The sequence below is a fragment of the Prionailurus bengalensis genome, chromosome C1 (genome assembly GCF_016509475.1).
Source record: "Prionailurus bengalensis isolate Pbe53 chromosome C1, Fcat_Pben_1.1_paternal_pri, whole genome shotgun sequence".
Lineage (NCBI taxonomy): Eukaryota > Metazoa > Chordata > Mammalia > Carnivora > Felidae > Prionailurus > Prionailurus bengalensis.
This window is the reverse complement of record NC_057345.1, coordinates 85,443,052-85,515,140: the sequence shown is the minus strand read 5'-3', so window position 1 is coordinate 85,515,140 and position 72,089 is coordinate 85,443,052. Positions and strand designations below refer to the sequence as shown.

Genomic DNA, 72,089 nt, shown 5'->3' with positions numbered 1-72,089 from the left:
GAACAAAAAAAAAAAAACCTGAATAAACTGACTCCTGAGGAAGTAGGTAATTCAGAGAACAGAAACTATGTAAACACAAAATTCAGAAAAGTAAAAGAACCTACTGAATCCAAAAACAGAAATAGTACAAACTTTAGGATATGGCAAAGAGCACACAGTGCATTTTTTATGAGACTGACGTGCTGCCTATTTTACTAAGAATGCACTCTAATGCAATTTTTTTAGAGAAAGGAAAGGTAATTTAAAGTACTCAGAAAAAAGTTGCACAAGAAACCCATGCTCTAAATGAATTCAACCTAAAATAGGAAATACATTGATGTAAAGTAAAATGGAATGGATTCTAAGCAGTAGATGGGATGAGTAAGAAGCTGGATGATATTAAGGATATTGCATGGAATGCATGTAATTCTTCGCCTCATAAGAAAATAAAGATTATAAAAAACCCCAAGGCAAAACAAACAAACATTCAACAGTATAGGAAAGGCATATTCTAAGCATGAAGCAACCCAAAATATGGCCTGATTTCTAATAATTGCTGGGAATGTAAGAGAACCCATTTTGTACGTTGTCCTACCGAGTGGTACTTGGGTTGAGACTTTGGAGACATAAATTAGGAATTTATCTTGACTCTTTAGTATTAAATTAAACAATATTAAAATAATCAATAATTATAAGGGCACCTGGGTGGCTCAGCCAGTTAAAGGTCTGACTCGATTTCTGCTTGGGTCATGATCTAGTGGTTCATGAGTTCAACCCCTGTGTTGGGCGCTGCATTGACAGTGCAGAGCCGGCTTGGGATTTTCTCTCTCTCCCTCTCTTTGCCCCTCTTCCACTTGTGTGCATGCATGCTCTCTCTCAAAATAAAGAAATTAAAAAAAAAATCAATGATTGTAATAGAAATGCTCTTTTAGTTTTCAACTCTGAAATCAATTTATAAGCAGGAAGACCTATTTACGGTTACAGAATAGATTATAAATGTTATCCACCTTTACCATGTAGAAGTTAATGACAGAAGATGGCAAGGGATAGGAAGGAAATATAAATAGAATGGTAGAAGTCCTATTATTCCCATACAGGAGAAATTCAAAGGATAATATCTATATTTGAAATAGAACTCTTGAGTATTCTATCACAAAAGTAGCTAGTAGAGGAACTACACATAGTGATACAATGATATAGAAGGTGAAGGTGAGCAGGGAAGAGTAGCAGGAAACTAATAAAAAATATATCAAGGGGAGTGCCTGGGTGGCTCAGTCAGGTAAACATCTGACTCTTGATTTTAGCTCAGGTCATGATCTCACAGTTTGTGAATTCAAGCCCCGTGTCGTGCTTGTGTTGCTGACAGTGCTGAGCCTGCTTGGAATTCTTTTTCTCTCTCCCTCTCTCTCTGCTTCTCCCTCCACTCAAAATAAATAAATAAACTTAAAAAAAATCACGGTATTCAAGGTATTATATCAAGAAATAGTAGGAAGAGTATATTAAGAGAAATGGAAGTAACCACCAGAAGAACCAAAGCAGATATGTGTGAAAGAATTTGCCTCTGGGTTAGGGAATCGGTGGACAATCAAACACAGAATGATTGCTTTTCACTATATGGTTTCTGTACTATTTGCTTTTTAAAAACTTATGTGCATGTTTTGTTTTGATAAAATTTTTAAAAACTAAATGTTTAAAATTTAAAAAAAATGTTTACTTAGGGGTGCTTGGGTGGCTCAGTTGGTTAAGCATCCGACTTCAGCTCAGTCGTGATCTCACAGTCCGTGAGTTCAAGCCCCGTGTCAGGCTCTGTGCTGACAGCTCAGAGCCTGGAGCCTGCTTCAGATTCTGTGTCTCCCTCCCTCTCTGCCCCTCCCCTGCTCATGCTCTGTCTCTCTCTCTCTTTCTCTCAAAAATAAATAAAAACATTAAAAATTTTTTTTAAATGTTTATTTATTTTTGAGAGAGAGAGAGAGAGAGAGAGCAAGAGAGAGGGAGGGACAGAGAGAGAGGGAGACACAGAATCTGAAGCAGGCTCCAGGCTCTGAGCTGTCAGCACAGAACCCGATGTGGTGCTTGAACTCAGGAACCAAGAGATCATGACCTGAGCCAACGTTGGACACTCTGAGCCACCCAGGTACCCCCAAAACTAAATATGTGTTTTAACAAATGACCTGTTGTCATTAGAAAAGCCTGTCTCAGAATCAGCTACTTATGAAGAGCTTTTCATGACGTATTTGATGCAGACAGATAAGCTCTGAGTTATAACAATGCTCCTTGCTTCCATCATTTCTACAATACTGAATTAATAAGTATTGCCAAATGATGTCACAAAGTCCACTTTTAAACTATTTATGTGCTCATGTATTGCTGGTTGGGATGAAAAAATGGTACAATCATTTTGGAAAACAATTTGGTAATTCCTTATAAGGTTAAACCTATACTTACCATGTGATATAGCAATCCTGCTCCTAGATATTCACTCAATGAAATGAAAACATTTGTGTACACAAAAATCAGTATGTGAATTTCTTTAGTGACTCTGTTTATAATTGCTCCAAACTAGAAGCAGTCCAAATGTCCTTCAGTGGGTGAATGGATGTACAAACTATAGTACATATATACAATGGATTATTACTCATCAATAAAAAGGAACAAACTTCTGGTACACTTGAGGTTCATGGATGAACCTCAAACGTGTTATGCTAAGTGAAAGAAGCCATATACAAAAAAAATCACAAAAGCTAAGCTATAATTCCATCCATATGATGTTCTGGACAAGGCAAATCTCTAAGGAGAAAAAACACATCAGTGGTGTTAGAATTGTGTTGCCTCAAAATTCATATGTGGAAGTCCTAACTCCCAGCATCTCAGAATGTGGATGGAGTCTTTCTAGAAGTAATCAAGTTAAACTAAAGCCTTCAGGGTGGGCCCTAGCTCAATATGACCAGTGTCTTCTCTAGGCACAAAGACATACACAGAGGGAAGAGGATATAAATGAGACACAGGAAGAAGACAGCCATCTATGAGCCAAGAAGAGAGACATGGAACGATCCTTCCCTCACAATCCTCTGGAGGAACCAATGCTGCCAACACCTTGATTGGGAACTCTAGCCTCCAGACAATGAGTTTCTGTCATTTAAGCCACCCAGTTTGAGGTACTTTGTTTGGCAGTCCCAGGGAACTAATACAAGTGGTTCTAGGGAAGGGGGTGAGGCAAGGGTTGACTGCAATGTGTCACAAAGGAACCTTCTGAGGTGATGGAAATGCTCTATGTCTTGACTGTGGTGTTTACGTGACTGACAGCATGTGTTTATCAGAAGTCACAGAATTCTATGCTAAAAAGGGAAAATATTACTCTTTGTGGAATTATACCTCCAGAAACCTGACTTGAAAATACTAACAGAGGGGCGCCTGGGTGGCTCAGTCGGTTAAACGTCCGACTTCAGCTCAGGTCACAATCTCACGGTCTGTGAGTTCGAGCCCCTCGTCGGGCTCTGGGCTGATGGTCCAGAGCCTGGAGCCTGGTTCCGATTCTGTGTCTCCCTCTCTCTCTGCTCCTTCCCCGTTCATGCTCTGTCTCTCTCTGTCTCAAAAATAAATAAACGTTAAAAAAAAAATTAAAAAAAAAAAAAGAAAATACTAACAGAAAAACTAGATTAAAAAAAATCACTTTTAGGGGTGCCTGGGTGGCTCAGTCAGTTAAGTGTCTGACTCTGGCTCAGGTCATGATCTCACGGTTTGTGGTTTCAAGCCCCACATTGGACTTTGTGCTGACAGGGCAGAGACTGCTTTGGATCCACTATCTCCCTCTCTACAGAGAGGGACCGTACAGAGGACTCTACAGAGTCCCTCCCCTGCTCGTGTACTCTCTCTTTCTCTCTTTCTCAAAAAAAAAATAAAATAAAAATAAATCACTTTTAAAATTTTATTTATTTATCTTAAAATTTTTAAATGTTTTATTTATTTTAGAGAGAGAGTGTGCGAGTGGGGAGGGACAGAGAGAGAGGAGGACAGAAGAGCTGAAGCAGACTGTACACTGAGAGCTGCAAGCTCAGTGCAGGGCTTGAACTCACACAACCTGTAAGATGACCTGAGCTGAAGTCAGACACTCAACTGACTGAGCTACCCAGGCGCCCCAAAATACCACTTTTAAAAATTAAAAATTAGAAAAGAGACCCAAGATGTATGTATATACAGAGATCTTTATACTAACACTGATCATAATAACAAAACAAAAGTAAACACAATGTCCAAAAATAGATTCTTTGAACCTAATAATTAAAAAAACACTTCAGATGACAAAATTCTTTCCCTGATGGACTTCACATTTTAGCAGATGAGATAGCTATTACATAAATGAAGGGATGTGTGTGTGTGTATATATATATATACATACATATATATATATATATATATATATATATATATATAGTCAGGTAGTGATAAGTTCTGTGAAGAAAAGGTAGAGTTAAAAGGAACTCTAACTAATTAATTAATTTGAGGGGGGCACAAGTGAGTGAGGGGCAGAGAGAGAGAGAATCCCATGTGGGGCAGGGAGAGAGAGAGAGAAGCAGGGCTTTCCCAGGGCTCCTGTTTTGCCTGAAGCAAGGCTCGAGCTCACCCAATGTGGGACTTGAACTCATGAACTGTGAGATCATGACCTGAAGTCATGTGCTTAATGACTGAGCTACTCAAGCACCTGAAAGCACTCTATTTTAGATCTGGTAGTGTGATGGTCGGTTTTATGTATCAACTTTACTAAGTTGTAATCCCCAGGTATTCACCCAAATATTAGTCTAGGTGTTGCTGGGAAGATATTTTGTAGACATGATTCATGTCCATAATGAATTGACTTTGAGCAAGGGAGGACATGCATGATTTAATCATCAGACAGACTTTAAAAGCAGAGGCTTCTTAAAGAATGGGAAATTCCAGCTGTGTTGGGAAATAGAAAGCTTGAGATAAAATTTGTTGTCTTACAGTTAACTGTGTTATTTTAGAGTTTTACTAACCAAGGAAAGGGCCACATCTTGTATCAGATGTGCTTTTACTCTACTTTTTAAAGGGTCTGTTTCAGGGGCATCTGGGTGGCTCAGTCAGTTAAGCACCTGACTTCGGCTCAGGTCATGATCTCACGATTTGTGGATTCGAGCCAGGCATCAGGCTCTGTGTTGACAGCTCAGAGCCAGGAGCCTGCTTCAGATTCTCTCTCTCTCTCTCTCTCTCTCTCTCTCTCTCTGCCCCTCCCCCACTCATGCTCTGTCTCAAAAATAAATTTAAAAAATAATTAAAAAAAATAAAGGGTATGGTGCAGTGGTTCTCAAAGTATAGTTCATAGACCAAGAATATCAGCAGTTTTCCGGCTTACCCGTCTTCCTGAATCAGAAACTCTGGAGGTGGAATTTAGTAATCTGTGTTTTAAGGAATTTACCAGGTGATGGTGATGGACATTAAAATCTGAGAACCATTGGTCTTGAGCAAAGATGGGTATAATTTCACCAATAAAGACTCCAAGACAGCAACTCTTGGGTTCTTAGGAATCATCCTGGGCTTGTTTAAGAGCAGAATTCTGCGTTCCTGTCCATAGAATCTGATCTAGTAGGTCTGAGGTGGACCCAGGAATCCATTGTAATAAGTAATTCTGATGCAGGTGGTTCACAGATGATTCTGAAAAACAGTGCTCATTGGTCAATTCTTAGTTTCCAGTATATTCAAGCTCTCAGCAACATTCGTCATGATTGACCAAACCCACCTTCAGAACTGCTTTCTACACTTTGGGACTACATTTTCTACACTCTTGGTTTTCTTCCTACCTTACCATCCATTCAATCACAATTTCCTTTACTGAATTTGCCTGCTCTTCTCAATTTCTAAACATTAGTGTGCCCCAAGGCTCACTCTTCAGATCTTTTCTCTTTTTTAATCCTTGCTCATGCCCTAAGTGTTAATTTTGTATCTCCAGACGCATCTGTCAAATAGATATTTCCACTTGGATATTTCAATGCCATCTAAAACTTAATATGTCAAACACTGAATTCTTGCTTTCCACCTTTCAGACTGGCTCCTTTCCTATATCTCACCCATCTTCCTGTCCAAGTAGACGCTACCACTTCTAATTTCTTTCTGTTTTTTGTCTCTGGATTCTGTCTCTGTCTTAAAGTTTCTTTGTCGATCAGGATTGAGTCAAGAGAAATGGTTCTGGTTGTTGCTCTCATTGTTCTTGAAGGGATGAAGTTATTAGTCATTGAGGTCAAGAATATATCCAGTGTTCTAAGAATCTTATTGCTAACTTCGTAAAAGAAAGTATCCCATTTTAGGCTTTTCGTAAAAGAAAGTATCCCATTTGGTCCACTGGGGGCAGCAGAGAGCAGTGTGTTAGATATTTAGATCCCGAGGTGGCCCCTGAGAGTGATTGGTTACTAGGCAACTCTCAAAAGCACAACTCTCATAAGCATAACTGATATGATCAGGACTCAGTTCTGCTGTTTGGCTGATGGAAGTTTAGGGAGAGTATCGAATGAGTGCAGATGTGGCTTTCAGAGTTGGGGAGCCACTGGACAGACGTGGCAGCTATCACAGAGAGACAGTTGCTCCCCTATTCTCTGTAGGGATTAGTAAGGTTCTCTAGCGAATCTGTAAACCACTGAAAGTGTTATCTTTGTGGACTCCAGCCAGCTTGCTCAATGGGACACTTTCCAGACTGAAACCTTATCTAGCTGTCAGTGAATTAGCTCATGCTGGAAATGAACAGAAAGTTTCATTATTTCCAGACTACCCGCAGTTGTTTTTCTTCTCTTCTTTCTCTTACACATCGTATTTTTGCCTTTGTCCCTTGATACTCTGTCTCCCTCATGTAAAAAATAAACAGTGCACGAAATAAATATATAACGGTGTCTTAAATATCTGAGTTATTCTTTCACTATATGTTGTTAGGTGAAAAAATTTCAGAACAATATGAAGAGAATGATACTATTTCTATTACAAAACCAAAGCTATACATTTTTTGTTTTTTATTGTTTTTTTTGTTTTTAAAAATTTTTTAATGTTTATTTATTTTTGAGGGAGAGAGAGACAGAGTGTGAGTGGGGAGTGGGAGAGAGATGGAGACACAGAATCTGAAGCAGGCTCCAGGCTCTGAGCTGTCAGCATAGACCCCGATGTGGGGCTCAAACTCAGGAACTGAGAGATCATGACCATAGCTGAAGTCGGATGCTTAACTGACTGAGCCACCCAGGTGCGCCTACCTACTTTTGTAAGTACAGAAAACTGCATGTAAAGTCTTAGATGGAAACATGCTGAACTGATAACAATGGTTGCTTTTGGGGAAAAAAATGGAATTGAATGGAATCTTTATTGTTTCAGTTTCAGCAATTAAAATCTGTAGAAATAGTATCTATGCAATTCATAGTAATTTAAAAAGTCAGGATACAAGAAAAAATACACTAAATGTTTTGGGCCATTTTAGGGGGGATATCTGGAAAACTCTAGGGATTAGATGGTGTTCGTTCAATTTTATCCCTTTAGAAGGCCCTATTTGCCTAAGCTGGCCTACTCTTGCATAAAAAGTCACTGAAAGTTTCTGTGCTCCATTCCAGAATTAATCCGGATCAATACTTTTCACCATTCCATTACTCCTCACCCCTGCTTTTCTTGGTTCTCTAGTTTCCTTATTTTGGCCACATATTTCAGCTTGTGTTTTCCTACTGGTTGCTTTGATTAATAAGTAGGTTTGGATTTGCTCTCCTTATTTTGATATTGTTTCATTGGCGGGATCTTATGTTTGGTATTTGCCTTCAGGTTTTATGCAACCAGAAGCTTTTGAGTGAAGGCTTTTCTTTCTGCACTCACCTTTGGGGCACTTGAGGGTAGACAAGATCCTGCTTCCTCTGGTGGAATTGAGGGCGACGATCATATTCACCTCAGTTCACTCATGGTCTGGGATTATTTTTCATTTTCAGAGCACACGATGCTGTTTCATACATTTGTTTCGTGGTTCCTGGTCCCTGAGTACTGCGACCTTATTTATTCTTACGCTTTATGTTTGTTGAATTTAAAATTCTACAATTTTGAAGGCTTGCCTAATGGACAAAAAGTGTTCTTGCAACAATGGTTAGAGCTGCCAGCTTTCATTATAAATGTCATCTGACTGTATAATATTTTGTGTGTAAAAGAAACCAATGACTTTTTTTTTTAATGAAATTTATTGACAAATTGGTTTCCATACAACACCCAGTGCTCATCCCAAAAGGTGCCCTCCTCAATACCTACCACCCACCCTCTCCTCCCTCCCACCCCCCATCAACCCTCAGTTTGTTCTCAGTTTTTAACAGTCTCTTATGCTTTGGCTCTCTCCCATTCTAACCTCTTTTTTTTTTTTTCCTTCCCCTCCCCCATGGGTTCCTGTTAAGTTTCTCAGGATCCACATAAGAGTGAAACCATATGGTATCTGTCTTTCTCTGTATGGCTTATTTCACTTAGCATCACACTCTCCAGTTCCATCCACGTTGCTACAAAAGGCCATATTTCATTTTTTCTCATTGCCACGTAATATTCCATTGTGTATATAAACCACAATTTCTTTATCCATTCATCAGTTGATGGACATTTAGGCTCTTTCCATAATTTGGCTATTGTTGAGAGTGCTGCTATGAACATTGGGGTACAAATGGCCCTATGCATCAGTACTCCTGTATCCCTTGGATAAATTCCTAGCAGTGCTATTGCTGGGTCATAGGGTAGGTCTATTTTTAATTTTCTGAGGAACCTCCACACTGCTTTCCAGAGCGGCTGCACCAATTTGCATTCCCACCAACAGTGCAAGAGGGTTCCCGTTTCTCCACATCCTCTCCAGCATCTATAGTCTCCTGATTTGTTCATTTTGGCCACTCTGACTGGCGTGAGGTGATACCTGAGTGTGGTTTTGATTTGTATTTCCCTGATAAGGAGCGACGCTGAACATCTTTTCATGTGCCTGTTGGCCATCCGGATGTCTTCTTTAGAGAAGTGTCTATTCATGTTTTCTGCCCATTTCTTCACTGGGTTATTTGTTTTTTGGGTGTGGAGTTTGGTGAGCTCTTTATAGATTTTGGATACTAGCCCTTTGTCCGATATGTCATTTGCGAATATCTTTTCCCATTCCGTTGGTTGCCTTTTAGTTTTGTTGGTTGTTTCCTTTGCTGTGCAGAAGCTTTTTATCTTCATAAGGTCCCAGTAATTCACTTTTGCTTTTAATTCCCTTGCCTTTGGGGATGTGTCGAGTAAGAGATTGCTACGGCTGAGGTCAGAGAGGTCTTTTCCTGCTTTCTCCTCTAAGGTTTTGATGGTTTCCTGTCTCACATTTAGGTCCTTTATCCATTTTGAGTTTATTTTTGTGAATGGTGTGAGAAAGTGGTCTAGTTTCAACCTTCTGCATGTTGCTGTCCAGTTCTCCCAGCACCATTTGTTAAAGAGGCTGTCTTTTTTCCATTGGATGTTCTTTCCTGCTTTGTCAAAGATGAGTTGGCCATACGTTTGTGGGTCTAGTTCTGGGGTTTCTATTCTATTCCATTGGTCTATGTGTCTGTTTTTGTGCCAATACCATGCTGTCTTGATGATGACAGCTTTGTAGTAGAGGCTAAAGTCTGGGATTGTGATGCCTCCTGCTTTGGTCTTCTTCTTCAAAATTCCTTTGGCTATTCGGGGCCTTTTGTGGTTCCATATGAATTTTAGGATTGCTTGTTCTAGTTTCGAGAAGAATGCTGGTGCAATTTTGATTGGGATTGCATTGAATGTGTAGATAGCTTTGGGTAGTATTGACATTTTGACAATATTTATTTTTCCAATCCATGAGCAGGGAATGTCTTTCCATTTCTTTAAATCTTCTTCAATTTCCTTCAGAAGCTTTCTATAGTTTTCAGCATACAGATCCTTTACATCTTTGGTTAGATTTATTCCTAGGTATTTTATGCTTCTTGGTGCAATTGTGAATGGGATCAGTTTCTTTATTTGTCTTTCTGTTGCTTCATTGTTAGTGTATAAGAATGCAACTGATTTCTGTACATTGATTTTGTATCCTGCAACTTTGCTGAATTCCTGTATCAGTTCTAGCAGACTTTTGGTGGAGTCTATCGGATTTTCCATGTATAATATCATGTCATCTGCAAAAAGCGAAAGCTTGACTTCATCTTTGCCAATTTTGATGCCTTTGATTTCCTTTTGTTGTCTGATTGCTGATGCTAGAACTTCCAGCACTATGTTAAACAACAGCGGTGAGAGTGGGCATCCTTGTCGTGTTCCTGATCTCAGGGAAAAAGCTCTCAGTTTTTCCCCGTTGAGGATGATGTTAGCTGTGGGCTTTTCATAAATGGCTTTTATGATCTTTAAGTATGTTCCTTCTATCCCGACTTTCTCAAGGGTTTTTATTAAGAAAGGGTGCTGGATTTTGTCGAAGGCCTTTTCTGCATCGATTGACAGGATCATATGGTTCTTCTCTTTTTTTTTTGTTAATGTGATGTATCACGTTGATTGATTTGCGAATGTTGAACCAGCCCTGCATCCCAGGAATGAATCCCACTTGATCATGGTGAATAATTCTTTTTATATGCCGTTGAATTCGATTTGCTAGTATCTTATTGAGAATTTTTGCATCCATATTCATCAGGGATATTGGCCTGTAGTTCTCTTTTTTTACTGGGTCTCTGTCTGGTTTAGGAATCAAAGTAATACTGGCTTCATAGAATGAGTCTGGAAGTTTTCCTTCCCTTTCTATTTCTTGGAATAGCTTGAGAAGGATAGGTATTATCTCTGCTTTAAACGTCTGGTAGAACTCCCCTGGGAAGCCATCTGGTCCTGGACTCTTATTTGTTGGGAGATTTTTGATAACCGATTCAATTTCTTCGCTGGTTATGGGTCTGTTCAAGCTTTCTATTTCCTCCTGATTGAGTTTTGGAAGAGTGTGGGTGTTCAGGAATTTGTCCATTTCTTCCAGGTTGTCCAATTTGTTGGCATATAAGTTTTCATAGTATTCCCTGATAATTGTTTGTATCTCTGAGGGATTGGTTGTAATAATTCCATTTTCATTCATGATTTTATCTATTTGGGTCATCTCCCTTTTCTTTTTGAGAAGCCTGGCTAGAGGTTTGTCAATTTTGTTTATTTTTTCAAAAAACCAACTCTTGGTTTCGTTGATCTGCTCTACAGTTTTTTTAGATTTTATATTGTTTATTTCTGCTCTGATCTTTATTATTTCTCTTCTTCTGCTGGGTTTAGGCTGCCTTTGCTGTTCTGCTTCTAGTTCCTTTAGGTGTGCTGTTAGATTTTGTATTTGGGATTTTTCTTGTTTCTTGAGATAGGCCTGGATTGCAATGTATTTTCCTCTCAGGACTGCCTTCGCTGCGTCCCAAAGCATTTGGATTGTTGTATTTTCATTTTCGTTTGTTTCCATATATTTTTTAATTTCTTCTCTAATTGCCTGGTTGACCCACTCATTCGTTAGTAGGGTGTTCTTTAACCTCCATGCTTTTGGAGGTTTTCCAGACTTTTTTCTGTGGTTGATTTCAAGCTTCATAGCATTGTGGTCTGAAAGTAAGCATGGTATAATTTCAATTCTTGTAAACTTATGAAGGGCTGTTTTGTGACCCAGTATATGATCTATCTTGGAGAATGTTCCATGTGCACTCGAGAAGAAAGTATATTCTGTTGCTTTGGGATGCAGAGTTCTAAATATATCTGTCAAGTCCATCTGATCCAATGTCTCATTCAGGGCCCTTGTTTCTTTATTGACCGTGTGTCTAGATGATCTATCCATTTCTGTAAGTGGGATGTTAAAGTCCCCTGCAATTACCACATTCTTATCAATAAGGTTGCTTATGTTTATGAGTAATTGTTTTATATATTTGGGGGCTCCGGTATTCGGCGCATAGACATTTATAATTGTTAGCTCTTCCTGATGGATAGACCCTGTAACTATTATATAATGTCCTTCTTCATCTCTTGTTACAGCCTTTAATTTAAAGTCTAGTTTGTCTGATATAAGTATGGCTACTCCAGCTTTCTTTTGGCTTCCAGTCGCATGATAAATAGTTCTCCATCCCCTCACTCTCAATCTAAAGGTGTCCTCAGGTCTAAAATGAGTCTCTTGTAGACAGCAAATAGATGGGTCTTGTTTTTTTATCCATTCTGATACCCTATGTCTTTTGGTTGGCGCATTTAATCCATTTACATTCAGTGTTATTATAGAAAGATACGGGTTTAGAGTCATTGTGATGTCTGTATGTTTTATGCTTGTAGTGATGCCTCTGGTACTTTGTCTCACAGGGTCCCCCTTAGGATCTCTTGTAGGGCTGGTTTAGTGGTGACAAATTCCTTCAGTTTTTGTTTGTTTGGGAAGACCTTTATCTCTCCTTCTATTCTAAATGACAGACTTGCTGGATAAAGGATTCTCGGCTGCATATTTTTTCTGTCTAGCACCCTGAAAATCTCGTGCCAATTCTTTCTGGCCTGCCAAGTTTCAAAAGAGAGATCAGTCACGAGTCTTATAGGTCTCCCTTTATATGTGAGGGCACGTTTACCCCTTGCTGCTTTCAGAATTTTCTCTTTATCCTTGTATTTTGCCAGTTTCACTATGATATGTCGTGCAGAAGATCGATTCAAGTTACGTCTGAAGGGAGTTCTCTGTGCCTCTTGGATTTCAATGCCTTTTTCCTTCCCCAGTTCAGGGAAGTTCTCAGCTATTATTTCTTCAAGTACCCCTTCAGCACCTTTCCCTCTCTCTTCCTCCTCTGGGATACCAATTATGCGTATATTATTTCTTTTTAGTGTATCACTTAGTTCTCTAATTTTCCCCTCATACTCCTGGATTTTTTTATCTCTCTTTTTCTCAGCTTCCTCTTTTTCCATAACTTTATCTTCTAGTTCACCTATTCTCTCCTCTGCCTCTTCAAGCCGAGCTGTGGTGGTTTCCATTTTGTTATGCATTTCGTTTAAAGCGTTTTTCAGCTCCTCGTGACTGTTCCTTAGTCCCTTGATCTCTGTAGCAAGAGATTCTCTGCTGTCCTGTATACTGTTTTCAAGCCCAGCGATTAATTTTATGACTATTATTCTAAATTCACTTTCTGTTATATTATTTAAATCCTTTTTGATCAGCTCATTAGCTGTTGTTATTTCCTGGAGATTCTTCTGAGGGGAATTCTTCCGCTTGGTCATTTTGGATAGTCCCTGGCGTGGTGAGGACCTGCAGGGCACTTCCCCTGTGCTGTGGTGTATAACTGGAGTTGGTGGGCGGGGCCGCAGTCCGACCTGATGTCTGCCCCCAGCCCACCGCTGGGGCCACAGTCAGACTGGTGTGTGCCTTCTCTTCCCCTCTCCTAGGGGCGGGATTCACTGTGGGGTGGTGTGGCTCGTCTGGGCTACTTGCACCCTGCCAGGCTTGTGATGCTGGGGATCTGGCGTATTAGCTGGGGTGGGTAGGCAAGGTGCACGGGGGCAGGAGGGGCAGGCTTAGATCGCTTCTCCTTAGGTGATCCACTTCAGGAGGGGCCCTGTGGCAGCGGGAGGGAGTCAGATCCGCTGCCGGAGGTTTGGCTCCGCAGAAGCACAGAGTTGGGTGTTTGCGCGGAGCGAGCAAGTTCCCTGGCAGGAACTGGTTCTCTTTGGGATTTTGGCTGGGGGATGGGCGGGGGATATGGCGCTGGCGAGCGCCTTTGTTCCCCACCAAACTGAGCTCTGTTGTCAGGGGGCTCAGCAGCTCTCCCTCCCTTTGTCCTCCAGCCTTCCAGCTTTCCGAGCAGAGCTGTTAACTTATGACCTCCCAGATGCTAAGTCGCGCTTGTTGTGGGAGCACAGTCCGTCAGGCCCCTCCGCTTTTGCCAGCCAGACTCGGGGGCTCTGCTTGGCCGGCGAGCCGCCCCTCCGCCCCGGCTCCCTCCCGCCAGTCCGTGGAGCGCGCACCGCCTCGCCGCCCTTCCTACCCTCTTCCGTGGGCCTCTCATCTGCGTTTGGCTCCGGCGACTCCGTTCTGCTAATCCTCTGGCGGTTTTCTGGGTTATTTAGGCAGGTGTAGATGGAATCTAAGTGATCAGCAGGACGTGCGGTGAGCCCAGCGTCCTCCTAAACCACCATCTTGCCGTTAGTCCCCGAAACCAATGACTTTTCTACGCAGTCGATAACTCTATTACTTTTCATTCTGGCTGTGGAGAGCATAGTTTCTTTTCAATATTAAGACTATGTTACATTTGTATATATTAAAGGCATTCACTTAACACAATAGGCCCAAGCCATCTTGTAAACAAATGGCATTTTAAAAAGTCATGTAGCCCAAGAGCTGCTAAACAAAATTCTCCAGTAAATTATACTATTTCTTCCTTGTTAAAACTTGGGAAATTGGGGCGCCTGGGTGGCTCAGTCGGTTAAGTGTCGGACTTTGGCTCCGGTCATTATCTTGTGGTTCGTGAGTTCAAGCCCCGTGTCAGGCTCTGTGTTGACAGCTCAGAGCCTGGAGCCTGTTTCAGATTCTGTATCTTCCTCTCTCTCTGAGTCTCCCCTGTTTATGCTCTGTCTCTCTCTGTCTCAAAAATAAATAAACGTTAAAAAAAAAAAAAAACCTTGGGAAATTTTTTAAAAAAACCTAATTTATTACTGAATAGGACTAGGTTATTACTTAATAGATGCTATATTCTTCCTTTCCTTGGTTCCTTCTTAGTTTCTTTTCTTATTTGCTTTAATTGATTTAATAACAGGTATGGTAGAAACTTGAATATAGTATAACCCTAATTGATAGAAAATAGTAGAAGCCACTGATTGTAATTACCAAGACTTTTATCTTTATATCGTGTCTCTAGACGATTAACAGAGATTCTATTAATGATTTGATAAAGCTGAATCAAACTTTTAATATTTTACTTTGATCAGTGGTACCATCTCTGGCACATAATTACAGAGCATTAATATTGTCTTAGAGTAAATTAAAATGCTATAAAAGAAAATAATGTAATTAAAGAGAATGAAGAATGTCTTCCATGCTTTCATTATAATCAATACTCTGCCCTTAAAATGAACTGAAATTCAAATCAAGTTTGGAAAGGGATAAGCTTTCTAGTATCCATCTTTCTACCATTAAATTAAGGTGAGATATTTAACATAGATTTTTTTAGTTCCTAAAAAAAGGAATTGAAAGTAATGACATAGTCCCTATCTCAGTGACTGCTTATAGTTAGTGTGGATTTTCATCCATTGGTATTGACCACTTGGTGTAGTGTATTGGGAAGGATCTGAGGCCATGTCCAGTTTAGTAGTGAAGAGTATTATAAGCAATGGTGATGGCTGCTTGAGTGTGTCAATGGCATCTTAGGTAATGTGTATTTCTTCACTCTAACATAAGACAGTAAAAGTAATGTCATGAGCAGGTTTTCAAGATCATTCTGGTGTCAGTGTGATGAGATATTATTTCATGAAAATATCACAAAAACCCTACTTCTGTATCATTACCTTCTTTATGCAAATGAAGAAAGTGAGATTAGGGGGTTAAATAACTTGCCTGAAGTTGAACAGCTATTAAAGAGCAGAGCTGGGATTTCAACCAAAGTGGGCCAGACTTCAGAGACTATGACAGTTTTGCTTGGCCATATAGCCATTTTATAATGGAGGAACTTATATTAGTTCTGATTATCAGAAAAGTTTCATGGATGAATTGGGACTTTTTCTAAACCTTGAAGAATGTGTGGTGTTTAATACTTGGAAAGAAATGAGATAAGGGAACAGCATTAGCAAATGGGGAAACATAAGAATGAGTCTTTGCATTTAATGGGGTGATTTAATCAGCAGTTCCTGGTGGGAAAGCAATGAAGGTGTGGCCTGGTGACAGAGTGCTTTATTTTTATTATTTTTGTTTTTTTATTTATTAAAAAACATTTTTTTTTGAAAGACAGAGACAGAGTATGAGTAGGGGAGGGGCAGAGAGAGAGGGAGACACAGAATCTGAAGCAGGCTCCAGTGTCCAAGCTCCGAGGTGTCAGCACAGAGCCTGATGAAGGGCTCGAACTCACGGACCAGACTGTGAGATCACGACCTGAGCTGAAGTCAGAGGCCTAGCCAGTTGAGCCACCTTGGCGCCCCCCCCCCCACCCGTTTTATTTTTTCAGAGTGCTTTGAATGTCTGAAAGAGTATGGATTTAACTCTATAAGCAACGGTACCTCACAGAACATTATTGATAAAAGCGATGCTTTAGGAAGATTGATCTAATGTTGGACTATTGTCAGCAGGATTCATGAAGGTCATGAGAGAGGAAGCAGGATAGATTAGTTAGAAGGTTACTACTATGGTCCAGAGAATTTGAGCATAGATCATTATAGTGCACATATTTTATTGAACTATTAAAAAATTTTTTTAATGTTTATTTTTGAGAGAGAGAGCAGAGTGTGAGTGGGGGAGGGGCAGAGAGAGAGAGAGAGGGAGACACAGAATCTGAAGCAGGCCCCGGGTTCTGAGCTGTGAGCACAGAGCCTGATGGGGGGGCTCAACCCACAAACTGTGAGATCATGACCCCAGCTGAAGTCAGATGCTTAACTGACTGAGCCACCCAGCGCCCTGAACAGTTTTTATGTTTAGACATTGAACTAAGCAATTTTATCTCAGCTAATTCTCACACTATTATGAGGAAAGTATTATGATCTTCATTTATGATAGAGGTCTAGATCACAAAGTTTAGTGGTGGAGCTGATCTTCAAATCCTGGGTGGTCTGATTCCAGACCACCATGTTCCTCTGCTTAGAATAAATAAGTACGAAGGCCTACATGTGAGTGTTCAGAAAGGAGGAGATGGTAATTGACTTGGGGAGATATTAAAAGCAATTGCTTTCAACATTTTGGGCTACTGCCCACAGTAAGAAATCAGAAACTCAGGACATTTCTACTCACAGATGTAATCCGAATAGCCTCATGAAACAGCATTTATTTACCCTTATCATATGTAATTCACTCTGTTTTTTTCTATGCTATTTTATTAACATTTTTCTGATTGTTACCCACTAAAGATTTTATAATCCATTAATAAATGGATTGTGGCTCCAAACTGAAAAACTCTGAGCTATAAAATATGAAAGAGACAAAAAGTTGAAAGTCATCTCTAGGTTTTGCTTGAGTGTTGAAGAGAATGGGTACCACTGCCTGATAAAAATACAGGAGAAACTGGAAAGAGGAGTTGATTGTTTCCTGCAGCTGCTATAACAAATGACCACAACAAATTTATTCTCTTACAGTTCCGGAAGCCAGAAGTCCAAAATCAGTAGCACTGGGCCAAAGTCAAGGTATTGGCAGAACCACTTCCTCCAGAAGCTCTAGTTGAGAATCTTTTCCTGCTGTCTTCCTGCTTCTGGTGGCTACAGGCATTCTTTGGCCTGTGGCTGCATTACCCCAATGTTTACCTCCATGGTCACATTGTCTTCCTTTGTGTGTAATCTCCTCTGCTTCTTCTTTTAAGGATACTTATGATTGCAGTTAGGGCACACCTGGATAACCCAGGATAATCTTTTTTTCTCAAGATTCTTAATCCAATGACATCTGGAAAGCAATGAGAACTGCACGTCTACAGAAATGTCGGTTTATCAAGTAATTATGCCCCTTCCTTTTTTTCTTCCTTCCTCCTTCCCTCCCTCCTTCCTTCCTTCCTTCCTTCCTTCCTTCCTTCCTTCCTTCCTTCCTTCCTTCCTTCTCTCCCCCACCCCTCTTTCTTTCTTTTGTTCTTTCTTTATTACCCACCTAAGAAATCACAATATATTAGACATAGAACCACTTTGTACAAACATAGGGTAGTGCCTAGCCCAGTATTTGCCATATATTAAGTGTTTGATAAATACTTGTGGAATAATTGTGATAATTTTGTTAGTTCTCATTCTGAAAAATTAGTCTTTTTCTGGACCATTATGTGTCTCTTTCTAGTCATCAGAAACCTGCTTTCACAGTTTGGCAGACCTTAGAGAATATATGGTTTTGGTTGTAACCCCTCATTTTTACTTTTGAGGTAACAAAAACAGAGGAAAAGTGATGGCAGTGGAGATAAAGAGAGGATGAATTTGGATAAGATTGACAAAATTAAAGGGCACGTGATAATGGGTCCATTTTAAATGGTGGGTTTTGGATTTATTGATTTGAAGCAGGGTCTAATCAATTGGGGATGTTCTGCGTGAATCCTGTGTTTTATGAAATGCTGAGTATAATAGGAAAGGCAAGGTTATGTTTGGTCCATCAGACATCATTCAGATTTGGCAGTGAGGCTCAGGGCAGAGAGCTAGTAGCTGTGGCTTAGAACCCTGCCTTGCCACTTTTCTCTGCCTGGTTTTGGGCAATTTACTTAGCCAAGCATGTCCTTAACATTCTCAGCAGTAGAATGTCTGTAATACTGTAATACCTTTCACCTACAGTTCTTGTGAGACTTAGGATAATACATGTGCTTTGGTCAAAATGAGTGCTCAGTAAATGCTAATTCTCATTCTTGCTGTACTTTATTTGCCTTATTCATTCTCATTCTTTCATGAGTATACCCTGGAGTTTTCCAGTGGCTACATGATGTGTTGTAAGATACTGCAACAGACTGAATACAGAAGATATGAGACTCCAGCAGTCTTCTGTTAAGCCAGGCACTAAAGAGATTTGCAAAAATTAAACAATACGACTCCACTCACTAAACTCTTCTTTTTGGAAAGCAGTCAGAAAGGCACTGGTAAAAAAAAAAAATACTATATTAATATTTAATGAGTTTGTTTTGTTATTTAAAAATGAATTTGTGGGTATTTAAATATTTCTCGCTTAAAAATTTTAATACATATAGATATTGATAGATATCACCTACATAAACAAATATCCCTTTGGGGTCCACAATGATTTTTAAAAAGTTGTAAAGGAGTCTGGACTGAACATTTGAGAACCATCAATTTAGAGGCATGAGAATGGGATCCAATATGATAGTGTCAACTCAGAGTCCAAGCTCCATTGAACATCTTACTAAATTTGGTTCCTTTTGTGACAGCTAACAAGTAGCTAATGAAGAAAAAGCTGGCTAGAGGTGAACTGCTGGCAGGGAGTGATAAGGGGAATTGTAGCTGGGGACTTTGGGGGAAATGATAGCCTGGAAAAGGGTGCTTTTAGATAGAGCCAAGCCTCTCTATTCAGTTCTTCCCACTACTGTTTATTTTTCTTCTCCATGTTTTTATTTAAGTTCCAGTTAGTTAACATACGATGTAATATTAGTTTCAGGTGTAGAATTTAGTGATTCAACACTTCCATACAACACCCTGTGCTCATCACAAGTGCCTGCCTTAATCCCCATTACCTATTTCACCCATCCCCCTGCCCACCTGGTAACCCATCCCCCTGCCCACCTGGTAACCCTCAGTCTGTTTCCTGGTTTGCCCCTTTTTCTCCCCCCCCCCCGCCCCCCCCCCCAGGTTCATCTGTTTAAGAGTGCTTTAGGATAAAAGATTATGATAATATATTCTAAGAATTACTTGTTTTATAAATTCTTTAAATCATGCTTTTGGCATGCAGAGTGTCCCCCAGGGACTATTTCTGGAAAAGGTTTAAGTATAACTGCAGAAAGCTATGTCATCGCCTGAAGCTTTATATGGAAGGACTGAAACTTGACCTGACTGAGTGTGCTTCTGTTCATATTCCATGCAGCTTTAGGATAGAAAACCAGCTCTGTGGCATCTTTATTTAAAGTGTCTATCTAAAATCCTGTAAAGAGGGTTTTTGGTAATTGTGAGTAGTTCTTAAGGAGAAAGATTAAAGTGATCGTGTTCTTTCCCCTCTCTCCACTTAAAATGGTTTTAGAGATTTTAGTCGTGTTGATTGCCAACCAGTGATCACAGGTTAAGGTGTATATGACACCATTTATTTTCCAGTCTGCACTTGTGAGTTATAGTCTATGCTGGAATGTTTAATATTTTCAGATTCATTGTTTTTTCCTAGCCCTAAAAATTTTCTTTTTCAAAAAAAAAATCTTATGCAAAACAAAGATTAAATGCTTAAAAAGAAATGAAAATGGAACCCCTAAGTTTCAGAGTGAATTTTGCAAAATAAAATAATTCTTTTGCATTATGTGATTTACACTTTCCAAGGTTTCAGTTCTATGCTGTCTGATTCTTTGCACCTTTTGTAGTTAGTTGAAATAGTTTGTTAATTACTGTTATGCCTTAGATAGGGTTGCCAGAAAAAATAGAGTAAATTTGTATTTCAGAAAAACAATGAATCATTTATTAGTATAATTACTTTCCCCAAACTGCATAGAACAATATTTATATTGGTTGTTTATCTGAAATTGAGTTTAAGCAGGCATCCTATATTTTAATTTGCTAAACTTGGCAACCCTACCTAGGCATAACTAGGTTCTTTTGTTTGTCTTAGAGTATATGGAACAGGTATTTTCAAATGGTTTTGTAGTTAAAGGCAAATACATAATTTTCTCAATGAAATAACTATTACTTGGCCAAAAGTGTTCTTATATGTAAAACAGAACCCTTAATTCTCAGAAATGGAGTCTGAAAATTAGTTCTCGTCTTGCAAATCAAGTTTTACAGCTTAGTTTAGCTTGGGAAACTTTCTGGTTACTGGGTGAGCTAGCTCCACCCAGCTGCTGAAGTGAGATACAAATTGTAACAAAACCGGAAGTTGGCTAGGCTGCCTTCGCTTCTCAAGGTAAGTGTCGCCTTCTGTTCTCTCTAAGTCAGAGCTCTCCGCAAAGCGTTTAAAAATTGAAGCCAGCCAAGGCAACAGTACTGGAGAGCAGGCGCCATGGATCATGGGGGCAGTCGGCGACGCAGAATGAACGCTTTAACAAATTATGTTTTGGACTTGTATTGAGTTAATGAGGGTGCACAAACGAGTTAGGTTAGTAATATGTCCCGTGACTTTGACTAACGAGCTTTAATCCCAGAAAAGGGAGATTGTAAGTAGAGTCGTGCTTGGGATCCTGAAAAGCTTGGACTGTATTCATGCACACGTGTTTTCTTTCTTTCTTCTTTTTTGAAAAGTTGAAACTGTCGGAACTCCCTTTTATATTTAAACCTAATGGGATAATTACCTGTATGCAGATTATTCAGAGCCTTACTTCGTTTTTAAAGTGTGTTTTAAACTAGAAATTTTAGCTCCCCCGACCCCTGGTGTGCCTTTAGAATTTAAGAAAGGCTCTAAGGGTGGCAAGGTGTTACCTCTGCCCCGCCCCGCCCCCCTCCCCCCTCCCCCCTTTTTGTATCTTGTCAGTGCTTGCCTAGGGGCAAAGGAGATTTTTCAATTTGTAAATACATTATTCAGGGATATTTCTTTACAGAGCTGAACTTTTGAGCTTCAGGTAATTTCTTTTAATTCCGAATTAAGAGAAAAAGTGTAAAGATTTGAGTACTGTACAGAGATGGAGGCTAAATTTTGGTTTATTGATTTATTGAAAACAATGAGCTAGACTTTTTAGAGGATGGTTTTGTTTGAAGGGATGAGTTCTAGTAAGTTGTTTAATAACCCAACATGTTGATTCTTTTGGCCAACTGTAGCTTCTGTTTCACACGTGTCCATTTAGGTAATGTTCGATTCTCTGGAAATCACACTGTACAAGTGCTGTTTTCAAGGTACACTGTTAGTGTGACAGGAGATCAACACGCAGGACACCTCTGGCCATAGGACAAGTCACCAGTTGGGGCAGGGGTGATAAATTTTTTTTATCAGCAAAATCAAAGCTTCTGGAGGTTCCGAAAAGAGAACAGTTACTTGAGGTTGGCAGAAATAGGCAAGACCCCATGGAAAGAAGGAGGTTTTAATGGAAGACCTGGTTTATGGTGGCCAAGTGTGCGAGATGTTTCATACGTATTACTTTATTTAATCTTAACAAAGCACCTTGATGTTGGTTGCATTTTTTCTAGTAAAATGAGAAAACTAAAGCCTGGTAAGGTTAAATAATTCGCTCACGGTCACTAAGGTGGTGCCTGCTGGGTTAAAACCGGCAGCTGGATTCTTCAAACGATGGTGATTTCAATGTCCCTAGTGTTCACTGGATCATAGGAGACAGTAGTTGATGGCTTTGCAAATGGACCTTGAAAGAGGGGACGAGGTTTTATTTACCAAAACAAAACCAAGCAAAAACCAAGTAAAAGTAACATAGAATGTTTGAAAATAGATAAAGCTTTAGCTTTATTTTTTTAGAAAAAAGCTAAACAATTTTCTGGTATTTCTTTACAGTCTTTATATATCCCATGTTTTATAGTTACAAATTATAATTTTTTATTATATTTAAAGCGCTACATGCTTTAAAAATTTTAAATTATTTTATATTATATATTTTCATATTATATATTTTTGTAATTTTTATGTTATAAACACCCTTTTCAAAAAAAAAAAGAACAATACAAAGAGGATTAAAAAAGAGGAAGTCCACTTCTCTTCCCCTATTGAGAACACTCTCCTGGTGATAACCACTATTGAGAAAGGTTAAAGTGTGGAATAGAAGTTTTTTTTTTCCTTTTCCCTTTAACTTTTAAGTGATATATCTTTCAGTATACTAAATATCATTTTGCAATCTGCTTGTTTTCATTCCTCGGTGTGGCATGAGCATGTTTCCACTTAAGTACATGCAGATTCATGTCTTAGGGTTTTTGTGAAAGGAGTTGATACTTGCAAGCACTTAAAGGAATGCCTAGCTCCCATAAAGCACACAGTAATTATTGGCTGTTATATTTGTCATTGACTATTCTATTTCATTCTTTTAAGTGAGTATGAAGTATCCTATAGTTTGGATGTAGCATAGTTCATTTTTGTAACCACCTAGATTTTTGCCATTTTCCAAATAATTTTAGCGTAATTGTGCGAGTTTTTCTGTAGGATAATTCCTGGAATTGAAATTCCTAGGTCAGAGGTTAAACATAGCTTAGTAGGATACTGTTAAATTTCCTCCAAAAATATTGTGACAGTTTACACTCTTCATTGTGTATGAGTGTGCTCATTTTTCTATATCCGTGTTGATACTGGAAATTATCAGTCTTTTGGATTTTCCATGAAATGATAGGCAATGAATTTTTTTTTTTTTTACATGAAAGGTATAGTGTACAGAGATTTTTGTATCTTATTCTTTCCCATGTAACATGTATGTAACTTCCAGATGAGGAGGAATTTGGCAGATGAAATAGGTCCCAGTTAGAAGGCAGGACATGGGGAGAAAGAAAGAGTGTTGCTTCTTCCTGGAATAAGTATACGTGGTACCTTGTCACTAGAGCATGGGAGAATAAAATCCTTGAAATTGGGTTGTGCTTTGGGAAAATGATCTTGTGGTGTTGTTTAGGACAATCAGAATGGCGATACAGAAACGGAGGGCAATTGAGAGTGTTTCATTAATTTGGTGACAGGTGATGAAGGCTTTGTGCTTTGGTGATGGCGGAATGGAAAGTAGCAGACAGATATAATATAATAGAGAGAAAGTCAAAGAGAGATGCAGAAGGGGTAGGTAGGAGAGTGGAAGGGTGGAAGAAGAATCTGCAGAGCTTGCTTGGAAATTGGGGTCCAAAAGAGTGGCGTCAAATCTTGAGAATATGGGGTGTGAAGTCTTAGTGACTAGAAATGTGTTGCCAGGCCTCCATCAGAATAGGGAAGTCAGATGCAAAAACTAGTCTGGAGGAAAAAATGATGAATTTCATTGCAGACCAGTTGAGCTTATTGTCATCCAAACAGAAATCTATATACAGTTGTAAGTATGAATCAAAGCATTGAGGAGATGTAGAGTGGGGGTAATTGGAAGATTTGAGAAACATCCTAGTGATAAAAATTGAGGCCATGGAAGTGATGAGCTTGCAGAGAAATGTGGGGGGCCAAGGTAAAAAGTCTTGGGAATGGATATATTCATGTATGAGGCATGGAGAGGAACCAGACTTAACAGTATTGTTTACAATGACTATTTCTAACATTTGACCTTGGATCTAAATAGGTCTAATGTCCCTCAAAAGTCCACGATCACTTTTTTCTTTCTACCTTTGGTTCTTTTATTGCTCCCATTCAAATTGTGCTCATTTTGAACCCCTTTTTCTTTTTTTTTTTTTTTTTAATTTTTTTTTCAACACTTTTTATTTATTTTTGGGACAGAGAGAGACAGAGCATGAACGGGGGAGGGGCAGAGAGAGAGGGAGACACAGAATCAGAAACAGGCTCCAGGCTCTGAGCCATCAGCCCAGAGCCCGACGCGGGGCTCGAACTCACGGACCGCGAGATCGTGACCTGGCTGAAGTCGGACGCTTAACCGACTGCGCCACCCAGGCGCCCCGAACCCCTTTTTCTCCATTGTTACCTACCATGTCAGCCTTAAAGGTCTGATCTGAATCTGTGGATGGCTTATTGGTTAAAACCTCAGAAGCCAGATCAGAGACCATACTTTTCATCACTCATTTGCTGCAACTCTGACAAATGTCTTAATCAGTGCCCTATTTTACAATGTGGGGACAATAATACCCCTCATACCTTCCTGTGTTGCTTTGAGGAAGGCATGCTAAGTACCTGACATGATTCCTGACATGTTGTAAGCCCCTGGCAATTGTTAGCTCTTCTATTCTTATTTTCTCCCATACCTCTAAATTTCTATAATGAAATGCATTTTTTTTTTTTTTTTTTACTATTCTACCTTGTGTGATCTGAGACGGTAGTTTTTTATAACTCCGTGAGTTTCAGTTTCCGTACAACAAAAAGTTCTTGATATGTTTCCTCCAAGGATTAGAGTTCATTTATGTGACCCACCTACTGTGATAACTAGAATGGAATTGGCATTCAATAAATTACATCATTTAAATACTAGATTAGTGGCATTTACTTTTGTTTCATCTATTAGTTTTACATCTTTAGAGAAGGGACCATTCCACGTCGTACCTACTTTTGTGTTGAGGACAGGGTTGTTGCGAGTGCCATGTGGAATGATCCAGATGAAAACTCTGTATCATGTAGTAAGGTATTTGCTTCCAATCTTTTTTTCCAGAGATGAATAAAGATGATGGAAAAATTCCTTGTTGATGATGTTGTGATTAGGGGAATCAGGATTAAACTGTAGAGTTCCCTATTTTTCTTCTGTGGTTTCTTTCCTACCTTTCCCTTTACTTTTTCTTGCTTTTACTTAAACTCTAAATTCTTTGTCAGAATTGTTTTCAACCATCTTAAGTTGTTAGACCTGACAGATCTCAAATTGGTGTTCAGTGTGCCATTTTTAATGCCTCTTTGTTTTTTAGAACCATCTCTGAAAATGTCATAACTCCAATTGTTAATTAAAAAAAATCTGTTTTTCTCTTTGCTTCCTGCTGTGCAAATGGAGTCTGAAACATTTTTATCTGAGGAAGTGGAAATACTTGACCTATTTTTCAATTTCTCTATAATTTGAGATTCTGCTATCAAAGTCAATTTAATTTTTGGTGTGGAAGTTTTCTATGAAGGTAAAGTTAAATTGCTGGAAAGAAGGAGAGAACATTTTCTGAAACATTTCAGAAGGCTTGAACAAATTAAATGCAGTTGAAAGAAATATATGAAAATTTCACTTGTCTAATCACAGCAGTGTTTGGAAGAAATTAGCACATACTAGTGATAAGGAAATTGAATGGTGCTAATAAATAGTGGCAGTTACCATTTATTGACAACTTAGTGTTTTTAGGCATCGAACTAGTTGTTTTACCATCCATTCTTTCAGGAGCTTTAGTTCTACGAAAGAGACCTCTACATTGCTTCTTTGGCTCATAGAGTAGACTCGACATTCTGTTTCTTAATTTTTTTTATTTTTTAACTTTTTTATTTTTAAGTAAACTCTGTGTCCAATGTGGAGCTTGAACTTATGACTGCAAGATCAAGAGTTACATGCTCCACTGGCTGAGCCAGCCAGGCACCACTCAACATTCTGAATTAGGCTAATTTAGATTTCACCTTTGTCACAGTATGCCCCCACTCTCACATTGTTCATTGTGAAATTTGCATCCTTGCTGGATTTGTTTACTTCCTACATGCTTGTTTCTCCAAGGAGGGAGCTGCTGTGCAGAGTGAAGAGAGAATATGGATGTTGCCCCTAGATTTAGGTTCTAATCCTCAAAGCGTATATGATTTAGGGTACATTCTCTGGCCTCAAGTTTTTTTGTCTCTAAAGTGAAGATACTATCTGCTGATTGTAAGGATTGCATTAGATGTAGTATCTTCCAGGTTCACACTAAACATTTGTTTCTTTTTCTTTTCTCCTTCTGGGTGCTCTGCCCCCTTTCCTCCCTCCTGTGTAGTAGAAATGTAATCCTTTTTGGGGGTGCCTGGGTGGCTCAGTCGGTTAAGCCTCCGACTTCGGCTCAGGTCACGATCTCGCAGTCCATGAGTTCGAGCCCCGCGTCGGGCTCTGGGCTGATGGCTCAGAGCCTGGAGCCTGCTTCCGATTCTGTGTCTCCCTCTATCTCTGCCCCTACCCCATTCATGCTCTGTCTCTCTCTGTCCCAAAAATAAAATAAACGTTAAAAAAAAATTAAAAAAAAAAAAAAAAGAAATGTAATCCTTTTCTTTATGTCATAGAAATTTCATTGTTTTCTGTGTATCTCTTGTGCTTAGTCTTAACTTAACTTGACTGAATCAATCTCCTTATCCTTCTTATGGTTCTACCTATTTTTCTAAAAGTCTTTCTACCTAACTCTGACACTCTGTTTCCACCTCTCTCTACCTCTAGCCCTAGTCTAAGAACCTATCAGGTTTCCCCTTGATCCTACCTGAAATGCTGATGTTACAAATGTGCTGTATCCTAAAATTAATTTCCAATTTGGCTTGGAATTTCAATTCCATTTTCTAAGAGAAGCAATATTATAATTGCTGGTTCTGTTTCAAGGCCAAAAGCCTAGAAGCAAAAGCATGCTTAACTTATAAATTAATTGAGATATTTTACACTTGTAACAAAGTAAAAGAAAATAGTGTCATTGGAATTCTAGTAATGAAATAAAATGAAAACTGTGTTGAGTATGAAGTAATGATATACTTGGCACATTGTATAATGTGGTTGATGGAAATTCTGAAAGTGGTGTGTAAATGCTTTAGGGATTGCAGTGTTTTTCTGTTATGATTAATTAAAATTTGTTTTCCTCATATAGAACGTCACCATGAGAATGCTATTAGCCATGTTTATAGTTTTTGTTTAGGTCACAAATGGAATAAGAGAGAATAAGACATTTTCATTGAACCCATCTCCTGTGTCCTAAATTCTCCTTATTGCTTGGCTTATTATTATTTTTTTTCTTTAGTTCTGAGAACTCTCCTTTTTATGTAAAATCCTTGATATTCCTGATTCAGAGCTCGATTCAAGGCTGAAACTTAATGGTCAAGGATATGCTGTAAAATAGTATTTTTCAAACTGCAGGTTAAGATCCATTAGTAGGTTGTGCAATAACGATTCAGTAGGATACATAAAACCAACATAAAAAAGAGGAAGGAATAGAAAATATATGAGTTTACGGGCATTTGGGTGACTCGGTCGGTTAAACATCTGACTTGATTTTGGCTCAGGTCATGATCTCACAGTTTGTGAGATCAACCCCCATTCATGAGACTGAGTCCTGCCTTGGTCTCCTTCCTAAAGGTGTGGAGCCTGCTTGGGATTCTCTTTCTCCCTGCCCCCCTACCCGTCTCTTTCTCTTTCAAAAAAGAAGGAGATATACAAGTTTATCCCATGTGGTAAAGGTAAATAATGTCTCTTGAAATGTTTGTTGGGTCATAATGTAAAAAATACTTATTGTGAATGTGGTAAAAAATTAAAATCCACTGTATATAGCAAAGCAAAACAAAACAAAACAAAAACCACACAACCTTTTCCAAATATTTAAATATTTTATAGTAAACCCTTCTGGTTAAGTTTTTGCTTTTTTTTTTTTTTTTTTTTTACAACTCATTCTTCATAATTAGGAAAACCTTGTTACCTCATACCTGTGAATTAATTAAGACTCTCACTCTGTGCTCATACTCATATCTTGGGTGATGTAGATTGGGTTTACTGGGCTGAGTTCCCACAATTTTTTGTGTGCATGTTAACTTTTGAACTTTTTGATGCCTTAATTTAAAATGAATGAGTAGGGGTGCCTGGGTGGCTCAGTCAAACATCTGACTTCAGCTTAGGTCATGACCTCGTAGTTCATGAGTTCCAGCCCCCTCTCAGGCTCTGTGTTGATACCTCAGAGCTAGAGCCTACTTCAGATTCTTTGTCTCCCTCTCTCTCTTCCCCTCCCCACTCACACTCTGTCTCTCCCTCTCTCTCTCAAAAAAAAAAAACAACAACAAAAAACCCAACATAAAATGAATGACTAACAGTGAGAGCTAGAGCTTGATTGCAGTATAACTAGACTTGATTAGTTACTTGCCAGTTTAATCATCCGACTTGGTTTTAACAGGTATGCTTTTCTCCATTTCTTCTTTTTCTTACATATTCTTGGAGTGACACATAAAAAGACATTTAATGACCAATTTATTTAAAAAATTCTTAATTAACATAGACTCCTTATTCTAATGACTTTCTTACATCTAAGTATTTTTCAATTGAATTCTCATTTTATCTGAATTTTACTTTGCTGTCATTAAATATATTGTCTTGATAAATATCACTTGCCTCTGTGGTCCACAATCACAATAATAATTAAATATTCATGCCAGTACAATCATTTGGTATTTAAATAATAAAGAATACGTTTGTTTTGATTTTTTGCTGTTTTGTGAGATGTATGTAGAACATGGTTCAAGCAGTCATCATACCTTTTTACTAATTGCTTGTTTTTCAGGCAAGAAAGAAAACTATGCATCTTTCATCAGGTTTGGGAATATTTAAGTTAGAATCAGGATAACTTTTCTTTTAATTCTTTAACTAATAGGTCTATCTTTGTCATGGGATGAATGCAAGTTATGGTATCTTTTTGTTTTATTTTCTATATTGTACCCAGTGTGGATTGGGAATATGTAAAACTTTAAAAATAATACAAAATTGGTGGGAGTTCTTTCAATGCTTGAAGGAAGACCTCATAATAGTTCATTATCCACATTACGTAATTTTAACTTAAATGTCTCCCTGAGTAACTCCTTATTCCCTTTCATAACTAGGCAATCTGTTGGCATTGGTTGGCTAATGAATTAAAGTATTACTTTGAAAAAAGGCTGTTCCTTAAATCGTAACTGGAAAATCCTCATTAGCCATTGTAATGACAATAGAGCTGCACCTTGAATAGTCAGCATGTGACCAAGAACAAAGAAATTGCTGGTTCCTTTCCTGACTGGATTTGTTATATTTTCCTAATGAATGACAGGTGGTGATGCTTAGTCACTTCCCTTTCCTGGCTTATACTTCTTGCTCTGTTAATTCCCAGTATCCTTTCCCACTTTGTTTTCTTTATCTTTATTAAAAAAATTTTTTTTTTAATTTAAGTTTTTATTTATTTTGAGATAGAGTAAGTGGGGTAGTGGCAGAGAGAGAGAGAGAGAGAGAGAGAGAGAGAGAGAGAGAGAGAGAGAGAGAGAAAATCCCAAGCAGGCTCTGCACTGTCAGCGCAGAGCCAATAGCGAGGCTCAAACTCACAGTGAGATCATGACCTGATCTGAAGTGGGATGCTTAACCGACTGAGCCACCCAGGTACTCCCACTTTGCTTTCTAACATCATAATGTTAGGCATGAAGGCGATCCTGAATTTATTCTGGTTTATCTACTATATTTCACAAATGAAGAAGCAAAGACAGAGATTATATAACTGGGTTGATGTTATTCAGCTATGCAGTGCAAAGCAGAGACTAGAAATTATGTCTTGTTTCCATTTTCACCTGACAGGAGGTCATTGCCAAATGAGTATTTGCTAAACTGGGCTGACTTTTCCCTTATACCATCCTTTAGTTGGGTAGCACATTACTGCATTTAATCTTCATGATAATTGGCCACAGTCATGTGGTTAAACTATGACCTTGATCCTCTCCAGCAAATCTTGCATGGTCCTAAAAGCAGATCTGCTCTAACAAAGGCACCTGAAAGCCACGTTTGAATAGAAAAATTCCTTCTTCTCCACTCTTCAGTCTTCCTTTTCTTCCTCTGCCCCAGTTTTATTGAGAAATAATTGATATATATCACTGTGTATGTTTAAGACAGTTGTTTTCCTAAATATTGTTTCTTATAGTAATCATTTTCAAAGTTGTGCTTTTCTTATGACTGTATAGAGAAATTTTATGTTTCTCTTATATTTTTTCAGAAGCTCTTGATTTACTTGTTCTTCTTATTTTTAAATGGGAGAAACTCTACCTGGCTTGATGTTTGATGAAAGATAGTGGTATATGGTACTATTAGACCCTATGTTACCTACTTGGTGGCTACTGCTGTAAGGTGCAGAGCTGGTTGAAATGTGTAGCCTCCGGCATAATTTCTGGTGTCTAGCAGGAATTCTGTAGTTTAGTTCTGGTCCAATGTGGGGATTGTAATTTACATGACTATAAGAGGGTCATTTATTCTAGTGATTCTAAGGGTGCTTTTATTTTGTCTAATCTATTTGTACGGAGAATGAACTGCTTCTTGGGGTCTGTTCATCGGCTGACTTCACTGCTGTGTAACGTGTCCCTGCCATCTTCCTCAAGCCTTGTTATTTGCTGTGATTGGCAGGTTCTGAATATAAGCATCAATTGAAGTGGTTTATGTAGGCTACCAGAGGGTGGGACTGACATAAAGTAGCTGGTTTTCTATTAGGCAGATGGTAAGAGGCAGGTACTGGATGAGAGAAGAAAATTGCTTGGACTGACAATTGTGTTTCTTAATTCAGAAGTGCCTGGGCTAAAGGTAATAGAAATATTGTTTCTTGTGATTGGTTTGTTATGCCCAGAATTCGTGATCCCCAAAGACCACTAGGGAGCCGAGTCCGATGCAAAAGCAAAGAGCCTTTATTCGAGCTAGCTCGAGCTCAATCCCCTACCTGCACCGACGCAGCGGTGAGATACCAGGGAAAGAGAGCGAGTTGCAAAAGGACAAAGGTTTTATTGGGGCCTGGGGGCAGTTGGTGAGGTAATGGCTATGGCCTCAGCCGATTGGCTGGGGAGGGGTCCTGGGGAAGGGTCCGGCAGGTGAGGGAGGGTTTACTCAAGGGGAGGAGGTGTGGTCAAGGTGAAGGACACAGAACAAGATGGAGTCGGCTGGCGTAGGCCCGCCCTTTCAGGTTCTCTGTTATCCTCAGTTTTCAGTATTACAAATTAAATTATCCACCCTGTCATCATGATTAATGTAATGGGAAGTTGAGAGAAGTCATACCAGATATTTATTTAGGTGATGGTATTTAAATCCAGAAGAAACATTTCCTATTTGTTCTTTAAGCTTCCTGGGATAAGGTGAAATAGAACCTTTTGCTTTTAGCGAAAATCATGCTAATGAAAGCTAACATTTATTTAAATATCTTCCTTGTCAGACTTTAGTTTGTATCTTCATTTTATTAAAACAACTTGTAAGGTGGGTGTTAGTTTCCTAATTTTTCAGGGAAGGAAATGGAGACTTGAGTGATTTGGTTAAAGTCTCATCATTGGTGATTGGTAGAGCCGAGATTCAAATCTAGGTCAGACTTCAGATATCACATTCTTTTTATTATGTATTTTTGAGAATATGGTTAGTTGTCTGTTGAAAGCAAGTTTTCTGGGATTAATATTCTGTCATATGAAAGCTTTATATTTTAATTATATATAAAAATAATGTGCTTTTAATTTTTCTTTTTTTTTTTTTTTTTTGAGATGGCAGTTCCTGGATTTACCTTTGGTGCATTCATACTTGTGTTGCACGTTAGTTCTGTGGCTAATTATCCCAGCGGAAAAGTAGGAAAGTCATGCCATGGAATGGTTCCTGAACACAGTCATACTGCACGTTCTGACCCTGTTCACAACGTTTCAGTGAGTCAGATGACATTCAGACCAGGAGACCAGATTGAAGGTACTGTGTTGGAATGGACTATTTTGCATTTTGAGTTTCCCTCTTTTCCTGTACATTGAATCTTTATTACTGTTGGATTTATACAGTTTCATTTAAATCTATTCACCTGTTTCCATAAGATACCATCATCTTACACTTCTCATTTTGTGTTTAAATACTATAGATGACTGTATTACTTAAGTAGTAAATCTACTCCCTAAGCAGAATAGGTTTCAAAAAAAATTTTTTTAAATATTTATTTTTTAGAGACAGAGTGCGAGTGGGGAAGGGGCAGAGAGAGAGGGAGACACAGAATCCAAAGCAGGCTCCAGGCTCTGAGCTGTCAGCACAGAGCCTGACGCAGGGCTCGAACTCACAAACTGCGAGATCATGACCTGAGCCGAGGTCAGACTAAAAAGAATAGGTTTTAAATACATTTTTATCGTTAGTTAATATGTATCCTTTTTAACCAATACTATTAACACAATAGAAGAGGAAAATAAAGTTTATTTTATCTGGTTTAAGGTATAATAAACTCTTATTCTTCTTGATATAGTGTAAATTCTTATGTTTTTCTGATTCTTTGGGTGAAAGGTAGGCTGATTGTCAAAAGTGTATCTATAATAGTGTTTTGCAAACTATTTTATGCAACTCCAGAAATACAAAATATTAACGAACTCTGACAAAAACAGTGTATGGAAAAATCAGTTTGGAACACTGTATGTTGTATATACTGAGAGTTTCATACTGTATAGTAGGATGTTAAAGGCCTTGGGGGTTTTTAGTAAACAAATAAATATTTACTTTCATTCAGCATTTTTTGAACTAATTTGGCTCCATGGACACCTCCCTGACCATCACTTAGCTTTTTTTCCCCGTAGAATTGGAATGGCTATTAACATCTCACTGAGTGAATGTCCTGTGGAACATAGTTTAGACCTTCTTTGTCTATGGGATTATTTATACCATTTTCTTTCCTGGAGTAGTTTTGTATACATATGCTAGATTCTAACTATGAGATGCCTCCTCTAAACAGTTTTCTTTTGGGGATGTTGCTAAACCTTATCGTAAACTATTTTTTTGTTTGTTTCTCAGTTACTTTGTCAGGGCTACCATTTAGAGGCTTTCTTTTAGAAGCACGTAATGCTGAGGATTTGAGTGGCCCTCCTATTGGCTCCTTCACATTGATTGACAGTCAAGTGTCGCAGCTTCTGACCTGTGAGGATGTACAGGTTTGTGTTATGTTTGAAACTGATTTGTTAGTTTCCATGGATCTTTTCATTACAAGCTAAGGGTTCTGAGATAATGACATTACCCATGTTTTGCAGACATCTAAATAGATTCACAGTGATCAAGCTTTCCCCCTAATTTTCCTATTTGCAATATGTTTTTACACATCAGCATCCGAGAAAAGCAGTAGCTTGAAGGGTTTATAGCTTTTGATATTTTATATAATATTGACTCTTATTATATTGATTTTAAAGGGTGTTAATATTGAAGATAGGATGCTAGAATGGGACAGAGGTATCATTTTTGTCATTCATTCATTGATTTAATAAACATTTATTAAGCCAGAAACTATCCTGTTGCAAGGGATATGGTAACGAACAAGACTTAACTTCTGTTCTTTGAAGAGCTGAAAGCCTTACACATAAGTAGAACATATGGACATATGATGTATGATACATAAGGAGAACATGAGGAATATAGGACAGACACATAAGTAGAACATTGTGGTGACTTAAATTAGAAGCATACACAGGATGGGTGAGAAGCATAGCGGGGTGTGTCACACACAGGCTGGAGGGAATTGAGAGAGAGGTTCTTGGAGGAGGTCATCTCTATGTCAGGCCTCAATGAATGAGTAGGAATTTGCCAGGTGAATGAAAGTGGGAAATGAGATTGTTCAAGGGAAAGGAATTACTGAAATATAATGCTATATGTGTGGAGGCAGAAATTTTTTCTTTTGATGAATTTTTTGGATTTTCTTTGTATCTGTTAATGGAAGGAGTTTTAATTTATAATATAAATTAAATAATGAGCAGACTCTATATAGCATTGACATACCCAGTATTCATAACTCTTTTCAGTTCTTAAATTTCTGCTGACTCTAATTTATATACAGAGCCAGCTGCTAATCTGGTGTTGACTAACCAACATGTATTTGTTGAGTACCTGAGTCTCTGTTCTAAATAAAACCGTATTTATCAGAATGCCAGCATCATGCCATGACAGATTACTTTGCAAAATGACAGTAGTTTCAGTATGCTCAACTACGGAGTGAGTGAATGGTAGTTCTTTTCCATTTTGTTTCAGGGATATGCTGTGAGTCACACAAATCCATCCAAGAAAACAAAAATTAAAGTCTACTGGAATGCTCCAAGCAATTCTCCGAATCACATAAAGTTTCTGTGAGTGGGAGAGCTTACAAATCTGCAACTAGTCAAATTGAAATAATGGTCTCTGTTATTTTTGATACCTATTGGACATTTACCTGTATAGGAGTGGTTTGGTGTAGAATGACACCACCTTGGTCTGTTTTGCTTTTCATTTGATTTTTCCACCGAGCCCAAGACCTAACACCTAATAGGTGCTTAATACATACCTGTTGAGTGAATTAAATATTGTGGTGCCTTCATGTTAAGAGGCATTAGTTAATATTTACTTGAGTTCATATATGGTGTATGGACTAATACATTTTTTTAGATTTGTTCTAATCTTAATATGATAGTATGAAAAAATTCCTAAAATTTGGATGACTTTTTTGTAGTGTTATAATTTGCATATTAGATTAGTAAGACTGTTCATGCCCTCAGAATTATGAAATTCAGTAGGCTTAGAAGTCCATTTCCCTTAATCCTCTGTGCAAGGGGAAGTGGAATGTCATAAAAACAGTTTAATGATAACTGAGTGGTGTTAGAGACATATATATGTTTTTTTTTATCAAAAATTTTTTTTTTAATGTTTATTTTTGAGAGAGAGAGAGAGAGAGAGAGAGAGAGAGAGAGAGAGAGGGAAGGATACAGAGGATCTGAAGTGGGCTCTGTGCTGACAGCAGAGAGCCCAATGTGGGGCTCAAACTCACGAACCCTGGGATCATGAGCTGAGCTGAAGTCGGATGCTTAAGGGAGTGAGCCACTCAGTGCCCCTACAGATGTATACTTTAAGGAGAATTAGTCTCCTGACATGTCTGTATGTTTTGTTTCACTATGTATGCAAGTGCTAGCACACAGAAACACAGCTTAGCTCCTGTGTGTGGTGTGGAATGTGGAAGAGGACTGTGACGCCAATAAGATCTGGTGTTGCTTATGCAGCCTCTATCTGACTTCTTGCTGTAGCTGCCTGCTACACATGCCCTGTGGGATAATTTGAACAGCGCACTATGAAATAAGTAGCAGTAGTATGTTCTTTATATGTCAGGGAATAGAAGTCTGTGCGTTTTAGTCCTTATCTGGCACTCATGGACTGCTGGGAGTATGCCCAAAGGGCAGACGAGGAGGAGAGAAGAGAAGAAAAGAAAGATCAAGAGTAAGCAAGAGAACAAGGGCAGTAAAAGTTCATTTAGTAATGAGGTAGAAGAGTCATTAGAGATTTGTCTTAGACAAAATTGGTGGTACTGTTGGGTAGTATTAAGTTGTGTGTCCCAAGTTTACTTCTTTTCATCTTTTTTTTTTTTTTGATTCAATTATAACGGGCCACAATTAGGGTTCTGTTTGATCTCATTAGTACTGCATTTCAGAGTCACAGTTGTTGAGAAGTATAAAATCTACTGGGTGAAGATTCCTGGCCCTGTAATTTCACAGCCCAATGCACCGCCTTTTACAACACCTGAAGCTACAGTAGCACCTTTGTCAACATTACCTCCTGTATCCCATTTAACCAAATCAGTAAGTAACCTTTTCATGGTTTCACCAAATGCAAGCTAAAAGAACAGTGTCTTTGGAAATTGTGGCTTGTACTTGCTGAAGTATGCAGAGAAGTAGCTGTGCCGGGTTGTGGCAGTGAGTTTTTGGGACCTCTGCAGGAAATCTGAAGGAAGTCTTTATTGCCACATTATGACTTATGGGTCAGGATAAAGGGAGTGCAACACCCTGCATGTTCGAGGTGTGGTTATGACATTCTGTAGTCTGTACAGCCAAATATCAAACACGGAGAGGAACATTAAAGCTTAAGCTAAATTTAGACAAGATTTGGAGCAGAATCTTGAAATGGTGATGTAACTCCTAGATCTGATTTCACTAAGGCCAGTGAGTACTGGGGGATTCTATGTGCTGAACGACAGAAGCTCTTTTGCAAACTCATCAGCTAGAATTCCGTTTAGGCCCTTGGGTTCAAAAGAACTGTGGCTGAGAAAACATATCTTGTAAAGGGTAGTGCATATTAACAACATTAGGTTTTACTGAAAGAAATTCTGATAAATGAGACTTACTAGTTCAGAAGTGAAAATAATGAAAAGTGTCTTACGGCAGGTTATTACAGTTAAAAGAACAAACTCGGGTCTGAATCCTGTCTCGCCTACTTTCTGTGTGACTTTAGACAAGCTACTTAATTCTCAATGTCTCAGTTTCTTCACCTATAAAATGAGAAGTAATAATATCCAGCTCTTAGTATTATTATGAGAATTAAACAATGTAATGATTTTAAGGTTTCTAACTGCCTTGCACTTAATAGAAATTCTGTAAATATTAGTTCCTTTTTTCTTTTCCTTCTCTTTTTGTCTTTTTATAACTCTTTGTTCTCATGAGGAAGACTAAGTGAAGCACTTGTACTCTTTATGTACTGTCTCATTTTGTTTTCCTTCTACATTTTGCAATATATAATTATACTTGATTGCATTATTATGAATGTTACACTTTTGACCATACAATTAGATTTTTTATTTGCACTAGCTCTAGTTTACTTAGTCTTAATGTTTATTTATTTTAAAGCTGCCTTAGGGGGGTAAATAGTCAGTCTGGACCTGAGCTTCCTAAGAGGACTCTTTCCATATATTCACATAAAAGGCATTAGTTCTCATCGGAGCTTTTATGGTATCTCTACACCAGGTTTTTAATCTCTGATTATAGAAAGGTTTATTCAGAGTCATGGGATTATAGCATTCATACAGAGCTAGAAGAGACCTCAGAATTCAGTCCCTGTATAGTTGAAGGTATACAAGAGAGACCGTTAAGTTCTTCAGCAAACATGATGGACTAAAGGGGAGAGCAGAGACCAAAATGCAAGTTTCGTACTGGTTTGTTTTTTCCGTTCTACTGTGACTTTTCTTTAAGTTGCTGTGAAATAATAAGAAATGTGTATTGGTTTCTGCTGTGGTTCCTGCTAATATTTGGACTTTGACCCCAGTTCCTGATACAGAGCTCCTAAATCCCTTGTAATTTCCTGAGTGATAGGAATGCCTTTTACTCTAATGGGTGGGCCGTCCATGGGGGCAGGTCACCAGAAAGACCAAGCCATGATTAGAAACTGGGAACTTTCTGCCCCCCACTCTCCATTTTCCAGAGATGAGCAAGGGGCTAAAAATTGAGTCATTAATCCATCATGCCTCCATGAAGGCTTCATAAAAAATCCCAAAAGTATGGGGTTCAGAGAGCTCCCAGGTTGCTGAACACATGGAGGTGCTAGAAGGATGGTGCCTTAGAGAGGGCGTGGAAGCTCCACACACCTGCTCTGCCCACATGCCCTCCCTGTGCACCTCTTCCACCTGTTTCTGGGTTTCATCGGGTAATAATACACTGGCAATCTAGTAAGAAACCTGTTTTCCTGAGTTCTGTGAGCCATCCTGGTACATTATCAAACTTGAGGAGAGGGTCATGGGAACCTCTAGTCTCCTTCATTGGGAACCTGGACCTTGTGGTTGGCCTCTGAAGTAAACAGTCTTGTGGGACTGAGCCCCTAACTTATAGGATTGGACACTACCTTCAGGTAGATTGTGTCAGAATGGAATTGCAAAGTAGGACTTGTGCTTGGTGTCCACTGAGAATTGCAGAATTGCTTAATGTGGGAAAACCCCCCACACACTGGATGGCCAGAAGTGTCGGTAGAGTAGAAGAAATGAGAGGTGTTTGGATACAGTTCCCATTTAATCTAGACGCATGATGTTTAACTCCCTTCTGAAATACACCGTCATAGCGCATTCTAACAAGATGACTGAGCATTTTTGTGCTGCCAAATTGTGGAGATGAGATTTTTGATGCTGGTCCTCTTATTTGCCATAACAAGGAAGCTCTGAATTAAATCATTGTAAATTGTTCCTGTTTCTCCTCCACTAAATTGTTATTACTATTATTTAGAGTGTTAGCATATATTGGAATAACCATTTTTTCTTATATTAGTTTAATATCAAATTTGAACCTGAATTCTAGATGCAGAGTCTAGGATCTGAATATAAAAATTTGTGAGTTTGTCTGTTTACTTTTTAAAAGTTCATTCTAAAAACTCAATGATATCTTTTAGGCAAGAATGTCAGTGTGGGCTTAAATATTCCCTAAGGTGTTTTTCAAAATTTACTGGAAACTATGCTCCAGAACATAATTGATGTGAAATATTTTGTGTATTAAAGGAACTTTAATACTCATGCACATTATAGTCCAACTAATGTTGTGTCTTCCAAATTTTAATCAAAATTAATTAAGTTTAAAAGTTCACAACCTAACTACTGCTCTGATCATGTCTAATTTGGGATGTGTTATTTGTTTCCTTCTTTGAATCTTTATTATGAAAAGATACTCTTGTTAAAACTTGTACTTCAAGGTAGTGGCTCTTTTATCATTGTGAAATGAACTGTTTGGTTGGTAATTAAGACTTTTTCTCCCTGTCATTTTTCTAGTTCAGTGCTTCAGATTGTGGGAACAAGAAGTTCTGTATTCGGAGTCCTTTGAACTGTGACCCAGAGAAGGAGCATGCCTGTTTCTTCTTGTCCTTCACACGAGATGACCAATCAGTGGTGGTTGAAATGAGCGGTCCCAGTAAAGGCTATTTATCCTTTGCGTTTTCTCATGACAGATGGATGGTTTGTATCCCTTACTTACGTAAGTGGTAATGAAAGAAAAGTTACTGGAGGGAGCCTAATCAATGGCAGTTAGTTGTTTGTTCCAGAGTCAAATTATTATCCTGCTTACAATGGGAAGGGGAAGGGGAGGGCAGGAGAAATGAACATAGAGTGGGTTCTAAGTTAAAAATCTTTGGGTATTTCATGTTTTTAACAGTTGTGCAATTATATACCACTAAGAAAGGCTGTCTTGTAGAAAGTTAGGAAAATCACTTTGTATCCAGTGGATTTGCCGCTATATCTTTCTGTCTGTCCTGTCTGCTTATCTCTTTGTGATAAAAGCTTGAAGTACAGTTAGAAGTTGCTCTGCCTCAAGTCTCATGTTATTTGTGATGCTTTTCAAACCCTCATTGTTTTCTCAAGTGTCCAGCAATCCCAGCAAGGGTTGCTGCTCACGGAGTCCCCATTTTGGTAGTCATCAGTACATATCCCAAACAGAGAGTTAAACCTGGCGTGTCCAGGCATAAATATATTCCTTACCGGTAGGCTCCTTTGTCAGATCTACAGAAGGCAGCATTTGTTTTAAGCTGATTCTCGCTCTCCCTGGGTAGTGCTGAATGGATTCAATGGTTCTGTAGATGGCAGCCTTGTGCTGTGGTGTGGCAGCAGAGTGCATCCTAATCTTCCAGAAGGAAGGAGGGAGAGTATGGGCCAGGACATGTGTAAGTCCTTTTCGAATCAGAGTTGTTGGTGAGGTCAGGGATGACTACAAATGGAGAACGCCTCTTACTTCCACATTAGTAAAGGCAACGAGTTTTTTGTAGAGAGTTTTCTTCCTGTCATGTTTTAAACGTAGTATCACTTCTTAAGGGACTTGTATTTCACAAAAAGAAAAGAAACGCTGAGATTCTGTGATAGAGGGACGAATGTTTTCCCTAAAAGTGCACTCTGATCACATTGGTCCTCGTATGCTGCTTGCATGTATTGCGGGAAACCAGGTGTAACTTTTTTAGGGGGAGGGCATTGCAATATATGCACATGACCTAGATATATTACTGTATAGTTCTAGAATGCACTCATTATCTTTTTTCATTAAGCAAAACATAGACCTTAACCTTATGAGATTTAAGATATGTCATATGCTTTTAAAAATGACATATAAGAAATTGTGACTCTTTTTTTTTTAAGTTGTTTTTTGGGAAATTTTATGCTGGATCAAATGATGTTGCAAGAGTTCAAGACCTTTTCCCCATTGCCCTTTGTAATTGTCGTCAGAGCAATAGCATATTCTGTTGGTTATTTGCAGTTCGGGCAGAAATGAACCAAGTTTGGCCCATAAGGTGGATAATGAGGCTGGGTTAGAAATAAAATTAGGAGCTCCTGGGTGGCTCAGTCGGGTAAGCATCCAACTCTTGATTTCACCTCATGTCACGATCTCGTGGTTTGTGAAATTCAGGCCCTGAGACAGGCTCTGCACTGACAGTGCAGAGATGCTCAGGATTCTCTCTCTCCCTCTCTCTTTGCCCCTCCCCTGCTTGTGCGTGCATGCATGCTTCCTCTGTCTCTCAAAATAAATAAGTAAACATTAACAAAATAAAAAAAAAATGAAATGGGACCATAAAGCAATAAGGAAAGATGGTGGTAGTGCTTGTTGTGTGAACATTTCTGAAGATGAACCCAGCAAGGGTTAACAATGGTAGCCTTGTTGGAGTAAGTGTGTAGTTTCATCTGTAACATACAGTATCATTTAGATATGTGTTCTAGTCACTTAAATAAAAAAACATTCCAGTCACTTTAGAGCCAAACTTCATGCAATAGTATACTCGCATTTTTCCTTTTCTGGTCACATAAAATCTGTCAGCGAGAGGAAAAGACACCAGTGCTGTACTGAGTGTGGTGATGAGGCACCCACAAGTAGACCAGTTATTTCTGTTCTAAGTTGTAGGCATAGATGGCACAAAAGCATTTATCTCTAATTCAAGATATATTTATCTTACTTAGAAATCTTATGTTTCTAGTATAGTACTCATCAAAAATGTTTATAAGAAAGACTTAATTATGCAGGTGCAGTTGATTTACAGAGCAATCTTAATGATTAAAATCATTTGTACACCTGTTTGCCTAAATTGGGGGAAATAAATCATCCTCAGAAAATATTTTTAAAGTGGTTACTTCTATTCCTGGTTATTTAAAAAATTTTAGGATATTTTTATGACCTGCTATTTCTTTTCAGTATGTAATATAAATTTAAATATTGAAGGTATCTGATGTTACGAATACTGATCAACCTGAATGATACCTTTTTCAGTTTCACTTATAAATTAATGATAGCAATTGTTTTGGTGTTAAGCTTCACTAAAATTGATGAAAAGTATAATTTTCTGCATTTTAGTTATCAGTGACTTGCTAATGTCTGAATTTTAACTAATTTCAAAGTATCCACATATTCCCTATCTTCATATACTTTGTTAAATGATATAAAGTATATCAAGTGTACATATTATATATTAGCTTCTATTCCTTGCCTTCTCCTGATTAGTGTCATCTTGCTTTATACATAATTTCTCAGTGCTCAAGTTCTAGAACGTTCCCAGTTCTGACTTCTTTTGTACTTCAGACTGGGATTTTCAGTGGCCAGCTGGTCTTGTCCAGATGAGTGTTCTTGGACAACACAAACCATTATCTGTAAAATTGAACTTAATATCTTTCCTCCTCATGTTTCTTGTGTTCCTCATTCTTGGTGATCAAAAATAGAAATAAAAAAGCAGTTACCATTATTGAATCCTTGCTTCTTTTCAGATGCTGTCCTGGGCAATTTATAGACTATCTCATTCACTGTTGTCATCATCTTTAGTGTTCAGGGAATTTTGGTTGTGACTTAGATTCTTCCCTTTTATTCACCTATCAGGTCCTTCTTCCTCCTACCCACCCCCCACTTTTTGTTTTGAGAAGTTTTAAATCCACATGGCCGTTGAAAGAATAGTATAACAAACACCAGTAAGTTTTTCACCTACACTTGCCACTTTCTTTCCCTCTCCATTCCCACACTGTGTGTATGTGTGTGTGTGTGTGTGTGTGTGTGTGTGTGTAAGTGTGTGTATAGATTGACTTATGAGGTGTATATAAACACAAATTTTTCCCCAAACTATTTGAAGGTTAAATTGTAGATACATCATGACATTTTATCTCTAAAAGTTTTAGCAACTATCTATAGATCTAAGTATCTAAGAACAAGAATATTCTATAATTACCATAATATCTTTATCGCATTGAGAAAACTTAGTAATGATATAATTTCATGCAATGTAGTCTATATTCCAGATACCTCAGTTGTCCCGATAAAGTCCTTTACAGCTGTTCTTTTTTAAAAAAAGTTCTGAACCAAGATCCAGTCATTTATCACCAATACATTTAATTGTTATATCTTTTTGATCAGTTACCCTACCTGTTTTTTAGAATTTTTTTTCACGCTCCCATTCTGTAGAATGTTCCACAATTTGTGCAATAGATTCAGGTTAAGATTTTTGGCACAAGTACTACCTAAGGGATGTGTTTATTTCTCAGTACATCATATCAAGAGATGTGTAATGTCAAATTATTCCATTATTGATGATTCTGTGTTTGATCACTATTATCCATCAGATTTTTCCTTTGTGATGGTGTGTTTTCTCTTTTTAATTAATAAGTAATCTGTGGGGTAATACTTTGAGTGTATATGAATATTCTGTTCCTCAATAACATTTTCTCAAGTGATTTTAGCATCTATTGATGTTCCTTGCCTGAATCAATTGTTACATTTGTGATTACAAATTGGTGATTTTCTAATCTGTTAGCTGGTGTTCTTTTTTAAAAAAGAGCTTTCTTGGGGTGCCTGGGTGGCGCAGTCGGTTAAGCGTCCGACTTCAGCCAGGTCACGATCTCGCGGTCCGTGAGTTCGAGCCCCGCGTCGGGCTCTGGGCTGATGGCTCAGAGCCTGGAGCCTGTTTCTGATTCTGTGTTTCCCTCTCTCTCTGCCCCTCCCCCGTTCATGCTTTGTCTCTCTCTGTCCCAAAAATAAATAAACGTTGAAAAAAAAATTAAAAAAAAAATAAAAAAGAGCTTTCTTTTCTCTGCACCTCTCCTTCTCTTTTGGTGAAACATTATGGATTAATGAGTTACTTTTGTCTATTGAGTTATAGTTTATCATCATCAGTCTTCTTTTAGCTGCTTATGTTGACCTAGATATGGCCTCTTAAAGCGTTTTTTTTTTGTTTTTTTTTTTGCCCTTTTGATGGGTCTCCATTACTTTTTTAGTGTGTAACAAGCTGTTACACCAGAAAACATAGTTTATTGATTCCATTTTATACTGTTATGCATTTCATCATTTCCCAAAGGAGGTCTGTTTCCTTTTGATAGGGATAGTTTTTAGAAGTCAGGATTTGAGTGCTTATGTGTTCACTGCTACCGATATTACATATACTTGTCATTCTGTCTTTGACGTACTTCCTTAATTCTCTTTATTGCATTGTCACTATCTCTGACTTCGCCTACACCTTTTTTGTTATTTCCAGACTGCCGCAGTGACCCCCTCACGAGTCTTCTTGGCTCCCTGATTTCTCCTGTCTGGTTCATCTTTCAATAGCCACTGGACTTTCCTTCCCAAGCTGCCACAGAGATCATCTCAATGCTATCCCCAAAAACCTTTGGTGAACCGTTAGTAGTTATAAGAAGAATATTTTTTTCATTAGCGTGGCTTTCAAAATACCTCAAAGTCCTTGTTGGAATTTCCAGCTTTACCCTGTTTTATGTTTTATGTTTTATGTTTTCGCTAACACAGTTACCTGTTTTCTAAAATTTTCATACGTTTTTATATTTCTATGTCTTTAGTCCTGGAAATTCCTCCTTTTGGAAAACTTTCCCCTTATCTCAGGTCTATCTTACCCACATGTAAATATTTTTTATTTTCTAAGATCTAGTTAATTATCACCTTTCCTGATAAGGTTTTTCAATCTTTGGGTCTACATAATTTGTGTTCCCATGGTACTTTGTCTAAACCTGTTGTATCATAATTCACATACTATTACAACTGTCTGTTCCATTAAAATGTAGTCTTTGGTTGTAAGAACAATCTAGTCATCTTTATTTTTCCCATAGTATCCACACAATATTCTAAATGGTGCATTCTAAATGTTTGAAACAAGAGGAACAAATGGGAGAAAGGGTTCTGTCCAATTCAGAGATTTGGCAGAACTTCTTACATGTGTGTTTCCATGCTCCAGACTTGGGGTTTCTAGAAATTGCTTGGACCCTATAGTTGTAATAGCACTTTCTCATATTTTTCATTTTAGAGTAGTGAGAACTGAGAGTTATCTCTTCTTCCTCCATCCCCATAATTTTCTCCAGTATTTGGGAAGTCTGCCTCCACACCAACAAGGAGTTAGTATGGTATTTGTCTTATCACCATTTTGCCTCTTGTTATATTAAAAGTTATTTTAAATAAAAAAAGAATTTTTATACCTCATTGCAGATAGTCTAGAAAACACACAATGTTTGTTTAAATCAGAAATCAGTGAACATTTTCTGTAAAGGTCCAGATAGTAACTCCTGAGAATTTGTGGGCCTATGGCCTCTGTTCTAACTACTCATCTCGGTTATGATAATGCTAAAACAGCAATAGACAATCCATAACTTAATAGGCGTAGCTGTGTTCCAGTAACACTTTATTTGTGGACACTGAAATTTGGATTTCATGTATTTTTACTTGTCATGAAATATTCTTCTTTTAATTAAAAAAAAAAAAAACCATTTAGAGCACCTGGGTGACTCGGTTGAGTGTCCGACTTCAGCTCAGGTCATGATCTCACAGTTCATGAGTTCAAGCGCTGTATCGGGCTTGCTGCTATCAGGGCAGAGCCGTCTTCAGATCCTCTGTCCCCCCGCTCTCTGCCCCTCCCCTGCTCGCATGCTCTCTCTCTCTCTCTCTCACTCTCTCTCAAAAATAAATAAACATTAAAAAAAACATTTTGATATGTAAACATCATTCTTAGCCTGTGGGTTGTACCAAAACAGGCATTGGGCTGAATTTGGTCTGAGTGTGCCATAGTTTGTTGATTCCTGGTTTAAATCATGACGACTCCAAGTTTCTTGAGTTGGGCTGATTCTGATTTGAATATAAGATGTGTAACAGTGAATAATTGGTTTGCTAAGGTTAAGTACTTGGGAGTTCTCAAAAGTGGAACTTTTAAAAATAAATTTAAAGCATGTTAGAATATCATTGGGACTAATAGCAAAATTTGTTATAACTTGTCAGTCTTGGCTTTGTTTAAGGAGTTTAGTGACTATAGCACGTAAAAGATCTTGTTAGTTATTTTATGGAGAATGATTTACAATAGGTGAAAGAGCCAAAAACTAAACACAGTAACCTAAAAGCCAGATTATTCATTTGTACCATCACTTAAATGGACTTTGAAGATGCAGTCTGTCCTCTGGTAGTCACTTCAATTTTTTTTTTTTTTTCAACGTTTATTTATTTTTGGGACAGAGAGAGACAGAGCATGAACAGGGGAGGGGCAGAGAGAGAGGGAGACACAGAATTGGAAACAGGCTCCAGGCTCCGAGCCATCAGCCCAGAGCCTGACGCGGGGCTCGAACTCCCAGACCGCGAGATCGTGACCTGGCTGAAGTCGGACGCTTAACCGACTGCGCCACCCAGGCGCCCCAACTGGTAGTCACTTCAAATAAGCTGTAACTTTTAGAGATAAAGAGTATTGGAGACTAAAGGATAGACAAGAACTAGACTGAAAAAAATGCCTCCTTGAATTCAGACGATTTGGTTTGAGTGTGTAATAGTAAATCAGTGTGTACAATATCAGCAGTATTTGATTCTAGTATCTTCATCTTAAAAGTTACCCCCCAAACCCAATATATTGCAGTGTGTTTATAGTTATGAAAAATTGTAGGACATAGATGTTTATTTACAAATAAATATCTAGAACAATGTTCATAATAAGTTCAGTGAAAAAACATAACGGAACTGTATTTTCAGTCCACTTGAGGTGAAAAAATAAATACAAATAGGTGTGGATGAATATATATGAAAGCATTAATAGTGGTGTTTTCAGGGGCTTATAAACATGTCTATTGTATTTATTTAAAAAGTTTTTAATGTTTATTTATTTTTGAGAGAGACCAAGCATGAGTGGGGGAGGGGCAGACAGAGAGGGAAACACAGAATCTGAAGCAGGCTTCAGGCTCTGAGCTGTCTCTACACAGCCCGATGCAGGGATGCACAAGCTATGAGATCGTGACCTGAGCCGTAGGTGGATGCTTAACCAACTGAGCCACCGAGGCACCCCTATTTTAATATATTTTTTATATTGAAATTGTGTTGTTTTCGTATTCTAACAAAATTATTTATGTATTTATTTATATTGAAGTATAGTTGATACATAATGTTACATTAGTTTCAGGTGTACAACATAGTGATTCAACAATTTGAAACATCATGCTACTATCTGTTATCATACAGAACTATAACACCATTGATTATATTCCCTATGCTCTACCTTTTATTTTGTTACTTATTCATTCCACAACTGGAAGCCTGTATGTCCCACTGCCTGTCATCCATTTTGCCCCTTCCCCCCACCTTCTGCCCTCTGGCAACCATCAAGTTTGTTCTCTGTATTTATGGGTCTGTTTCTGCTTTTTGTTTCTTTCTTCAATATAGCAAAATTATTTTTTATTAATAAATTGGACAGCCAGTTCTCTGGAATTTGTGGTATCATTTGGGATTGAGTCAGTAAATTATGTTTTAAAAGCATCAAATACTATTTGATTTCATTAGGGATATTTTAAAAAACAAAATGTTGAAATTCCTTTGAATTTTTCTCATTTGCAATTGTTTTTCAGGGTGATGATGATGCTTATGTGTGTATTCATGAAGATCACACTGTGCACATACAACCATCCCGTTTGATGGGGCGAAGTCACCCTGTGATGGACTCCAGGGTAGGTGGGAAGATTCTGGGAACCTCCACCCCTCTTGTCTGCCCCTGGCTATGCGGCCAACATTGGCAGTAGGGTTCCTTTCTTACAAAAAGCTGGAAGACACTTTTCTGTGCTTTCTTTTATTTTTAAAATAATATATAAAAATATATAAAGTAAGTTATATTATTATATTTGTACATTTAATTTATTAATGTCATTATATTATTTTATTTAACATTATATAATCAATATATTTAATATTATATAGTTTAATAAAATTGTATATATGTATTTAATGTATACAACATAATGCTTTGATATATATATACATACACACACAAACATAGTGAAATGACTGCTACCATTATCTCCTCTCTTAGTTACTTTTTTTTTCTTTTTTGTGGTGAGGGCACCTGAAATTTTCTCTTAGCAAATTTCCAGTATGTAATACAGGATTATTAACTATAGTCATCAGATCTCTAGACTTTGATCCTACATAACTGCAACTTTGTACCCTTTGACCAACATCTCCCCTTTTCTACACTTCGGGAAGCACAAGATAAGGTTCTCTTATAGGAAAAGATGAATTCTTGCGTGCGCCGTTTAAATCCTTTTTTGCATCTTATAAAAAAAAATTATGGTTAAGATAGTCAAAGCATCAGCTCCCTTTCATAAGCTTACAGATAGATTTTTAAGAAAAGGTGTAGGTTAATGACACAGTTTCTTGTCTAGCGAGAAAGGGGAACATGTATGGTAGAGACTGGTTCAGTGCCTTGGACAGTTGTCTTCAGTACTCCTTGTTGGCATCTATGCCAAAGATGGCTTATTTCTGGTAGAGAAGTGTCTTTTTCACATGGCAATTGACAAGCAAGTGAGCTCTGACCAAGAAGTAGTCATCTCCTAATAACATTATGTTCTCTGCAGAGCTTTCCCATAGCTTGGAACTTCTCCCTTGATGCACATCGCATCTTAGCCACTAGGGTATTACTTTCTAATTGTTTCTTCAGTGTTTTTGATTGTGTGTTAGAGGCGAGAGGGGGTTAGTACATCTGCCAAAATTTCTAACCTGGGTAGAGGGTTTGTGGCGTTCTGACTCAAAGTAAAAATAGTGTTTTTGCCAAGTAGGATAAAGACCAATAAACCAGGAGAAAATGTTTCTTGTACTCCTCAGAGAGGAAGTGGACAAACAATGATACAGCAGACAAAACATGCACAAAGGATCTTAGGGAAAGGAAATCGAACAGGTCAGGATTTTGATCATATTTTATTTTTAGCAAATCTGTGGAAGGTGCTGAAGAGACCCATTGTGTGTGTTTGTAGGGTGCTCTTGAGGATATGGCTTGGAGGCTGGCGGATGGTGTTATGCAGTGTTCTTTCAGAAGAAACATTACCCTTCCTGGGGTTAAGAACAGATTTGATCTAAACACAAGCTACTACATCTTTCTAGCAGATGGTGCAGCTGACAATGGTACGTATATTGATAAAAACTATCTTTTCAAGTTTGTTCCTTTCTCTTCTTCCCTTTTCCACCTGTTCTGGAGACACTACTGTAATTGCTCATTTTTTAAGATACTCACTTGTGGGTAAAGAGTTATCAAAACCCTTTTCCATTTTTGCCTGACAATTTGACTTTGGTTAACCTTCTAGGTTTGTTTCCCTGGAAACTAGATAAAAGTAGTGTCAACTGTGTCATAAAGCAACATGCTTATGATAAAAATGACTTCTGGCTGGCAAACTGCATTTGGACCAGGAAGAACTATAAATACCTAGGAAGAAGCCATATCTTTGGGCTTCCCTAAGTGTTGTGACATTGACAGATCCCTGGCAGGGATCCTACAAACAGTGACTGTAGGGTTGTTGCAACAGATTTTGGCTTTTGCAGGGTAACCTGTCCACTGTGAATTTCACCTCCTTGAACCTGAGCTTTCTCCAGGGAGCTGGAGGAAGGGAAGAGAGAATAGCTCTTGGACAGCTGAATAAAGTGCTACAGGATCTCCCATTGAAGGAGAATGCCTCTCAGTGCTCTGCAGATGTGCTGTGTCTCCTGTCCCACGTCTTTCTAAGTGAATCTGATGTCAAGTGCAGCCTATGGTAGTTTTATGAGTTTGAATATTTCCCTTATCCTTAAGAAGACTGCCCTGGTGGGTATTGATTGCAACACATTTTTTAAAAACATTTTTTAACCTTTTTTTATTTATTTTGAGAGAGACAGAGACAGTGCGAGTGGGGAGGGGCAGAGAGGGAGACAGAGAATCCCAAGGAGGCTCCATGCTGCCAGCACAGAGCCTAATGTGCGGCTTGAACTCACGAAACCATGAGATCGTGTCCAGACCCAAAATCAAGAGTCAGATGCTTAACCGACTGAGCCACCTAGGAGCCCTTGTGTTGTAACACATATTAAAAGGGATTATTAGGGGCACCTGGGTGGCGCAGTCGGTTAAGCATCCGACTTCAGCCAGGTCAGGATCTCGCGGTCCGTGAGTTCGAGCCCCGTGTTGGGCTCTGGGCTGATGGCTCAGAGCTTGGAGCCTGTTTCCGATTCTGTGTCTCCCTCTCTCTCTGCCCCTCCCCCGTTCATGCTCTGTCTCTCTCTGTCCCCAAAATAAATAAACGTTGAAAAAAAAATTAAAAAAAAAAAAGGATTATTAGATTTTGTTTAAGGCCTTGGCTAATTATGTTTTGAAGAACTACAAGAAATGCCAAGGTAGTATTTAGTGACTCCTCTCTTGGGAGATAATACTGTGCCCAAACTTTGAGACTGTAACTTCTTTTTAAAACTGTGAGAGGGGCGCCTGGGTGGCTCAGTCGGTTAAGCGTATGACTTCGGCTCAGGTCATGATCTCGCGGTCCATGAGTTCGAGCCCCGCTTCGGGCTCTGGGCTGACAGCTCAGAGCCTGGAGCCTGTTTCAGATTCTGTGTCTCCCTCTCTCTCTGACCCTCCTCCGTTCATGCTCTGTCTCTCCCTGTCTCAAAAATAAATAAAAACATTAAAAAAAATTTAAAACTGTGAGAAGCTGGGTGTATAGAATGGGAGGTCAGGGGGTGAGGTAAAGGAAGAGGAAGAGACAAATGTGGTGCAGGTGGAGTTGTGAAAAGCCTTGCATATTCTATTACGTGGTTTAGATTTTATACTCTAGGTAAAGGGGAGACAGTGGTTTTGAAGCAGGATAAAATATCTACTCATGTTACAAGAAAATTTAGGAATATTTGTAGATTTAGTTGTAGGTGATATGTGTAGTTATCTTAGTCAAATCATGTATTCTTATTTGCACCAGCATCAGCAAATATGGCTTGAAAATCATTTCTTGGTTAAGTGATAATGAATAAAAATTACTCAGGGCTTAATGAGTGCCAGTCACTGGATAAGCACTATAGTTAGATTTTTCATTTTTATCTTCATAATATTACATTAGATATGTAGTATTATTATCTGTTTCATCCCAGAGGAAACTGAGGCTTAGGAGCAGTTAAGTAATTTGCCCAGATGAGTGAATGGTAGAGTTGGAATTTGAACCCAAACTCTTTGACCTCAGAGCCTAACTAGTCAACACTTTTGAACACGGGAAATACAGGAATTGGATTTTTAATGAGGAAAAGGTCACATATGTGTGTTTTTAAACAGATACCACTAAAGCGCAGCTAATTGTTTGTCATTATTACAATTGTCACTTACTGTGTGCAGTATACATATCTTGTTTATTTCTCACAGAGGCTCTGTAAATATACATTATATTGACCATTTTAGAAATAAAGAAACTGGAACCTAGAAAGGTTAAGTAACTTCTTCCAAATCTAACAAGTAAGAAATTATTAAGTCAGATATTAAACCCCAGGCTGTTCTGCTTACAGAAGCCATGCCCTTTCCATCATACCAGATTGCTTCCTTTGGTGCCCGGTATGTTACAAATGCTTCATAAATCATTATTGATGCAATGGATGTCTTAAATTGCTATGGGATTTAACAGTTTGCATTTATACTTTAGAACATTTTATACTTAAAAGATGTTACACGTATTAAAATAAAAGCAATTTCATTTAAGTGGATGAATTCTATTATATAATAAATTGTGTGTGTGGGGGGGTATATGAGAATGCCAAAAATTTCTTCTTAGGTCAGCACTGTAGAAATTGGAATGTATTTTCTTATAGAAACAATATTTTAAGTGTTAGTCCTTTTTTTAAAAGTGTTTTTTTAAACATTTATTTATTATTGAGACACAGAGAGAACCAGAAAATGAGCATGGGAGGGACAGAGAGAGGGGGAGACACAGTATCTGAAGCAGGCTCCAGGCTCTGAGCTGTCAGCACAGAGCCCGATGCGGGGCTCGAACTCATAAGCGGTGAGATCATGACCTGAGCCGAAGTCAGATGCTTAACCATCTGAGCCACCCAGGCTCCCCTTAAGTGATAGTTCTAATATTTCCTCAGAAAAACCTCATTCCTGGATAATGCATGTGCAGAATAGACCATTGTTGTATTTTCCTCTCCTGCTGGTGTTGCTGTGCTGATGTTATGGGGGAGAGCATCTGTATTGTCTTTTGTAGTGTTTCTCAAACAACCTTCTTGAGAAAAGCTTCAGTGTAGCCTCAAACAACCTTCTTCAGAATTGAGTGACTGCTAAAAAATGCAGATTCCTGAACTCCATCTTAGACCCACTGAATCTCTGTTGTTGATGCTTGGAATCTGCATTTTTAAAAAAGTTTATTTTTGGGAGAGACAGAGACAGCACGAGTTGGGGGTACAGAGAGAGGGAGAGAGAGAATGTCAAGCAGGCTCTGTGCTGTTAGTGCAGAGCCCTATGTGGGACTCGAACCCATGGAATGAGAGATCATGACCTGAGCTGAAACCAGGAGTTGGAGTTGGAGTCAGATGCTTAACCAACTCAGCCACCCAGGCACCTCATTCTTCTGCATTTTTAACCAGCATCCCAGGTGATTGTTTTGTATATTGTGGTTTGATAACTCATTGCTCTAGGACAAGGTTCTCCCAAATAAGGTGTATATACATTGTAAGGCAGTCCAGGGATCCAAGGAACAACACCAGAACTTTGTATGTAGATTGATTTTATCTCCTCTCATCTTAAAAAATTTCTTTTTTAATACATTTTAGTGTACATAATGCATTAAAACAATAGTACACGAATGTGTTTATTAACTCAAGTATACATATGTGGGAGCACAGACTCATTTTTTTTTTTTTAAACTGGTGGAGTGCAAAGCAAAAAGCAAAACAAAACCTCAAAAAGAAAAAAATCCAAACCTAACATTTCTGCTTTAGGGAATAAACTTTCCAGTACCCTTGTATTAAGGAACAAAGTACAATTGCCACATAAATCATTGTCTCTTCTGTTATCTAGTTATATGTACGTGAACCATTTATAAATTGCAGTCTGCTTAAAAGCAGTGAGACTTTGTGAGGTTGAAACCATTTTTCAAAGCCATCATAAAATCTCAGTAACTCTTATAAATGTAAAATGTACCCAATTTCAGTAAAATCCATTTAAAACCTTTTTCTAATACTGTTTCCTTCCTAGAATGCTGACATTGTCCTATCATGAGATAAGCAGTCATGTGAAATGATAGAACTCACTTGGGTGAATAAGTAATTCACAATTAGGAAATCTACCAATTTAAATAATTAATGAACTGGAGACTCTGTTATCACATGACCGGTTATTTTAACAATTTAGGAATACCACACGTCACATAATACTGTAGAGCCTTGTACTAAACACAAACTCAACTTGCCTTAGAGCAGAAATCCAAGATTATAATAGAGCCGTACAAAGGAACTCCAAAAATTATAATGGACTTCTGCTTTAATGAAGGTTAAATTCTTGCTCAGCCATGGCTGTGAAATGAATCAGAATTTAAAAATACTTTCTTGCAAATGACTCTCAGGCTATTGGGAATGTGGTCTGGTTTTCATTACTGCCGCTCTGCTAATTCAGTATAATTCCTGATAGTTATTGTCTCTCTCTTCTTGACTCTCTTCTGTAGGTATTCATTACATAAAACTTTTCTTGTTTCCTGCTTTATCTCTGATCTCTGCTATAAACAAGCCATGATATAACAGTATTTGTGAAATGAAATCAGCTGTCCTAACACCATTTTTTGAATAGTTCATTTTATTTTTGCTGCTTCAAAAGCCTCTTTATCATATATCAAACATTTATTAGTAAATCAAACTATTTCTAGTTTATTTTTCCACTAATCTATTACTGTACTCGTTGAAATTACTATAGCCTTATAATAGGTTATGAATTTTGATAGAGCATGATTCCCTTCCTGGCTGCCTTTTTCAGGAATTCTTGACTCTTTGTTATCTATCTGTTCTTCCAGATAAACTTTAGAAATGATTGTCAGATTCCATTAAAGATCCTGCTGGGGTTGTGATTGGAATTGCAATGAAATTTTAGATTAACTTGAAGAATAATCGACATCTTTGCAATAGAGAGTCTTTCTATCCAGAAGTATACTGGATATTCTATTGATTGAAATCCTGTGGTGTTCTTCAAGTCTTCATATAGGGTTTATATATATTTTTTGTTACTTTGTTTCTATGAATTTTATAGATTTTAATACGACCTATTGTGAATGGGATTATTTTTCTTACATTTTCTAAATTTGTTGGTGTATAGGAAAATTATTGATTTTTGAATGTTTGTCTTGAATGTAGCCATCTATTTTTCCAGTTGATTATTTTGGATTTTCTAGGTAAACATCGTATTTTATGCAAATTATGAGGTTACATAGCCCTCATTTTTTGTCTTGTTTCATTGTATTACTTCTCCCAGAAAAATGTGGACTAGCAAGAATTCTTGTCTTGTTCCTGATTTTGACAGGAATACTTTTAATATTCTGTGTTGTGTCATGTTTATTGTATTTTCCTGGTGGATAACTTTTATGGTGTTTAGGAAATGATTTTTTCCTAACTTTACAGAGTTCATGTCATGAACATGTGCTGAATTTCATTTGCTGTCTGTCAGGCAGCAATTAAGATAATATTTTATCATTACTTTTATAGACTTCAGAATGGCAAATGGTCCTCACTTTCCTGGGATAAACCTTGCTTGGCCATGTTTTATAATACTCTGTTTTTTCAGATATTTAGTTTTGAGAGAGAGAGGGAGAACAGAGTGTGAGTGGGGGAGGGGAAGAGAGAGAAGAAGACACAGAATCTGAAGCAAGCTCTAGGCTGTGACCTGTCAGCACAGAGCCCGATTTGGGGCTCAGACCCACGAACCACAAGATAATGACCTGAGCTGAAGTTGGATGCTTAACCCACTGAGCCACCCAGGAGCCCCTATAATTCTTTTAATGCACAGTTGATTTGAATCACTAACATTTTATTTAAACTTTTTGCATCTATATTTGTAGTTGATTTTGGTCTTTGGTTATAAGATTTTGTGTGTGTGTGTGTGTGCACGTGCGCGCACGCACACGTGCACGCCTGCCTAGTTTTGGTTTCAGTGTTATGCTAATCTCATAGAATGAACTCTAGAAGAGCTTAAATAAGTATGAGTTTTTAAAGTTAAATTTTTTTTAAATTTTATGATAAAACTCATGCACATAGCTGTCTGAGCCTTTAGAAATGGAAATATTTGACTAATTAAAAAAATTCTTCTACCGTTATTACTGTCCAGAGTTACTACTACTTCTTTGATGAAGTTTTATAATTCTAGACTTTTCTAGCAATTCATCCATTTCATTTCGATTTAAAATTTTTTTTTGTCTGACTTAAAGTTGTATATAGTATTTTCATATAATTTTAAAGAGTGTCTTCTATATTAGCAGTTGTATCATCCTTTTTATTTCTGATACTGTTTGTGTTCTTTCTATTTTGTAGTCAGACTTGCCCAAAAATCAGTTTTCTTGGTCTTTTGCAGACTTGATTTTCCTGATTTTTAGACTTACTAGTTTGTTAATTTCTACCTTTATTTTTAATCTATCTTCCTTTCTGCTTTCTTTGGTTATATTTTGTTGTAAACACCTCTTGAATTACATGATTATTTCAATACTTTAAGTCTTTTTTTTTTTTAAAGGATTCTTTTAAGATGATAAAAGCCTCTTTTGAATACTACCTTGATTGTATCACATGTGTTTTGATATGAAATGCCTTCATTGTTATTCATTTTAAAGAAGACTTTTAAATTTTGGTTTCCTATTTAACCTGAAGGTTATTTAGAAAAGTAGTTTTGGAAATATCTAGGTGGGTCATTTTTTCCTTAGATTTTGTTGTTAATTTTTCACTTTGTTCCATTTTGGATAGATACTTACCTGTATCCTGTATAATTATTTCTTTTCTGGAAATTATTGAGATGTGGTCTGTGGTTTAATACGTATTTCATTGGGACAAGGATTCCTATGTGTCTGTTGTATCAAATTTCTTCGTTATTTCTATTTGTTTTGACACCTGCATTGTATCCTAAAAATAATATGTTCTGTGATTTATTCTTTTAATGAGGGACATCTAGCTTACCTAATTTTTTTGTTTTGCCAGCATTAAAAAAAACCCTTTTGTGAACATGTTTGTACATTATATCTTCGGTTAAAAGGGAATATTTCTGTAGGATAGATTCCCAGATTCACATACATACATAGTCACATACCAAACTAATTGGAATAATTCTATGCATTCAAAGATTTAATCTTATACATAATAAATAATAACATATCCTTAATTTGTTTACATCACTGTTATTTGGGGGTTTGGTCTATTAGTCAAACCCTGTCTGAATTGACCATATGCCAAATAATACAGCATCAAATGCTTTTGTTTGTCTTCTATCCACTTCCTTTGTCCAGGTCCAATTTCTGTTAGTTTAGTCTAGGACTCCAGATTTTAAAAAATATGTAGTATCTTTCAAGAATTATATTTGACATTTTCAGTGATTTTTAAAATTTTTTTTTTTTCAACGTTTATTTATTTTTGGGACAGAGAGAGACAGAGCATGAACGGGGGAGGGGCAGAGAGAGAGGGAGACACAGAATCAGAAACAGGCTCCAGGCTCCGAGCCATCAGCCCAGAGCCTGACGCGGGGCTCGAACTCATGGACCGCGAGATCGTGACCTGGCTGAAGTCGGACGCTTAACTGACTGCGCCACCCAGGCGCCCCAGTGATTTTTAATCATAGTATCAGTGATCGTTTTGACTTCACAGCGTTTGGTCTCTTGCATACCCCCAGCTCTTTTACCATGATCTCCATTCTTCTTCTTCTTCTTTTTCTTCTTCTTCTTCTTCTTCTTCTAATGTTTATTTATTTATTTTGAGAGACAGAGAGCATGATCAGGGGAGAGGCAGAGAGAAAGGGAGAGAGAATCCCAAGCGGGCTCTGTGCTAAGCAGCATAGAGCCTGACATGGAGCTCAATTTTATAAACTGTGAGATCATGACCTGAGTCCAAATCGACTTAACCAACTGAGCCACTCAGACACTCTATAACTTCTCCATTCTTAGTCCTCATTTTGATTCACCTCTCTTTTTTGTTTTTTAACATTTATTCATTCTTGAGAGTGAGACAGAGCATGAGCAGGGGAGGGGCAGAGAGAGAGGGAGACACAGAATCTGAAGCAGGCTCCAGGTTCTGAGCTGTCAGCACAGGGCCCGACGTGGGGCTCGAACTCACGGACTGCGAGATCATGACCTGAGCTGAAGTCAGACGCTTAACCGACTGAGCCACCCAGGCACTCCTGTGATTCATCTCTCTTTAAAAATTTTTTTTAACATTTATTTATTTTTGAGAGACAGAGCACGAGTGGGGAAGGAGCAGAGAGAGAGAGGGAGACACAGAATGCGAAGCAGGCTCCAGGCTCTGAGCTGTCAGCATGGAGCCTGAGGCAGGGCTCGAACTTGTGAACCATAAGATGATGACCTGAGCTGAAGTCCTGAAGTCGGACGCTTAACTGACTGAGCCGCCCAGGCGCCCCTTGATTCATCTCTTCATTGGCTAAATTATCTCTTTAGCTTTTTTCAAGAAGATCGTATATACTTGAATATACATTTATGTGGCTTTTGCATATGAATGGCATCTCTGACAATATTTATTTTTTATTACCTTAAGAAGTTTTGTTTCTATGTCATGGCACTCTCTTTCTATTCCTCCTCTCCTAAGGAAGTAATTCTTCTTCATTTTCTTTTGAAAAATTTCAGGTCGAATATATAAGCATTCTCAGCAACCTTTGATTACATACGAGAAACATAATGTGACAGACTATCCAAAGAATGTGGGAGGCTCCCGTTCTTTATTTCTTCTGAAGGCTCATGGTAAGTTACCTGTATAGCATTCTTATGTTTTGTGGAATAAATTTACCTGATGGCTCAGTGCTGGCTGGATTAGGAATGGTACTGAGCTTTATTTATTTATTTATTTATTTATTTATTTATTTATTTTTAAATGTTTATTTATATTTGAGAGAGAGCATGAATGGGGGAGGGTCAGAGAGGGGGATAGACAGAGGCTCCGAAGTGGGCTCTGCACTGACAACGGGGAGCCTGATGCGGAGCTGGAACCCATGAACCATGAGATCATGACCTGAGCTGAAGTTGGTTGCTCAACCCACTGAGCCACCCAAGTGCCCCAGTAGTGGGCATAATTTAGCAAAATGTTCATAAGTCTTCTATGTTCAAATATTAACATTTGCAGATAGCAGCGTCTATCTTAATGTTTGCAAATTTTTATTAAAAGTAGAGAGTAAGGATCATTCAGTGGTTTTAACCCTGGCTGCACTTTAAAATCACTAATGGAGCTTGTAAGACATCTATAATTTTTCAAGAGTGCCCTAGTTGTTTCTAACTGTAGCCAGAGTTAAGTATCACTGGGTTAATCAGTTTAATTTTTGTGAGACCTTAATTATGACATTTATTAAAATAAAGGCTTATAATAGAAGAGTGCTTTGTGATTTTGATTATTTAACAGTAGTTCAGTCTCAAAGATACAGTTTTGTTGAACTGATCAGTGTACAAAGTATTTGAGGGTATACAAATTACTCAGTGCTATATATAAATATTGTATACTTAAAATGATGAAATTAACTATGTTGGAAGAGCAGTCATCTAAAAACAAGGCTCTGGTTCTACAGATAAAAGTTTATTCCATTTGAAAAGTAGCCTGTTTTATTTTCAAAAAGATGGGATTTAAAAGTAGGGGAATAGTATAGTGTATACTATACTACTCTTCAATACTAGTATTGGGTGGGGGGATATTTCCTTATTTGGTATATTTCCTTTATATTCTTCAGTTATTCCTTCCAGTAGAGTTTCAATAAATGTCATCATACTTAAGCTTGAAAATAACTATTATTGATAATTTGCTTCTAGTAGTAGCTCCAGTTTGACAGTAATGGGATTCACATACAACATGCCTATTTGTTTTTCATTGTTTATTGGAATGAGAAGTGAGAAGGTGCTGAGATACCTGCAGAAGGGCTGTCTTAGTGTAATGGTTAAGAGCACAGTTGCTGAAGCCAGAGTGGGTTTGAATCCCGACTTTGTAACCTTAGGTGTTACTTACTTAACTTCACTATTCTTTAGTTTCCCCAACCGGTAAAGGCGGAATACTAATTGTGACTACTTCATGTGATTGTTGTAAACATCAATTAGATTAATATACATAAAGCTCTTAGTGCCTGGCATGCAGTAGGAGCTACGGAAGTTTCACTATTAGGAGTAGTGGTGGTGGTGGTAAAACTATGACATATAGGGAGTTGTTGGGTTATGCTTACATTCACTGAATATATTTTGTTCGCTGTTTTCTATGTTCCAAGCACTTGGCTTGGTCATGTAAGAAACAGCTTGGTTTGTGATGTCAACCATTCTATTTTTTCACCCACAGGTGCTTTAATGTTTGTGGCATGGATGACTACTGTTAGCATAGGTGTGCTCATGGCTCGGTTCTTCAAATTTGTTTGGGCAAAGCCTGTTTTTGGTCAAGCAGCTTGGTTTCAGGTAGGTGGGAGAAAAAGCTTCATGCAATTTCCATATTCTTTAAACATTGCAACATGAAAACTTATGTAGTATGTTTCTTTTTCTTTCTTTTTTTTTTTTTTTGGTGGTTTACAGTTGTAGTTTTGGAATCCTAATAATTTCTTCATTTTGCCCTTTGATTTCCTAACCAACTGAAAATAGACATAAGATACTTGATGGAAGTCAAGATAGAGACAGCTTTATGAGGTTCAGGGTGGATTAGAGAATGTCTTGGGGCCATGTGCATTCATTCCTTTGTAACATAGACTTTGGGACACAAAAGATCCTGACTTACATGTCTGTTTGGCCGAGGGGAGAGCCTGGAAGAACGTTCACTTCCTGCACTGAGTATAGATGAGTCAAGGAGGATAGGAGAGCAGAAGAAAGAAATAGTGGGGGTTAATGCATTTCTAAGCAGGGATCTGTCCTGGTTGTTGCCAATGAGTGGTTAGACTGTTCCTAGCTCACTAATCAAGATCATCTATCTCCTCTGTGTGTAGGAAGAGGAGCCAGAAGTGTTCCTTTTCATGCTGCACCTTTGCATGGAATGAGGAAGCAGTCTCCTAGTAGAAAGACAAGAGTCAGTAAGCACTCCTCAAAACAAAGGAAAACAAACTGTATCTTTCATGTGTCATGGAGTGTAGATAGTTGCACGTATAGTGGAATATGAGTAATTATGTGTTGAGCTAGAATGTACACATCTGCTTTTGAAAAAAATACTGCTTATTGAAACAGTTTTAACTTTATAAGGGGTATTCTTGAAACTTTATATTCATATAAATTTGTAGCGTTTAAAACTTTCCTCATCTAACCTCATTTCTCACTATTGGCTGGCAGAGTCAATCTGTTTTATTTGTCCTTACTACTGCTGTGTGCTTTGCTGCTGTCTGTCTCTGCCTTTGGCTTCTCTGTCTTTCTCTCTGTGCCTCTGTTTCTCTCTCATCTGTTCGTGTGGATATTCCCAACTGGAAAATTCTTTGTGTCTTTGCTTTACCAATTCAAATTCTCCACTGCCTTTAAAACTATGATGTGTATATATATGGTGTGATATGTAGAGTGATCATATGTCCTTTCCCTGGGATAGTTTTGGTTTGCACCATTTATCCTGGCATACTCAACTGTTACTCCACTCTCAATATTCTCAGGATTTAGACAATGAATTGACACTTCATATATGTTTCTCTGATCTACTCAGTTGTTTCCTAAGCTCCTTGGGAGACAGCTCTGTTTCCTTGCTGCCTCATTGTATCTGGTAGAGCACTGTGCTTGGTGGTGGTACTTAATAAAGGAAGGAAATGAAGGACTTGGCAAGTAGGTGTGCTCTGTGTGTGAAATATCCATTCCTGCTGCTCGTGCTGGTGAAGTCTTCGCAAATACTTTGGAACGATGGGCATGGCAGCTTAGAATTTTCTTTAAAGTTCATTTAGTAAAATATTTTAAAACTCACTACAAACTGTGATTAGATGTCAGTCAAATGCATGCCTTCAGGGAATCTCGCCCCATGATTTTTTCCCCACACTTATGCCAACTACTTTCACTTACATGGTTGACTGTCTTCTCATGGTGTCATTTCACCCTTGCAGATACATCGGACGCTCATGCTCACTACTACTGCCCTCACCTGCATTGCTTTTGTTCTGCCTTTTATTTACAGAAGAGGCTGGAGTTGGGTAAGTATCTCTTCAGCAGGATTTTTTTTTTTTATATAAATTAATTTTGATGACCAAGGAGATTGCTGTTATATACTCACATGGATGGGTAAAAAGATATTTCTGCATTCATCTCTCTTCTTTCCTTTTTTAATCATCTGGTGACTGTTCCAGATGGCTGGGGGTCAGGGACAGAGCGAGGATGTTGTTGTGGATAACTGGCTAATGAAATATATTTTTAGGCTACATCAAATGTTACATATACTCTACATAGCTTGGGTGAATTTTCTCACTGTGGAGTGGTGAAAATTCAAAGTGTGATATCTAAGGAATGTGAACACTGTAAGTGGTTTTCTCTAACTCACACTATGGTTACCACTAAGCTAACACGAGAGCCAGGATATTTACTGGTATGTTCACTGGTGTATCTTAAGCACCCAGAGAAGATTCTGGTACATAGTAGGTCCTCAGTAATTATTGAATGAAGGGGTAAGGCTTACTGAAAGCAAGCGATGTACCCAAGGTCAGAACCTGTGCTCTTTTGTAAAACTTTTCCAGTTTTACAGCCAGTCAGAATTCAATATCAAAATTCAATACAGTAAAACCTTGGACTGTGAGTAACTCACTCTGTGAGTGTTCTGTAAGACAAGTAGACATTTCTAATAAATTTTAACTTGACAAATGTGCGATGTCTTGTAATAAAAGTAGCACCTGATGCTGAATGTCACATGATCACCACTGAGCCAATGATTCTTGAAATTCGCTTTGATATACAAGTGCTTTGGATTACAAGCCTGTTTCTGGAACAAATTGTGTTCTCAAACCAAGGTTTTACTGTATTTCACTTTGGGCTGTTGCTGTAAGGGTAAGACTGATGAATCTTGGGTCACTAAGAAACCTCCCTCCTGCTTTTTAGGTAGTTTCTAGATTGGCTGACCTATTTTTTAAAGGAAGTTATTAAGATTTTCTGATATGAACTTTATTTTATGCAGGTATTTGGGTCAAGGGTTAATACTTATTATATAAACTCTGTAGTTTGCACTCTTTGCAGTTTATGATTAGGATAGTATAAAGGGAATAGTATAGTAGCAACATCACAGGCTTTCTGAGAATTGAGAGTTAAATAGCTGAAAGTACTTAGGCTAGTTTCCTGTGCATTCTAAGCAAATACAAGAATTTTGCGGCAGTTGCTACTGTTGTTTTATGAGATAGAGGCACTCTCCTTCTCCATGGTCCTGGTTATCATTTTATCTGTGTATAACTGAGTCCATGGCTTGAAAGTGTTTTTCTAATGTTCTTTTGTCAGCTTATTGTTCCTGTTTACCAAAGCTTCCTATCATGGCTTGGAAACCACTATATCCTTCTTCTAGATCACAGATTTTAGAGTCTACCCAAGCACGGCAGTCAGTGACAACAACTGTAATATTCCCCCATCTAAACATGTCACAGGTTAGAGCATCTCCTTAGTCCCTCTCTTAAGTTTTTAAGTGGAAAAATTGTGCTAAATGCTAAATGTGCTAAAACTGTCTGCTCTTTTGAGCAGATATACAGCGTCTCTAAGAGAGGGGTGGAGCCGAAACTGTTGAGATACTTTGTTGATGGTCTTTTCTCGGGTTAGACCTTCATTCCGAACAGAGGAGATAAGATGTTAATGCAGTGGCTATATAGGCTATTCATTTAATCAACATTCATTGAGTGACTAAGGTTCTATTAAGCACTTGAGTTATAAGGAATCATATATAGAACCTTCATCTCAGGAAAACACAGAGGTCTGAACAAATAATTACCATACATTGGGATGATTGTTCCTGACATGAGGATACTAACTAGTCCTGGGTGGGGTGTACTGGTCTGGTGTTGGTGATCACCTAACATCCTAATGGGGGAGAGGCAGCGCTCCACATGGCTGCCACCACCACCATTTACACACTGTGTGGCATTGGACACATCGCTGGATATCTCTAAGTTTCGGTTCCTCATTTTAGAAATGGGATATTGATCATATGACTTCACTCATATGAGGACCTTAAGATGTAAAACAGATGAACATAAGGGAAGGGAAGCAAAAATAATATAAAAAAAGGGAGGGGGACAAAACACAAGAGACTCTTAAATATGGAGAACAAACAAAGGGTTGCTGGAGGGGGGGATGGGCTAAATGGGTAAGGGGCACTAAGGAATCTACTCCTGAAATCATTGTTGCACTATATGCTAATGAACTTGGATGTAAATTAAAAAAAATAAATTAAATAAAAAAATTTAAAAAAATAAAGGTGGGATATTGATAACTGTCAAGCATTGTAGTGAGCATTAGTAATAATGTCTATCAAGTATGTGCTTGGTATAAAGTAGGCACTCAGTGAATGGTACCTATTATTAATAATAAATGTTTAAAGCTACAGAAAAACACTAAGAGTACATCTGTGTGTATTATTTTTAACATGAGGATTTAAACTGATGGGCGAGATCGAGATTATTGAAATGATGTAACTTTGTTCAGTATGCAGGTTATCACCCATACCTTGGCTGTATAGTGATGGTTTTAGCAGTTTTTCAGCCTCTTCTGGCAGTCTTCAGGCCACCTTTATATGACCCCAGGTACTTATAGCTTTTTAAAATTTTTTAAAAATGTTTATTTATTTAGTTTGAGAGAGAGAGAGAGAGAGAGAGAGAGAGAGCATGCACATGCACATGGGAGAGGAGCAGAAAGAGAGGGAGAGAGAGAATCCCAAGCAGGCTCCATGCTGTCAGCATAGAGCCTGATGTGGGGCTCGATCTCATGAACCACAGGTGAGATCATGACCTGAGCTGAAATCAAGAGTTAGACACTTAACAGACTGAGCCACTCAGGTACCCTGAGTACTTATCGCTTTTATATATAAATGGCCTTAACATTATTTGGCAAACTAATTCCTTTTTAAGTGAAAATCCTTTGCACTTTATGAAATTCAGTGATAAATTATATTTACTTTAAAAGGTTTTAAAGCGTATTTCAGATATCTAATTCTCAGGTGCATGCTTTTTATTCTCTTGGGAACTAATTGTAGTTCTGTCTCTTTTGAGAATACTGATTGGTTCTTTATTTGGTAGAAGGCAAATGTTTAACTGGACGCACTGGAGTATGGGAACAGCTGCTAGAATAATAGCAGGTAAGTAATTGTGATGCCACTTATTCATATATAATTGCTGGTTGTTTATATTGCAAGTTGTAATTTGGATTAAATGATTTTTAGATGTATTGGTAATTCGAGTAATTGGTTGTTGAGGGGAAATCAACCTTAAACATTGAAATCCAGAAAGTAATTTCTAGAGGTAACTATTTAAGTTGTTATTTCAGTTTTAAGTTTAAGGTTTTTAAAATTGCTTTAAAACTTTCCTTCTAAGACTTTTTTTTTTAGCATTTGCCTTTGCCAGCAGAATAAGCAAGCTATGCTAATGGCCAAATGCTCAAGTTGAGGGTCATTTGTGAGTTGGGTTGAGGTGGGCTGTCTGCAGGTCTTTTCCATGGGGATGGTACCTTCTAGGGAAGGTGATTGTCAAAAGTCAAGCACAGTTATCCAGTATATTTTTACATGTTATATAATAAATTCCTAAACTGACATCTCCTACTCTCACATTTCTGTAGTCTTTGGGGGTTCTTCACGGAGGGAGGAGTATAGTTAGCAATGATTTCCATACTTTTCTCCCTTCCAACATTGCAGACTTAAAGCTTTTTGGAAAGTTTGAGTGTCTCTTTTTAAACAATTGGTGGATCGTGATTATAATTTCCCATCTGACCGTTTCTAGTCTTACAATAAAAAAAGATTAAATTAACTATTTGGTCTTAAATATTAATCTAATTCATCTCATAAACTCTTACTGTGTTTTAGTTGATATAGTTCACACACGTACACACATAATTATCTCTCTTGGTGGTGACTGCATTTGAATATATATATTTTTCTTCTAAATGTAGTGGCAGCAATGTTCCTGGGAATGGATTTACCAGGACTGAACCTTCCTGGCCCATGGAAAACCTATGCAATGACTGGATTTGTAGCCTGGCATGTTGGGACTGAAATTGTCCTGGAGATACATGCTTACCGACTTTCTCGAAAAGGTAGCCTGCTCAAAAAGCCATGTTACGTAGAATCACTTTTATACAAACTCTTGGAATGTAATTAGTTTCTAGATACTAGTGGTTGACGCTTACATGATAGCTCACTGAAAATGTCTGTGGTGATTAGTCAGTGTTAGAACTCGTGGAAATATTCTGTCTTTGTGTTTTATACTCATTAGTATTAGAATTTGTGAGTAAAAAGGGGAACGATTTTAGGTTTTGGGGAAGAAGTCTTTTTTCAGTAAGTACTTTTTATTTTGATGCTGGTCTGAAGGCAGTACACACTGAGGTTCCTGAATGCATGGAGCTGAGGGAACCCAGAAACGGAGGAAGAAGAGCTGCCCAAAGTCAACAGAGGGCAAAGCTGCAGACATTTACCTGTTTGATAAATGTGCTGTGTGCTATCACTTAGGTTTTCATATACATAATTTATAGCTGCCTAACTAGGCAGGCTAGATAGGAAGAACTTACTTTGCCCAAGCTTTCTGGTGGCAAGGTCCATTTTGGTTTTGGTGCCAAAGATATCTGTAGCCATTAGGAATCAAGATACCTATAGCCATTAGGAGCGGACAAATTAGTAGAGAGTGGGTGGTGACATTCTTTAAAAATTTTTTTATTGTTTTTTATTTTTTGAGAGAGAGAAAGCAAGCTGGGGAGGGGCAGAGAGAGAGAGAGAGAGAGAGAGAATCGGAAGCAGGATCCAGGCTCTGAGCTGTCAGCACAGAGCCTGACGTGGGCTCAAAATCTCAAACTGTGAGATCATGACCTGAGCCAAAGTCAGAGGCTTAACTGACTGAGCCACTCAGGCACCCCGAGAGTGGGTGACATTTTAAACTAGCTTGGTTTCTGGGCTGTGTCCTTTGTATCTTATTTAGTTTCCAACCCCCTAAATGGTAAGTAAAGGTGGCCTTCTAAAAACAAAACCTCTTTGTTGTGAATCTAGGAGCTTTTCAGAGCCGAGTAGTAAAAATCTATCCTGCCATTTTTGGTCCTTGATAGGGTCACATAGATGGGGTTTTTGATGACCACTGAATTATGGTGTGCTGTTTAAAATACATATATACTTAAAATGTGGTTTGTTAAGACACTGATATGGTGTTTATTGACCAGAAGAGGCATGTTTTAAGTCCCTTGACAAATGTGTGCTGTAGCCAGTCTGTCCCAATTTGTGAGAGCCTTATATATTCAGGAAGTTTGTAACGCTTAGTAGCTTGAAATGGAAGAATATATACCCTGGAAATCAGCAAATGCTACACATCACTTTTTTTTTTTTGAGAGTTAGTTTATGGGCATACTCACTGGCCTCATAAACTTATGTTGTTGTTCTTGACAGTTGAAATATTGGATGATGCCAGAATTCAGATCCTTCAGTCATTTACTGTAGCTGAAGCGGAAGTAAGTACTCCTTTTCTTACTTATTGACACAAACCTTAATGATAGTCGTTTCTTTCTTTCATATCTCAATTTTTCTTTCAGGGACATGCTTTTAAAAAGGTGGCGTTAGCAGTTTATATCTTTGGGAATGTGACTTTTCTCATCATATTCTTATCTGCAATCAATCATCTATGAGCAAGCAAAGACCTTGGCTTTGCAGACCAGATGATAATTATCGTTAAGCCAAAGAAACTTGAAGCCTGTACCGACTGCCTGGAACGTATTCATGAATTCTAATTTGGAAGACCAGGCCATGTCTGTAGAGGAATTCCGAACTATGGTCCTTAGGGATCAGCTTTCAGCAGGGTCCTATGGATTCGAAAAAGGATATCAAGCCTTTGTGTGTGATTCTGAGTGTTACCAAGGAAGGTTGTACTTGAGGAGAAGTGATTATCAAATATTTTCTATGATGAGATTTTTAGAATGTTAGCATTTAAGAAAATAACTGTTTGGAAAGGCAGAAATGTTGTCATTCGGATGAAATGGGGATTCTATTAAGGTACATGTATTTTGGGCTATACAGGTGCTATGGTACTTTAAAGAAACCATCTATACTTGTTTATCAGGATGGTTTTTCTTAGGACTCTTTGTGAAACTATGTTTTCCAGTACAGTGTTTTGGACATGTCCTTTTTTCTGTGTGTTCTGTTACTTCTCTGGTAAAGGTGGAGGTGGGGTTAACATTATATTCACATTTAATTATATGTGAATATTATAATTTCTTTCTTAGTGATGAAATGCAAGTATGCATCTTCTGCTTAAGACTGTATTTATATGGGCGCCTGGGTGGCTCATTTGGTTAAGCCTCCAACTCTTGATTTCAGTTCGGGTCATGATCTCATGGTTCGTGAGTTTGAGCCCCACACTGGGCTCTGTGCTAACAGCACAGAGCCTGCTTGGTATTCTCTCTCTCTCCTTTTCTCTCTGCCTCTCCTCTGTGCTGCTTGTGCTCTCTCTCTCAAAATAAATAAATAAACATTTAGTAAAAAATACTCTATTTATATATTTTGTAAAATGATATATGTGAATTGTTTTGAGTGTAAGATTCAAGTCCTAGCTTTTGGAGATTGTAGACTTGCATTTCAAAATTAATAAAATTTACCCTTGTAAATATATTTAAGAGCTACTCTCTTTCTTTGTGGTAATAAATAATATGGGTGGATCTTTTTTGTTAGAAGTTCCTGATGCTGTAATGAATTAGAACGTCAGTGTTGTTTTCCTTCCTACTCTAATCTCTTTTTTTAGTGGCTGGGTTTCCTATTTGCTACGAGGACTTCTAACCAGTGGGTGGCACCATAATACCAAGTACTGCTTTGTTTCTGTTTCATTGTGCTGTCACTCATTTCTAGTACTTGGATAATACCATGGAGTGGCATTTCCCTTAATTCCGCCAACTCTTAATTTGTATTTGAAAAGTTTCTGCCTTTTTTTTGGTGGGGTAAGGGGTTTGGGGTTGTGAGTTAGAAACTGAAATTAGGGACTGTTATTATTTTTCCTGGTTACATTTCTGTTTGTTTTCTAATCATGATTATTTGTAACAATTGCTTGATAGTTCCCTTTACATTCATCTGACTGTAACAAATGAATATAACTATTTTAATCAGAGGAAATAAACAAAACTGGACATTGCAAAAAGAAGCTTAGGAAGGCATATTTTATCTTTTAGGCATTCTTTCTGATTATGTTATAGTTTCTGCTTGGTCTGAGGACATAATCTGTATTTGGTGTGAATAATAGCCTTAGCTGTGTATCCTATTGTATCCTACATCTTTTATGGGGTAAAATGATATGGAAGTTTTATTTTTGTTCCTTATATAAGTGTTTGTCATAAATAGCTTAGGGTTGAGATGTGAATCTTCTGTGTTCATGGTCTGTGCCAGGCTACTTACAGTTTCAATTTTTTTAAAATAGTTTCATTAATTTTTTTTAGTATAGGAAACTGTATACTAAAATATTTTCCTCCAGTTTTCAATTATAAGGGGCTTAAAGGTTAATAAATTTTAATACAAGTTTCTTTGTACATGACAAAGAAAAATTCTTTTAAGGGGAAAATGAACCTGTTGTGTTTGGTTTTCAAGTATATGGACTTACTGAATTTCCAGCACCGAGGTTAAGATATTTTAACTTTTTCTTTTTAACTGGTTCATCTTTTCGCACTATTTTGATATATCATCAATTAACATATAGAATTCTCCAAAAAGTCTTTAATCTTGATAGATGCCATTTTATTAATACCAAATTATGATTTTTCTGTTTATGAATTGTTAATATCCACAGATTGAAAAATGCCTATTCTTCACTCCTGTCATCATTTCTTCTTGTTTTTGTAATAAAGTTTTTTTTAACTTCCTTTGCTAGGTGTGATTGTTAAACTAAATGCCTTTAGATCTTCATCAGTGTTGCTGCTGAAGTTATGATCAAAATCAAAACTTTTAAGGGTGTCTGAGTGGCCCAGTTGTTAAGAGCTTAAGCGTTGAACTCTTGATTTCGGCATAGGTCATGAACTCTCACAGTCTTGAGATCCTATGGCTCGTGCTGGGTGTGGAGCCTGCTTAAGATTCTCTCTCTTGCGCACCTGGGAGGCTCAGTTGGTTAAGCGTCAGACTTCTTGGCTCAAGTCACGATGCCCCGGTCTGTCAGTTTAAGCCCTGCATTGGGTGAGCTTGTGCCCCACTTCCAGTGAGCACGAGCCCTGCTTCCAGTGAGAGCATGAGCACACTTCGGTTGAGCGGGAGCCCTGCTGTGGCTGAGCATGAGCCCCACCGCTTTGGTTGAGCGGGAGCCCTGCTGCAGGTGAGCTCGAGCCCTGCTTCCAGTGAGAGCACGAGCCCCGCTTCGGTTGAGCTGAAGCCCTGCTGCGGGTGAGCACGAGCCCTGCTTCCAGTGAGCACGAGCCCCGCTTCCAGTGAAAGCACGAGCCCCGCTTCGGTTGAGCGGAAGCCCTGCTGCGGGTGAGCACGAGCCCTGCTTCGGTTGAGCGGGAGCCCTGCTGCGGGTGAGCGGGAGCCCTGCTGCGGGTGAGCGGGAGCCCTGCTGCGGGTGAGCACGAGCCCTGCTTCGGTTGAGCGGGAGCCCTGCTGCGGGTGAGCACGAGCCCCGCTTCCAGTGAGCACGAGTCCTGCTTTGGTTGAGCTGGAGCCCTGCTTCTGGTGAGCCCTGCTTCTTTTTCCCTTCCCCTTTCCCTTTCCTTTTCCCTTCCCCTTCCCCTTCCCCTCCCCCTCCACTCTCCTTCCCCTCCCCTCCCCTCCCCTCCCCTTTGCTGCTTGCTCGCTTGCACCCTCTCCCCCCAAAAATGTTTTTTCTCTCTCTCCCTCTGCCCCTCCCCTGCACATGCACCCACTCTCAGGACAAAAAAAAATTGTAAGTTACCTTTATTAATATGGTTTCCATTATAAGATGAAAATAAGTAATGTTTTTTGGAAAAGATGAAACAAATTCTAGAAAATTGTGGTTCACAACTGAGGCTGTTTTTTGCTTTTATTATTTTTTGCTCTGTGGAAGCCAATCTTAAAGGCAAAGGTAGCCTATGGCATAAGTAATCAAATAAATGAATTAAATTCACTTTAGTGCTTACTTGGCTTCTATCAGGATTTGTAATGTGTGAATTGAATATCACTTCTGATATTCATCCTTTCCACATCCTGCCTCCAGTCCAGGATGCAGTGAAAATAGAGATGCCGACTGGCAGCTGATGCCCACTAGGAAGCTCTAGGGGTGCATGTAGCTTTTGGCTGAAATTTTATTTATCTCTATACTCTGGTAAAGCAGAAAAAAAAAAAGAACAAAGGTTCTTGTTTAAGATAAGTCATTATAGGTGGGAATGAAAAATAGGATTCTTCTAAGCTCTTTTCAAATTTGATTAGGATACACACTGTTCCAATCCATTTGCGGCTTCTTTCCTTTTTGCCCAGTACCCAGGCTCATCTGCATCCAGGTCACTGATGGTCATGGTGCTGCCTGGCATGCCCATTTGTTTCCCCCCTTCTAGCAGAAGCTTCCTCATTCTTGGAGCTTTCCCTGGCTCTTCCACATGGGTCTCTCTTGACCACCGTTACAAGTGGCATGGTAGTGAGCTAGGAGGCAGCCGATACTGTCAATTCAAAGGGACTGGGAGTTTGGGGATGGAGTTGGGAGACTTGCATATGCATGTTTGTATTACAAGCTTCCTGTCCTTGGGCAAATGACTTATCCTCCTTGGACCTCATTTCTTCATCTGTAAAGCCCACCTCACAGGGCAATTATGAGGAATGAATGAAGTGATTCCAGCAAAAGGTGCTTTGTACACGTTGTTGATGATGTTGTTGCTGTTTGATTACAATGTTAAACTTTAGTCATTTTTACAAATGAAATGTGTATTTTTGTTTTATAAAAAGTTTTGATGTTCACCTTGAGAAAAATATGCTCAGTGAAATAACCAGGTGTAAATGGACAATCATTATATAATTTTATGTATTTGAAGTACCTGAACTTGTCAAATTCATGGAGAAGAAAGTAGAATGGTGATTTTCAGGGGCTGAGGGAGAGGAAGGAATGGGGGGTTAGTTAGTGTTTTAATACTTTCTGTTTGGGATATGAAGTAGTTCCAGAGATTGATAGTAGTGATGCTTGTGTAACACTGAATTCATCTAAAAGTGGTTAAAATGGTATATTTTGTGGTATGTATATTTTTACCACAATAAATTTTTTTTTTGATATTCATAGCAGCACTATTCACAATAGCCAAATGGCAGAACTAGCCCACATGTCCATCAACAGATGAATGGATAAACAAATTGTGGGACATACATACAAGAAAATATTATCAGCCATAGAAAGGAATGAGGTACTGATACATGCTATAATGTGAATGAACCTCCAAAATGTTATACTAAGTAAAAGAAGTCACATGTAAAAGGTCACATATTATGATTCCACTTATGTGAAATATCCAGAATGAGTAAATCCATAGATTTGGTTGCCAGGGTCTTGGGGGTGGGGGAGGAGGGAATGGGGAGTAATTGCGTACTGGGAATAAGATTTTATTTTGGAGTGATGAAAATGTTTTGGAGATAGAGGTGATAGTTGTACAACGTTGTGAATGTGAGAAATGTCACTAAATTGTCCACTGTAAAGTGGTTATTTTATGTTGTGTGACTTTCATCTCAGTAAAACAAATGTTTGTCTTATTACTGCTTTTGGATTTTACCTTTTGGTGGAAAGATTTAGGGTTTTTGCTGGCTGTAGAGTTGGTATCAGCTTAATTATTTCATTATCAAAGAAGTTAATGTAATTTCATTTTATGCTTGGTCATATACCTCTAGTTTAGGGTGGAGTAACTTCCTAGAACATATCTTTAGAAGTATATCTTCATATGATGTCTTATTCATGTGTAAAAGAAATTGTTACTGTACTCTGGGTTTCCCATAAGGACCTAAGCACATTTTTGATTTGTAATCAGACACTGATATATGGTAATCAAATTCTTGGGATAAGAATTTCCTGAATCCATACATTTTAAATATGTACTGTCAATAATGGCTGATAATGCCAATAATGGCTGAGTGAGATCCTGCCAAACTGAGTCTCCTCCAGAAAACTAGTGTAAACTTCAAAAAGTAGTTACTTGAAAGTCCTGAAAAGTGAACTGAAGTAGGAGGATGCTGGTGAGGAGTCCACACTCAGAGGAGGAAAATTGTTTAGAGTGCCCTGTTTTCAAAGTTTTTAGCTGTGGGGCAGTTGTAGCCAACTGGCTGTGGTGCTGGGTGGCAGTGCATAGGAAACCAGAGAACTGATGGTTGGGCCAACTGCCACCATCAGGGGGAGGGACAGGATGATCTTGGAAAGAAAGCACAAGAGAAGGGATTCCAGTTCCTATTTGCCCACAACTCTGGTTGACCTCTGGATGTGTTCACATACATGAAGTGAACACAAAGCAGTTCGAGCAAAGAAAATGAGTAGTTGACCTCAGATTGGAGTTATAACACAAGAAAGAGTTTGCAGTCTAACCCAGTTAATTGCCTGCTAAAACAAAAGAAGCAACATCTATTGGAGAAAAATAAGAGAATCCAGTATTTTTATAACCTAATATTTTATGATGTACAGATGATAATCCAACATTACCTGACTTAAGAAGAACCA

At 38.2% G+C, this 72,089-nt stretch overlaps 1 protein-coding gene across 1 annotated transcript; it reads left to right on the top strand.

Annotated features, from left to right (window-relative positions):
- The first annotated feature begins 20,612 nt into the window (after nucleotides 1-20,612).
- FRRS1 (ferric chelate reductase 1) lies at nucleotides 20,613-68,321 on the top strand. Its single transcript, XM_043575654.1, has 16 exons — nucleotides 20,613-20,644; nucleotides 31,697-31,892; nucleotides 32,967-33,103; nucleotides 34,188-34,282; nucleotides 35,611-35,758; nucleotides 38,698-38,880; nucleotides 46,750-46,848; nucleotides 48,148-48,295; nucleotides 56,980-57,093; nucleotides 58,661-58,773; nucleotides 60,375-60,461; nucleotides 62,941-63,038; nucleotides 63,531-63,589; nucleotides 64,396-64,539; nucleotides 65,873-65,934; nucleotides 66,016-68,321. The coding sequence occupies exons 2-16, from the start codon at nucleotides 31,697-31,699 to the stop codon at nucleotides 66,106-66,108; spliced, it is 1,776 nt and encodes a 591-aa protein (XP_043431589.1). The 5' UTR covers nucleotides 20,613-20,644; the 3' UTR covers nucleotides 66,109-68,321.
- The last annotated feature ends 3,768 nt before the right edge of the window (nucleotides 68,322-72,089 follow it).

Excerpts from the sequence above, each read along its gene's own strand:
- FRRS1 (XM_043575654.1), top strand. The coding sequence starts at position 31,697 with ATGGCAGTTCCTGGATTTACCTTTGGTGCATTCATACTTGTGTTGCAC. Across the intron at positions 31,893-32,966 it reads ACCAGGAGACCAGATTGAAG|TTACTTTGTCAGGGCTACCA; the intron begins GTACTGTGTTGG and ends TTTGTTTCTCAG. Across the intron at positions 33,104-34,187 it reads TGACCTGTGAGGATGTACAG|GGATATGCTGTGAGTCACAC; the intron begins GTTTGTGTTATG and ends ATTTTGTTTCAG.